Raw genomic sequence first — 72089 nt, forward strand, 5'->3', positions numbered from 1 at the left:
GAGCACTGATCAAGCCTTGCCGTGTTCAAGTTTGTGAATCACATTTCCCAGCAGACTGAAAGGAGGAAAAATATAACCATAAAGCTTTGTTTAACTTGGCAGAAAAGCATCCACAGAAGGTATCATTATTGTTAATAGGTCCATTAGCTAGGTCTTATGTGACCTGTTTAGGCTCGAATAAACAGTAAGACAAGAAAAAGTGAAAACAACAAGCTTTGAAAAATATAACAAATAGCTTATTTCCTTGGAAAAATATTGGAAAAATGAAAAAAATATGAGAACTTACGGTTTCCAGAATCAAATTAAAAAATAATAAAACAATAATCCACGAATAAAATTTTTGAAATCCTTATATTGAAATGTTCCAATGATTCCAAGTTCGAGTTTCGACAAAGAATCCAAGATGGAAGACGACGACGTATGCTGTAGCCTGTACTGTGTTGACGTCTACCGTTCCTTGTAGAAATATAATAATTAATCCTCTGGTCTTGGAAATCCAAATAAAATTTTCAATAAAAGTCCTTGTTTAAGAGTTCTGTATGAATACAATAATATTTCCATGGAAACGAATTAATCTTTTAGAGTCCAAGTAATCAGAAGAAGAATTAACATATAACTCAAAAACTAAAAATTAAATACTTCAATACTGGTCACAACAGGAAGATTACAACTTGACATCAAGTGTTTAAAGGCCCGGACTCTGATCTCTCTCTCTCTCTATCTTTCTCTCTCTCTCTCTCTCTCTCTCTCTCTCTCTCTCTCTCTCTCTCTCTAAACATCACTATTAATACTAACTATTTCGCTATTTCGGAAACGCCTAATTGCGAAATAGAGGATCACATGATCATGCTTACATGTAAAAGTCACATAGCTCCTGTATGTCCTTGATAAGAACCAATAATTTTACTCCGAGAAAATGTTGTTTACTTGACCCTGAATCAAGGTCAGGAACTAAGTCAAAAATAGAAACAAGTGTTTTTATTATTAGGTGTTTATGGAAAAATTCAGGTCAAACTGAACTTTCAGGAAAATATCAAATTCCTTTGAAACAAAATTATATTACATTGACATCTAAAGAAAATAAAAAGATTCCAAAACTCACAAGCAATCAAATCAAATCAAACACAAATTAAATCAAATATAAATTAAATCAAATATATGTAACAAAGGTTGAAATTTATTGAAGCATCACTTTAATAAGTGTATTAGATAAACTATACAGCGGTGTTCTACACACAGTATATATACACAGCATGAACAAACCTTTTTCTTGCTACTGTTATTTCTTTTTTCAATTTCGTTTTCTGTTCAGAAGGCTAATTTCTATCTTGGTTACATTTCTTATCAAGTAGGACTGGCATACTTTATCACTACAAACATTTAATGTTACTGTGTCTACGTTACAGCAGATTTACCCCCCTACAATAATAAATAGATCAGCTAGAGATAAGAAACGTCGCGAAGGCCGTTTAGCCAAATGAGATATGCAAATTATACCAGAGGATGCGTGCAAGATACTTTATAAGGAGTCGAAGATTAGACGGATTAATTAGACAGCTTAATTGGTAAACTAGAGAACTACCATTGATAAACTTTGTTACAATATGCTTATGATGGATAGTTTTAGGAGGATCTGGAATACATGGATGAACACATTAAACAAAACCAAGCAAACGAACAAGAAAAGAGTCTATTATTCGGTTAATTTCCGCAATCAGAATTTTAATGTTGAGGTCTACATTAATTTTGTTGTCTTTTTTCTGCTGCTGTTACTGTAGTTAGTGAGTTAACAGCTCTTAGGCAATATATTTGTAACTAGCTGTAATATTGTATTTTACATGCTGAGTAAGGTTCCAAAAAATCCATGCAGAGTGCTGACAATAAGAGCACTGCATAGGCGTTGTATTTAGGTAGTGGAAACAGTAATTAACTTAATGTCGGTACTTGGTTCTAACATGCTGTTATTATAACTGCTAAATATTGCAAAAGAGTTACAAAAATAATTTCATTTTTAGGTGATCACCTTTTCACTGTTATTAATTGAAGGGCAAGTTTACAAAATATCACCTCACGGTCTATAGACTCTGCTTCTGGGACGGAGGGGGTACTCAGATCAAGACAGCACCACTTACTACTCCCAAAGGAAGGTCAAAATGTATTGATCTTTATCTTCACTGCGCGATTGTCCGTTAGTCTGCGTGCTCTGCTCTCGTGAGTTCGGCTTGTTCCGTATATGATCTACACACATCGACTGTGTCATGCTGTTGTGAGTTGCACATTTAATTTTTCGTATTGTTCGCATACGATTTTATTTTACAACTGACTTCATGGTAAGTGTTTGTTCATACACCTTTGTCACACTACTGTAAGTTAGCAGTACAATTTAAATTAGTCACATGTTGGTGTTCTTCTTGTTTCCCATTATGGGATAGTTAATATCCATATATATGTTTTATGTAGTGACTTATCTATATACAGCAATGTGGTTTTTCATTTATTTTGAAAAGAAAATCTATTCAAATAAGACTTGAACTGCACACTTTAACATCCGAAATCTTAGAGTTCTTCTATTAGATTACAGACCTCGTCTGCTAGCATTCAGATTTCCTTCGTCCTGACCGACAATATTTGTCTGCTTTGCAGTGCTCTGCCCTTTCGCATTACACAAGCAATATCTCTTTAATACATTTTACTCCAGTAATAGCTCCGTACGCTTCCAACTAAAGGTCTCACTGGATAGTTTCTTATTTTGACAACCCACCCCTAACGTTTAAGGTAGAATGCATGAACCTAATTATCACAAGCCTAGCATTTATAAATTCACACATAAGCTAAATCTGTAATCTGATTTAGATTTACTTTGAGTTAGACTTGGAAATGGGTTGGCTTGTTGGTGACTGCCTGTCATAGTTAGATGAGCATCGGAGATCAAATGCGTAACTTGGGCTGCAAATGAGCAGCCGACTTGGCTTACGTATTTACGTGTGTCTGCTACAGAGGTAAATATCTAAAAATCTAGATGGTTGAGGGGTGATGAAAAGTATGCTAATTTGTTATAGTACTAGTGAACGTTATTCATGCATAAGGCACATACTGATTCTTTTAGCTGCATTGTCACAGGAAAATATTTAAAATAGTTATATCTTGTCAAAAATGAATGTAAAATTTAGGGGTTGGTGGCAGTGTTGATTCAGTACAAAAACCACCAGTTGCATCAGCAATTAACCTGATTACTGCAGTCAAAATCTCAGATGTATGCTTTCTACAAAAATCATTAGTTTGTTTTTATTTGTAACTTCAGTGTAAAAATTTTCTGTAAATGGTGGGGGTGTGATTTGGATTTTTAACGTAGCTTTTAACACTTTTTCAGTCATATCGCTACGATGTCTGCAGTGTGGTAGTTTATAGTGATGTCTAGCACTGGGGCATCATGCCGCAGACATGTAGCATGATGTCCCACCCAGTCACATTATCCTGACACCGGGCCGACCAGCCATAACACTAACCTCTTAATGCTGTGCGCCAAGCGAGGCAGCTGTTAGTACCATTTTTATAAGTCTTTGGTATGACTCGGCCGGGGATCGAACCCACGACCTCCCGCATCCGAGGTGGACGCTCGAACCACTAAGCCACCGGAGCGGTTCTGTAATTGGTCATTGTTGGATGAAAATTCAGCAGAACAACTGTCCAGTGAGAGCTTAAGAACCAGTGTCATTTTTTTTTCGGTCTTGTCAAATGTCAGTCACTGTGCCAAAAATCATTTCCTTATTACCTCCATATCTTGAATCTGACATAGTTAGGTATTTCGAACATACACTTCATATAGATTTGATAGCACTTAATCATGGTAGAAGAAAGGAGTTAACTCAACAATTTTAATATTACCAGGTATTGCTCCTGATCCATTCTCCTACTGAACAACAAAAGCCTTATAAGTTTCATGCAAGGTGGTTTAATTGTAGGATTTCGCATACGTATTCAGTTTATCAACATTTTCTGTACATACTTAGTATATTTTCCTAATTTTATGATGATTGCCTTAATTTAATGCTCTTACATCCATATCTACTCATGATCTAATGTTTCAATACATAAATTTCATCTTATTTACAGAAATTTAAGTTATAATGACCTATATATATAAGAAGTTCAGGGTTTTATTTTCTTGCAGGCCTCAAGGTGTATGGGAGCATTCCTGCCGAAGTGATATTGCTAACAGCAGGACAACATCATACATTTATTGGGAGTCAGACACACCTATTGTTGTGGAGCTTTCACAGGAACAAATATATCTGCACCAGTTTCATTGAAGTTTTTGTTGAGTTATGTTAAATGGATGTCCCTTTTTACATTGTGTTTTTTCTCCTCCTCTTTTTTCTTTGCCTGATTTTCTATTTGCTTTAGATTCGATTCTATGCAGGTGACAATCACTAGCAAAACAAACTTCTAAATAGCAGCAACGTCAACAACATTATGTGCCAGCCAGTATGAAAATGATTTAAAGGTGACCTTCTTAGTGTTCTTAAAATACATTATCCATGCATATTGTTTTATCAACAGATGGGATGATTCTGGGTATAGAATTTCATTGTTTAAGTTTCCCAACTGATGTGGTTTAGTTTACAAAGATTGGTCCATAAATTTGATGTTACCTGATGAGTTGCCTCCTTTCAGTCTACCTTGGATTTCTATATTCTATAATAGATTTGACCTTCTTCATGAAATCAGTGAGAGAGTTCTGGTCAGTTTATATATGCAGTGCATCGTTATTATTCTTTCAAGTACTTAGCATGTACATTCTGCAGTTATTTTACAAGAAATTCAGCTTGGCTTCTTTTACATCTTTTATTCACTACTATTTCAGATAGCATCAAGAGTTGTATTATTTGTGCTGTCAGATGTTTCTGATATCACCAGGCACTAACAAGACAGGGTGTATTAGATATGAAAAATGATGAAACTGACATAGTATAAGGAAATTGTATGTTTCAGAGGGGAAAGTAATACATGAAGTATGAAGCTGTCTCATAGCTGTTGCTCTGTTTGATAGCTTTTGGTCATCAATAAATTCAATAAATCATAGGAAACAAAAAATTTGAATTTTAAACTTCTTAAGGTTGCGTTTTATTTAGAATTGGCCAAAGTTATGAAAGTAAGAAGATATTCCTTTAATCAGACTGCTATTTGAATTCTTAAGGTCTCACTCGATAGTTTCATATTTTGACACCCCCTAATTTTTAAGGTAGAAGGCATGAACCTAATTATCACAAGACTAGCATTTATAAATTCACACACAAGTTAAATCTGTAATGTGGTTTAGATTGACTTTGAGTTAGGCTTGTAAATGGGTTGGCTTGTTGGTGACTGCCTGCCACAATTAGACGAGCATTGGATATCAAATGCGTAACTCGGGCTGCAAATGAGCAGCCAACATGGCTTACGTATTTACGTGTGTCTGCTACAGAGGTAAATATCTAAAAATCTAGATGGTTGAGGGGTGATGAAAAGTATGCCAATTTGTTATAGTACTAGTGAACTTTATTCATGCATAAGGCACATACTGATTCTTTTAGCTGCCTTGCCAATGGAAAATATTCAAAAAAGCTATTTCTTGTCAAAAATGAATGTACAATTTAGGGGTTGGTGGCAGTGTTGGTTAACCAGCAGTTGCATCAGGAATTTACCTGGTTACTGCAGTCAAAATCTCACATGTATTCTTTCTACAAAACTCATTTATTTGTATCTTCAGTGTAAAATTATTCTCATTTTTCTGTAATTGGTCATTATTGGATGAAAATTCACCAAACTGTCCAGTGAGACCTTAAGAACCTGTGTCATTTCTTCAGTCTTGTCAAATGTCATTCACTGTGCCATACATCATTTCCTTATTACCTCCATATCTTGAATCTGACATAGTTAGGTATTCCAAACATACACTTCATATAGATTTGATAGCACTTAATCATAGTAGAAGAAGGGAAGTAACTCAACAGTTTTAATATTACCAGGTATTGCTCCTGATCCATTCTCGTAATGAACAACAAAAGCTATCCTATCTGTACACAAGCTGAAATTTACATACGGTACAGATTTTCACTCGTTCGTATTTGAACTACCTCAGATGTTTATGCGATTTTACAGTCAATAACAAATACCGCCCATTTTTATCCATCGGCCTTGCATCTGTCGTGTCTAAGACAAAGAGAAGCAGATCAGTATTGACATTGGAACTCAACATTTTAACACAGGTAGAAAAGCATTATTTCACAGAATATAGATATATTGAATCTTATGTGTGTGCTCTTTTTGAATGAAAAGTGTAATACAAGTTGGATAATTTGTAATGTTTGCTAGTTGTGGCGGGCAAAGTTTAAAATTCATCTACCAAGCTTAACGAATTTAATTTTAAGTTAACACAAGATACGACTTTATTTATTAAACGATTTAAATTTAAACCGGCTGCTAGACCCTTCGGCTTCTTATCTCCCCTATCTGTTTAGGCCAAGTTAATATACACGTATACCTATTAACATAGAGAAATCATTGGGTTAAGAAATTAGAGAGGGTTCATTTTACGAAACTAATGCTTGATGTCCTAAGGTTTCCTGAATGCTATACATCATAACCTCTGTTCCTAGAAACGTACCAGTTACTCGGATTGAGATATCTTCCCAACACCGGCCCTCCATTATCAACAATTCTGTTATCTCTTTTCAATATTAACAGGTCATATTCCTTTAACTACTTCCTACTTCTACTGATTCCGCCGCCAGGAAATATAGTGCCTATATTCAAACTTTCCTCGAGAATTGATCACTGAAATGATGAGACTATATGGGTAAATTTGAGAAACAAGCAAAACGATGACATATTGCATTCATTGATACAGGTTTGGATAAATTGGTATTGCATTCTATTAAAATTCCTATCATAGTTTTGTTAATGTCTTAGAAGCCACATATACTTAGACAAGAAGTATCCAGCCCACGGGCTGCATGCGGCCATGTCTTTCACCTTGTGCAGCCAACGACCAGTAGACCGTCATTTTGAAAACTTGCATTTTAATTAATATGCAAAAGTAGTGATAAGGAACTGTTCTTGCTCATACTGCCCATGTTTTGGTTGAGAGCCACAAAAAGTTAGATGCTCTTGCTTAGATCATGGATATATACATGCATACATTCCTGCTTAGATCGACAGGATTGTGGACACTGATATTTATTTATTGAATCATTTCACTTCAGAAAGTCCTTCTTTCATTGTAATAACGATATAATTTCTGAATTCAATTTTACTGTGGGTTTGACCAAAAGGCGGATCTAATCCATCAGCATGTGCAGGATACCGCATTCACCTCCAACTGACAGTCGACAAGGAAAAGGTGACTAATAACTTCCTCAAATTAGCGTCCAAGGGAAATGTTACGAGAGAGAGAGAGAGAGAGAGAGAGAGAGAGAGCACACTGCGCGTTTTGATATTGTTAAATTGTTATCTAAAGTGACTACCTTGGTCAAGAATTAAATATAATGAAACGGTTAAAAATAACTTTTTGAGTTGGATGGTGTTTAGATAAGTCTGCATATATATTTTTAATATGCTCAAGACCGATAAGCAGGAAGAAGGGGTTGTTTTACTTACTGTTAATTCATATATAAACATTTGCATTTTTATGTAATTTTTCTGCCCAAACGTGCCACAGCCAGATAAACAATGGCTGTTGGGGTTTTGACAAATAGTATAACCCGACTCTCGGGCCCTTCTAACCTACAATCAGTTTCCTCCTGTTCTAGAAGTGAAGTGTCAGTTGGGCTCATTTGCCTGAGAAACTTCGATCGCACTGATCAAATGTGGCATTTTATTTTGAAGTTGTTGAAAGACTAATAAAGTATTAATATGTATCCCCATGTACCCTTACGAAGATTGTCTACTTTCCATAATTCTATTGAGAGGTGTAAACTTTATGTACAAAGCAAAGCATGTGACCTATGAATGGGGAACAGATTGTCTAATTTATCAATAATTTGTCATCACTTGAATTTATAATCGGTATACATCAATATGATATCATTTTGGTTAGTAGGTAAATTTCTACGGAATTCGCCACACGCCGTTGTTGGCGATAGTAATACTGTCTTGTATGTAGCTTGTCCCAGACTTTGTTTACGGATTTCGCGCATTTCTACAAATTGCCGAAACATAGTCAATAGGCGAATTCTTTCCAAGAAGTGCCCTGACTTTAAAGTAAATAAACGTTATTCTAACAACAAGTCATATCATCTCTTTATAGTGATCCCGTACTTATTTCTGTTCCATTTGCACGATTTATAGCTTGTTCCTTTGGCACATTGATTTCCTTTATCATCATAGCGATATTTCTTGGACTCAATACGTACACCATTGTTCGTCTTTTTGAAACGTGAGAGGTTAAAATATCTAAGTACAGCATCAAACACGTCTGCAGACCAATATCAGGTACACAAAAGGTATGAATGACTCCAGAAATCGGAATGAAAATGAATGCTTAACATTTTACCTTATATACACCGTATATTACGAACGTACTTCGCAATAGACCCAATGTGACAGCATAAAGTACTGCTTTTGATAAATTAAGTATATTCATGTGACCTCACACAGCCAACGGAAAACCACATAATTTTCTCGAAACTTCCATACCTATTCAGTTACCGAGAAACTACGTCATAGGCGCCATTTTAAGTCTTATAATTACGATTATTATTCCTAATTGTCAACACGTACGTAATAATCTATTTATAAATCCTACGCAAGTTGCGTTCTTAACAGATTCAAATTACGTCCACAATTTATAACAACAAAAAAATAGTCTATACACATTACATCCATGAATAAGAATTATAAAAATCAAATAAATCATATACAGTAGAACCTGTCTTGAAAGACCACCCCTTCTGCCAACAGTTACTTTACTGACCTTTCTAACCATAAGCTACCTATGGTTAGAAAGGTCAGGAAAGTAACTGTTGCATAAAGCAAAAGTGTTAAGGTGCTAATGTTGTTTATCAATACCTTACACATACAATTAGCCAATCAGGTATGATACAAATAATCGGAAATGCTTTTATTAGTGTATAACTCACGAATGTGCTTATACGTTTCCACAAGAGCCTTGCAAAGATGTTGGCATTCTATAAATCTAATTCTTCTTATGCAATAAGTCGCGTATTTTGGGAGAAATATTTAAATCCATTTTACCACTGAGTGAAGTGGTTTTCAAATCTCAGTTACATATTAAACTCTTAAAGTTAAAGTAGCATGGCAAGTAAAAAGAGGCAATAACAATGAAAGTAACATGATATACTAGGATCCCAATTCCAATGTGGCATAACGAAATGATTGTTTCTACAATGGTAGATATATACTTCTATGAATATTTAAACACATGTTTATTGAAGGCAAATCGTAGAAATCGCTGGCTCTTCCTACATAATCATCAATGCTCATTCTGATCGTAACTTGAGAATGACGTTCTTTTTTTGTCCTGTTCGATTAAATAAAACACGGAATTATATTGCAATATTACCGTTGATTGGTTGAAACTTTTACTTTCAGCACTTTACATTGACTGTGGAAAAAGGACGTGAAGTTAGAGTGAAACTATTTTTGTGGCTGCCAGCATTAGTTTGCATATTTTTTCTACTATGTGTGTTTTTGGTGTTAGTCAATAATTAAGACAATCTTAAAGAAATATTTATTTTTATTCAAAAAAAGGTGTGATAGAATTATAGTAAAAAAATATAAGATTATATGTATCTGTTTTTTACTGTCCTTTTTATATGCAACTTTACAAAAGATGTACAACTTAAAAAGGAAATAGTTTAACTGTGAATGAATGTATATAATGTAAAGTATAGCTTTATCAGCAGATATTCAAGCTAGAAGTAAGGCTTCTAAAATCTTCAAGCTTCCAAGTCATGTATTCTGGTAAAAAAAACTTGTGGAGGAGAGAACTGCCATGGCTTTAGATTGGTAAGAATATTATTCATTGATAATTTTATTAGTATGCATGGATCGCGCTGCTGAAATGTATCATTTGTCCGAGATTTTTCCGTATGGCGGTGGAGTCATTTTGCCAATATATCCTCTTAAAAAATGACCATCTTTGATGATTTTGGCTTTTTCTATTTTATAAGCATTTTGGGCTATCTTCATTCTGCTTACAACGGGTGCTTGTCTTCGAAGTGTATTTGTGGTCCTTCGGCGGGCACATGAATATCCTATACTATTAGTGTAGATACGCTGGATTTAGTGAATATGTATGAGTATTGAGTTGCAGACTGATATTATGAATCAAGCAGTATATGGCATGATAATTTGATCCCCGGTTTCACTTGTCAAGGATCGACATTTTAGATACATTTATGGCAATTGAAAAAGATTTGTTTACGTATCCTGATTTATTCGGCAATGTAATTGCTGATGAGCTGGATGCATATATTGACACCCAAAAACTGAGAAAAACACACAATGAAAGTCAAGTAAAATATCACAGTAGTATGTCCATCAATTAGTTCATAGTGAATGATCAAGTTCTTTGTGACATTTGATAGCTACTAAACAGCTGAGACAATTCCGATCGGTGGTATCATCAATGCTGAATGTTAGTGTAGTGATGCAAAAGCAATGAGTGGAAAAGATTTGTTGTTATTATTTAGTCTGTTTTATTTAGATCACATATCTGGATGGAGTCGAGCTTAGGGATGTCCCGAACGAATGTTGTTTAGTACGTTGTCTACATTCCAAGTATTTAATCAATGATATTTACAATACTTATTTTTCTCAGTGGAGTACATATTTACCAGCTCCTACTCGTCAAAGCCAGATTGGAAACTTTCTTCAAAGTTAGTACAGGCCTATTGTGATGTACCAATACGACAGCTAAATAAAGCTTGAATTCAACCATACTATAAATGGAATGACAATTCAGCAGCCTTTGTGATGGCTCGATGCACGTGCCAGTCGCAATCACCAGATATGGAGATATTTTGTTAACATGTGACATCACTTGGCAAACAATGATTATAGACATTTGTCGGAGGTACCTCATGTACAGTTAATATAGTGTATAATGGTTCTTGTCTTATTTAAATGTTTGCTTTTTTCAGATACGGTAACAGAGGAGAGTGGATCTTGCCATATGCCCGCATCCATTTCGGGCGTTTGCGCAAATTGAGTTGCAAACTGTTTCTAGATTTGTATTCTGGTGCACAGCTAATTGAAGAGACTGCGTATCAAATGACCAGAAAGAAATACGTGATGAGAGATCGTGATAGTGGTTTATATCTTCAAAAAGCTGTATAAACGTATCAAATTAGAAGCATGGAAACAGAATCCCTGAATTGGTTCAGATTTGCAAAATGCTTAGTTACAGTAGGAACTGACGTCCTCCACAGACTGCTGAAGTTCAATATTCAGACATGTTGTTTCAGTGAATATCATAAAGTGTGGCTGGATAAAGTCAACGTCCATGGTCGGTCTAATGATCTGAAGCTGTTGTGGGATTCATTTGACCAGCAATATAGGGGACTTGATGCTTCAAGTCAGCAGGTTCTTCAATCGCTCCTTGTCAAATGGAAAAGCAATTGTGGGCAAACAAAGATGGAAATAAGACAACAACTTTCAGTTCTGAAAGAATGGGAGGATGAATTACACGATTTTATGGCTAACAATACAAGCCAGCAGAATACAATAAATAAATGGTCTAGTGAAATACAAAGCCTTGCCGCATTGAATGCTTCCCTATGGTCGTTAATAAAACAATGGACTAAGGACTTTATCAGCCTTTGTCAAGTGAATCAACTTGAGCTTGTGCGTCTCACAGAACGGCATCATGAACACGCAAACAGGTTTTTGGCAGATTTCCTAAAAGAGCTTGAATTTTGCATCAGACAATTGCCCGGGGAATTTGATACGGTTTTAAAGATATTTCAACAAAAGGAAGTGAAATTATTTCATGTTCTGCAAACAGAAGCACATGCCTTTTTTATTTCTTGGCAGCCAAAGATCGATCAGCTTTTAGATATGTGGATTACATTCACTGTGAGTAGTCCACATCAGCAGACCTTACACAATTTGGTGACAGATGTTAAGAACATTCTACCTAGGGTACACCAAATGTGCCAAACAGAGTTACAAAACATATCTCTAACATGGCACTCAGATCTAAAAAAAATGTTGTCGGAATGGAACAGTCAGTTGCTGCAAGTCGGTGCATCCACCGATGATTTGCAGGATCTAGTAAAGACATGGTACAGTGATCTTCAGGCGTTTCCTCTTGCATCTGATCAACAGATACGAGATTTTTTTGACTCAAAGAGACATGATTTGCACAAATTGAAGTCACGCCAAATTATTACTAATCCACAATGGTCATTGTTGTATCCCACTCATGGTCACACTGATCTACAAAACTTAGATATAACGATTTTGTCCACTCTACACAGAAATGTTTTTCCAATTTGTCCACCTGAATATGGTTGGAGTGGTCAAGTATTTGAAACAGACCATTCATTGGGAGCAGATTTGATGAGACTGAGAAACTTTAGAAATGATTACTTTGGACATATTTCTGTTCCCACTCTGACAACCTGTGAGTTTGAGAAGCTGTGGACGATATTGGAGGCCAGTCTACAAAGACTTTCAACAGCTCTTGATGACGAATTCAAAGAAAATGTCAACCAGAAAATAGCTCAGTTAAAATTCTGTCCGTTTGATTCTACTGAAAACATAAAACTTCAACTTGAGCTCACGAAGCATATCCAAGGTGATATATTAGATTCAGTGGGAGAATGTCGCATTGATATCCAGACCATGCACAAGGAAGTTAAAAATTTGCCTCAAAAGGAGGCTTTCAAGGTGCAGATTGAGCCGATAAAAGGTAGTACCTCCTTTTAATTGTTCTAATATTTTCAAATGTGGTGTTTTAAATATGTTCCGAAGTTCGATGACAACTTATTTTAGTAATGCAAAAGTTTATAGACTTGTCAAGTTTATTTTTATTTAAATAAAGTCTTTCACATTAGATATTTGCAATGTTACTTGAAGTATGTGGTTGGTTTAAGTTGCTGTCACTTTCAACATTGATGGAAGTTTAACAAGGGAAGAAGTACCAATTCAAAAATACATTTATGAAATAAAATGATTTGAATCTCAATTTTGATTGAAATATCTAAAAACCACCATTTCGGAAAGTATATAGTCATGTTTATTCTCCCCTACTTGTGACGGAAGGAAGGAACAAGAGAATATATATCCAAGAATTATTGTTATGCAAAACATGGCAACACAAGACATTAAATGTACTAAGAGGACAAACAGTGTTATCCCAACACTGAACGGAGTTTTAAATTGCTATTAACTTGCAAGCAAATATGTATATCTAGAATCTATTTATGTAGTAGTACCATAAATCCCTTTCTTTTGGACTTTTATGAATTTGTCATTATCATGTTGGACTGAAAGTGAAAAGTTATATTTTGCTTTCAAATGGTAAAGTAAATGGTACTTAACCTGAATCTGTTACATATGACAATGATTTAGGTAGCTTTGTTGATTATATGATGTCCTGGTCCAACCAGTTTGAAACATTCTCTGAACAATAATATAAGAAAATAACAATTCTGAAAGGTTAGAAGTTTAGTGTTTAAAATGAAAGTTTACTATACAGATATATTTCCACATTTTCTGTACTGTGTTGGGAGAACACTGTAATTCTTCTTTCATGTAGAAACTACACAGCTAAAAGAAAAGAGCAGGCATGATTGTTTTAAATGTTAAAGATAGTTTAACATTATCCCCATCTCTTCTCAAACTCTTTTTGGATGGATGTCAGTTAACGCAACATTATGTTTAATAATTTTGTGCCAGAGTAGCTTACTGCTTTTTATTTTGTACGGAAGAATGGCACAAGCGATATATGGTCAAGTTAAATCAGTTATTTATATATACTAAAACTTTCGACAGAGTATTTTAATAACTTTTGTGTTACGCCAGTGTATTATTATAAAACAAGTTGTAGCTTATGGTAAATAAATACCTAATGTCACATATTTTAAGAATTTGTACATCTGCAAATATTTTAATTTGTTAATGTCGTATTGGTGAATATGTGTACATGGCATCTTTGAAATATATCTGTGTTAACAGTGTTACCCGTGTATAAGTTATATGAACTTCTGTTATGTTTGTATTCTTTATACAATAGATGTTAACCTTGTAGATTTGTTTACTAATTACATGTATAATGTTTTAGTGGCAGGACCATGATAGAAACCGCATAACAGACAACTGTTTTGTGTTATCCACTGATTTTCTAGATAATAACATTGATCGAAATTTAGTCATGGTCTTGCTCCTTAAAACTAACGGTCAAAATTCATTTTAAAAATTTATTCAAAATGCATAATGCATTGAAATAAGATTGATAATTGTCATTATATATGTTTTTATTCAGCCAAATTTGAGTCGAAATACGAAATTCTGTAAAAAGTGGAGTATGATTCCTTCAGCAGTTTATAAAATTTGTAGAATGATTGATTAGTTCATACGTTACCAAATAGTATAAATGCAGAAGCAAACACACTATATACAGATAACTTATTTTTATTATTTATATGTTAGCTGCTTTGACAAAGTGCTATAAATTACAATCGCAGAGGGAGTTAAGAATACTGTTGATACCAATTATTGTGAATTATAACAATAAAATTTGTTTGTTCCTGACAAACAGCAAGCTTCCATAATAACGTTTTCACTGAGTTTCCTTACATGTTTGTCTTTGATCTAGTGCTTTCTTAAATGATAGCCTTAACAATACGGCATATTGTATCAAAATGTACTAGCAATCTAATCTTAATAATACAGTCTTGGATCGTCTGACATATTTGTTCATTTTCTTACAGAAAGGATGGAACGTATGGAGAAATCGATAATTAAAGTTGAAAAATATATATCAAGTAAGCTTACAACTTTTCATAAAAAAATACTACTATATTTTCGTGCGATCTATTTTACACAAAACGTAGCCAGGAGAAAATATTGTCGAGGGGTTATACACAGAAGAGGGCAGAATAAGCTGAGATCATATTCAGCTCAGGATATTGTTATCAGTGACATATGGAATACTAATGTCAAACTCAACATATTTTCCTTCACCGCTGATTGACTGTGGTTTCACTGTGCAGTAAATAGAAGCATTAGAAATCGTCAATTTGTTTTAATAACCAGGTTCAAACTTTTTGGGATTTGCATTAGATTATTATTGCTTAATAAAAGTCTCCTTGGAATGACAAGTAAATAAAAAATACAGCTTTCATCGGTTTTTAAAACTTTACTCGTCATCAATTGAAAAGAAATACATTTGCTACAATGCACAATTTGATGATATGCACCTTGGAGGAAAATCCTTGCACACGTGCAACTTATTAAGCAAAACAATATACATGCAAAAAATTTAACAGCATATCTTAGATTTTCCCTTTAATGCGTATTATCTCTGATATATATATGTATGTATATATATATATATATATATATATATATATATATATATATATATATATATATATATATATATATATATATATATATATATATATAATTGTCTAAGGAAGATATATACCTATGTAGCGTTTTTGCAAAAATTATATATTTTACTACCATGATAATATACAGAATATAAAAGCTACCTAAAATGACTTTACCCTTTGTGTAAAAGTTAATAAACATCGGGAAAGGACATACACATTGTTAGGTCCGGACAGCGTGTGTTGCTCGCTACATTAAAACACAACGAGAGTGAATATTCTTTATGTCTACACGATTCCACTGTATGGGTCATTTATCAGCACTGACGACATGTAATATGTATAAGAGTTACATAGGATGGGACAGACTAGTATAAACTTGTATCACTTAAGCTGAATTAATGTGTCTTCGGCAAAAAATGGATAATTTTCTCAATCAGTTTAATGTCAAATACAAATATATAACAGTTGAAATTGTCGGTTGTAAAATTAGTCGCATAATCTGACTCCTTCTTACACCAGTACACTGTGAATCTCTCATGTTGAATGTAGACTGTATTGCAATGTAGTCCTGTACCGTTAGTCACCGGAGAGAAATTATGCAATGCTAGTGGGATCCATACAAAATATTATTAGTACCAAACTTAAGGTATACTATAGTGTATGCAAGAGTGAGATGAAGAGTGAGATTGTAATTAATAAGAATATGTGAGAATTTACTAAGCAACTTGGGAAACACTTCAAGAATATATTTCCGAATTAGTCGGCGGAATTTAATATTCACATATAATTACATAAATAAAACATCAAATTTAGTTCCAAGTTTCAGTGAATTAAATATTTTAATCACACAGTTGATTTATTTAACACAACATGATAACTAATTATAACGAAATCCCAAAATATTTAGAAACTTAAGGAGTAAATAGAACTGCCGTTGTTTCCTCAGAGGGTTAAATAAACAATAGAAACTCGGAGAATATTAAAGTTGAGACATTATTTATCATATGTCATTGTACAAAGAAGTGTACGTTTATGATAAAAATGCAGAAAATACAGATAATCATGCATGTATGTTACAGTAAATGTATACATTTAATATGAAGGAAGTACAGTATACAAAATTATTAGGAAGGTAGGAATATTATTTTCATTTTAATTTTTCCTGTAATTGGCACACAATTCTCAAACTGTCTCGACTGAGCAATGTCCAAGAGAATGAAATGCCTGGATGGCGAGAACAAAAGGACAGACAACTTATTGAATCATTTAAGGAATTTGATTGAAGGGTAACATACTGATCTTTATTGGTTTTGCAGAGTTGAAGAATGATATTTCCTGCTTCCATGTGATCAGCAGTTCTTTAAATAATCAGCTGTTTTCAATGTTAAATGCCCACATTTTAGCTGATATGATGTCGATGCTATGTTTTCATTTGCGGAGAAAAATTGTATTATTTGTGGGCAAATGGATTATATTAAAACCAAAGTTACACAAAGGGATATATCTTGTCATTTCACCTTTAAAAATAGGACTGATTCATCACGTATATATATATATTATGTGCCTTTCTAAAAAAATAATGGTTTGATTCTTGCATTGATTTGCTTGAATCATGTCATGGCATCTGTAGTCTTATTTGCACCATATAATTACTTCATACCACTATGATTTTTAATGCTAAACCATGCTACCGTACAACGATTTGTCTGCAACTGATTTTCTGCACTCGTGTTCACTAACTATAACACCTAAAGTATGTTTAAAAAGCGTTGCACGTGCAATTTAGAATCGAAAACCTGAACATCGATATACTAGCCAGGTCATTGTTTGTATGTGCAATTTAGAATGAAAACCTGAACTCAGATATACTAGCCAGCTCATTGTTTATATGTGGAATTTAGAAATGAAAACCTGAACACCGATATACTAGCCAGGTCATTGTTTGTATGTGCAATTTAGAATGAAAACCTGAACACCGATATACTATCCAGATCATTGTTTGTATGTGCAATTTAGAAATGAAAACCTGAACTCAGATATACTAGCCAGCTCATTGTTTATATGTGGAATTTAGAAATGAAAACCTGAACACCGATATACTAGCCAGGTCATTGTTTGTATGTGCAATTTAGAATGAAAACCTGAACACCGATATACTATCCAGATCATTGTTTGTATGTGCAAATTAGAATCGAAAACCTGAACTCAGATATACTAGCCAGCTCATTGTTTGTATGTGCTGTTTAGAAATAAAACCTGAACTCAGATATACTAGCCAGCTCATTGTTTGTATGTGTAATTTAGAATGAAGACCTTAATTCAGATATACTAGCCAGCTCATTGTTTGTATGTGCAATTTAGAATGAAAACCTGACCTTAGATATACTAGCCAGCTCATTGTTTGTATGTGCAATTTAGAATGAAAACCTGACCTCAGATATACTAGCCAGCTCACTGTCTGTATGTGCAATTTAGAATCGAATGCCTTATCTCAGATATACTAGCCAGCTCATTGTTTGTATGTGCAACTTAGAATGAAAACCTGAACACCGATATACTAGCCAGCTCATTGTTTGTATGTGCAGTTTAGAAATAAAACCTGAACTCAGATATACTAGCCAGCTCATTGTTTGTATGTGCAACTTAGAATGAAAACTTGAACACCGATATACTAGCCAGCTCATTGTTTGTATGTGCAATTTAGAACGAAAACCTGAACACCGATATACTAGTCAGCTCATTGTTTATATGTGCAATTTAGAAATAAAACCTGAACACCTTATATACTAGCCAGCTCATTGTTTGTATGTGCAGTTTAGAATGAAAACTTGAACACCGATATACTAGCCAGATCATTGTTTGTATGTGCAATTTAGAACGAAAACCTGAACACCGATATACTAGTCAGCTCATTTTTTGTATGTGCAATTTAGAATGAAAACCCGAACACCGATATACTAGCCAGCTCATTGTTTGTATGTGCAGTTTAGAATGAAGACCTGAACTCATATATACTAGCCAGCTCATTGTTTGGTTTAGACATGCATTAGGAGCAAAGGATATCTGAAGTACAGTAGGGTCATATAAACACGTACTGTTGTACAGTAGGGTCATCTAAACACGTACTGTTTGCAGAAACAGATGATGCATACAGAGAACGTATGCAATACACTTTTTTCATCATAACAGTTTTGAATCTATATACTGCGTTAATACGGTTATTTGCTCTTATTATATCTATCCATCCATCCATCCATCCATCTACCTATCTATCTATCTATCTATCTATCGTTTTCAGTAGCATATTAATTGAATGAAATGAGATGGTTATAAAGAATTAAATCTGACATAAGATCGTTTACAATACCTTTTGATATTATATATCATTTCCTTAGTTAAATCGTTAATTTTCTGACCTGCACTAGCATCTATCTATCTGTCTGTCGATCTGTCTATCTATCTATCTATCGTTCTCAGTAACATATATATATATATATATATATATATATATATATATATATATATATATATATATATATATATATATATATATATATATATATATATATATATATATATATATATATATATATATAGATTGCATTAAAAGATTGATACTTTACTATTTACAGGAACAATTATAGCTGTTATAATTATGGAAATTTTACTTGGGTTACAACCCTTATAAAATGACAACGTTTGCATTGCTTTGGTATAAATATATTAGCTCTTCTCTTGCAGAGCCTAGTGATTGTTTGTCAAGGACTGAGATGCTGGATGGCATGGAGTGTATAATAGGTATGCTGTGTACCACATTCATGATTCGTTACGGTATATGATAAAATAGGTTCATAATCTATTCATTATAGTTGTACTATGGCGTGCCTACAGGATAGCCCTAAATTAATATTTTTTATTTTAATTGTGTCACATATGTGGTCATTCTCTTTCAGAAAGTATAAAAAGACTGGAGATCAGGATGACTCGCATTGAATCAAGTAAGTTTTCAGCTGTATATAAATGGATAATGCTATATTTATCATGGTCTCTCTTCAGTACTATGTAGGAACCACTTTTTAGAAAGGTTGACGCTTACACATCTGCCCAGGTTACATAAAAGATGGCATCCACTATCAGTGACGTCTTAGTTTAACGTTGTTCAAGGAATGTTATGAGCGCCATGAACCCCATACACTCTGAATCAAAGACGAGGGGGGAGTATGAATTTTAAGACGTTTATAACGTTGCGACCACCCTGATGAATTATTACATAATGAATATATCACATAATAAACCCAACATGTTTGGTCCAAATTTAGTCATTAGTGTGCTTTGAAAATTTAATAGGGGCCATTGCAGGCCATGCAGATGATTCTTAACAGACTGATAATTGTAGCATTACATACCTTGTGTTGAAATAAACCTTGGCAAACAACAAACGAATCAGCATTGTTTATTTAAAATCTAGCCTTCTCTTGGGTAGAGGGAACAATCATCTCTGATAACGATCCAAACACAGGACCTTATTTCTCTACTTGAGACATCATTTCATATATGGTGATCATAGCAGTTTATATATGCATTCTAACTTTTGAAGAGGGGACCCGAGTTAATTTTTCAATTAACTTCTAAAAGACTGAGAAGATGAAGTAGATGATTTTATAACTATTCATGAAACCCAGCAGAATCCATTTAAGAAACTGTCTGGTGAAATACAAAACCTTGGCACATTCAATGATTCCCTAAAATTAATTTAGCCACTTAGTATTGCATCGATATTCTTTGATATCCAATAGAGGCTCTTATCACACATTCAGCAAATGATGTGCACCACGATGCCAGACGAGTGCTTGACTTTTCTACTGTATTGATATTAATTTTTAACTAATTCTTGCTCACGGGTTATACTTGTCATAGTTATGTACATCTAAACGACATTTTAGAAAATATATCGTTCAGCACACATTACTAACGCTTAATGAAAAATGATTAGTCATCTGTCTTTACTTCATTCAGCCAGATATGAGCTTACAAAATGCTGGACCAAATGAAGTATAATCCGTTAGTGTGAAATACGAGTTCGTACAATAATTGTTTAGTTCATACGTAACATCAGGAATCCAAACACTAACCCTATGTTCATCAACGAACTACGATTGTATACTGAAATTTGCCTTCTTTCAAGTTTTTCCAGCACTCTTGCATTTTTAGGTTAAGGGTCAAGTAAAATGTTTGCATAGTAGTCCTGGAGGGCTTGGCAGTACACTGTTATAGTACGTCACATCCGTGAGTGACATCTGTTAAATGTTGCATGCAGACCTGTTTATCAAGACAGGATATCAATATTATAAGGCAGTATTTCTATTTTATTCATTTCATTGTTTTTTATTATGAGAAGAGTCAACACTGCTTGTTAATTACTTAATACCTAAATAGTTTATGACAACAAATCCTCTTTCAACCAGTGGAGGGACATTTCTTTTTTCTTTGGACATTTAAGCGATGTGACTAATAATAAACATATTTGTATCGGAAAATTATTTCATTTTCGATTCTGTTCGACATTTTCAGGTCAAAAGATAAACAGATGTAAATTAGAGAAAAGAATAGGTAAGTAAGCAGTTACGATTTATATGCTGCAGTCGGTATGAAAATATAAAGCAGCAGTATATGTACTAATAAGCTTGTTTATAATAAGCTGCTTAATTGTTTTCTTGATTCGTATATAAGGTTTATATCCTTGGGTTATGGGCAAATTGAGGACTTATTTCTGTACCCATATGTAGGACTAATCATCAGAATGATTCTAATTAAAATGAGAGCAAAAGATGCTACACTTCAATTGATGACAACTACACAAGTATGACAAGTACACTTCGATTAATGACAACTACTCAAGTATGACAACTACACAAGTATGACAACTACACAAGTATGACAAGTACACTTCGATTAATGTCAACTACACATGTATGACAACTTCACTTCGATTAATGACAACCAGACATGTATGACAACTACACTTCGATTAATGCCAACTACACATGTATAACAACTACACTCCGATTAATGACAACTACACATGTATGACAACTACGCAAGCAAAACTTTTTCAGTACATTCCGACGGTTTAGTTATATATTAATAAATTGTATGGATACGCAGTGTTTTGGCTGTCAGTTTGTCGCCAGATTGCCACTTTGCGAACAATATATAAATTTGGCAAAATGTATATGAACTAGCTAAATAATTTCCTAATGAAAGCTTGTTGTCTACCAAGAGTCACTTACTGATTAGTGTACACACATGTACTAAAAAGGACAATAAAGGAAAATAAAAACAGACATCGATTTCACTACCCAAAGTGTTTTACCATTCCAAAAAGAAGGAAAGAAAGAAACAAAATAATAATTAGTTTATTTCAGACCTTTTTTTGAATCATTCATGAACTGCACAAAACCACGAGAACCAAAGGGAGTAGTGCGATGTGCACGCAATAGCAATTCTGTCGCAGCTGAATCAGTTTTATGACTTTGTCATTATATAGCAAAAAGTGATACATTCAGAGAGCAAATGATGAAAAGTTTGGTTCCATATTTCAACGTATAGATACAAGCTCTTCAGAAATGAGTTCTATACCTTAATTCTGTATTGTAAAGAAACCCTACTATGATAGTTTAAAACGCAACAGTCATTTTATTGTATGCAGACATTTGTTGGATTTTTCATCTGAATTATTTTGATGTTTAAATCAATATTTATGTTAATAATAGGAAAACAACAATATATCTCCTTAGGCATGCATATAATAGTGTAACCCTTATCTTTCAATAGAGAGTGCTTTCTATTGGTATTTTACAATTGGTGAGAGAGAGATTTCTTGTGTGTATAATATGTCATCGTGTTAAAACTTGCTAGTACAGGGTTTGGTGGCAATTATTTCTACCGCTCGACTTGAGGCAACAAAGGGTGACTGGCCATTTCAAAGTCTGCATGTACTACTTGAATAAAAACAAAGTAGCAACGTTATAAGAAAGGCTCTGCTCCACTATACCAACTTGAGTCCTATCTTGTGTCCATGTATGTCCACATTCATCTTTGCTAGCCATGGTTCCGATATGTTAGTCTATCTACACCTTGGCGGATCAATCAGAATATTCAGTACTTCGGGGCAGTGAATTTCATTGGATATGGTGGAAAACCACACATGCAATGAAAATGAAGTTGTTCAAATTTGAACACCGTTCTACCGTGATCGAAAGGGGTGCACGTAATTGGAATGGACTCATTTAGCCAACGCTGATAAAGGCCAATGGTGTCTTATTCGTCAGGAAACTTGATTTGTTTCCAAAGACTATTTTGTCTAAGAATCATTTGGCTCAGTTGCTCTTTTTTGAAGATTTTCTCGATGGTGTGGTGCATATGCTTACTTATCTAGCTTTGAAACTTACATAAAAGCACGGGCAAGTGAGTTTTTGCTATGACCTCACGTGCTTAATGAATCCTCCAATAATGTACCATTTTCAAGATCTTAATCAAAAACCAACTATCCCGTTTAAATAAAAACTAGGCATCCAACGTCCTGGTATAAAGGACTCTTCTGTTTATGTCAATGATTCCCATATGCCATCCAACATTACTAAAAGTAGGAAAATATAGTAGATGGACACATCTTTATTTAAAAAGAGCTAACTCTCAACAGAACTTTACGGAAATCACCATCACAAAGAGGCCGTTTTAGATGGTAGAAATTTAATTTACTAAACATTGACAAACTTTGAGATGACTCTTCTCAAAGACCACTTACCGAAATGTGGCTTAATTTGAATTCCAGCATCCTGGCTTTCAATTTTATACAAATTCATACTGGCTGCTGATCATACGTTCAATAAGGCTGGCTAATTTAGGAATGAGAAATTTCTGTTTTACGGAGGATTTCGTTTTACTTGTTTGCCAGGGGTCATTTTTGAGATCAATGTAAATCCAAGAAGATTTGTTTAGGTATGGGGTGGGGTGGGATGGGGTACGGTGGTCGGGTGATGCCGTGACTCTGATAACGGTTAGTAAAAAGCGAAGGCGTAAGATGATGTTGTTGATGTTTTGTTATCCATCAAAATATATCACTAATGACTGAAAGATAAAACCAGACAAATTAAAAAACAGTTAACTTTTTCCAGGTGAGATATCGGACCATATGTTTTGGCTATTTTGACTGGCCGAGTAGTGGTTACTTTCTCATTGAAGTAAGTTTCTGAAGCAATTAAATTTGAGAATAAGAAAGACGTGTAGTACTGCTTGTTTGGAGAAATATTTGTAATTTTGTGGATAATCTGTTTTATAAGTCAAACTATGCCGTTCTGCTACGTGAAAAAAGGTGACCGTGATCTTGATATTGACATAGGAAATAGGTTTTCATTTTTCTGGATAAATAAAACTTCCTATAAAAATGTCGGGAAATACTGAATTGGAAGAATTCATAGTGAAAGTTTTTTTTTGGTGTTGAGAAAGTTACGATTCCTGGAAAAGCTTTACATTATCGGTGTCAATCTTACCAGTTATGGAGCATGAGGATATAAGTGTTTGGAATCGCACTGTGAAACCGCTTGGCACATTTGACAAATTATGTATCGAAAAGCCAATTATACAATTATCCAATGGAGTCCATGTCTGTGGCTGTCACCAAGACAGACAGAATTCCATATTCAAATATAGAGCCAGAATATTTGTAAATGTGTGACAGGATTGACAATTCAGCAGCATCAAGGTATGAAAAAGAGAAAGAATGAAAGTGAAAAATTAAATTGCAGAAAAAAGAAAACAAAAGTAATTAAAGTGTCTATTGGAAACAGTGTTTCACTTTCAAAAGAAATGTCAATAGTTACAATGATAAAAAAGGATCACTGAGGCTTAGGATGAAAAGAAAGTGTTAGTGGGTTTCACTATCCCCTTAACCCCTTAACTGAGTGCTGTCCTAGACTCCTGGCCATTCAGATATATGGCCACTTCTTTCTTCCTATCCTTCCTAATTTAAAGATGACAAAATATTTCAGTGACATCACAAAACAAAATAGCTCAGCAGAATTAGACCAAAAAATTGGGAAGAGAGCTTCTATAGTTTAAATTTTTCCACACTAAAGCACATGCTACAATTGGCCATTATATATGGCTGCTTTGCCATATATATATATATATATATATATATATATATATATATATATATATATATATATATATATATATATATATATATATATATATATATATCTTAAACCGACGTCGTCACATTAACAGGTGAAAAGAATATGATCAATTTCATCAGAAATCATCCAACCCTGAATGTCTTCCAATTTCTATACATTTTGCCACTTTATATGCCTACGGTTATACAAATAATTAAGAATATAATTTAACAACTTAAATTGCATTATAAAATAATACCTACAAACATCTCAGGAGAATATGACCCATTTTGACAGAGCATTGATGCGAGACAGTATTGGGAAAATTGTGCTGTTGTGACATACCAATATGGATACAAATACTAAAATTAGGGAAACCAAGAAACATTTTGATTTCTTAGAACATATGCAAGCCACGATAGTGGAAGACATTTCAGCAGAAACCATCCTTCTGTTCCAGGCTTCTTAACAAACATCTATTACATTTGGCTGAAAGATATTAGGCACAGATGTTGATAAAGTCATTGCCCCTTTATTAACCTGATATTGGATGTAATACACACACACACACACACACACACACACACACACACACACACATATATATATATATATATATATATATATATAAACTTGGCAACTATTGTGGTGTTATCAAAAGATGGGCATGTTAATACATTGCTATACCTCCACAGGTTTTATAGAAGTTATTTTCCCTCTTTTGGCTTGCTTCCGATCCAATTATGATAAAATCTTGGAGTTTCGAATTATTGCTCTGAAACCTGGTTCATTTATGCTCGTTACGTCAGAAGATGTACCTGTTATCAACTCATTAAACTTAAAAAAGTAAGCAATAAGCGGAAGGATAAATGAAACTCATTAATACTATAGCAACTTACTTTATATCGATGATGATGAATCTCCCAGCTGATTGCATCTAAATACTGTAGCAACTTACTTTATATCGATGATAATGAATCTGACAGTTGATTGCATCTAAATACTATAGCAACTTACTTTATATCAATGATGATGAATCTGCCAGATGATTGCATCTAAAATATACTACTTGTTGATCGTTCAAAGCTGAAATAAACCTTTGACTAAGTTGATGGTTGTCCAATATATCTCTATTCATGCAAGCTTCCAGAGTCCAAATAAAACAACTTTTCGTGGAGTTCTACTGGAGTAAGTTTCATCGTAAACGTTAAATAAACTAGGTGATCTTGTCATGGGAAAAACGGTTTAACAGAGGAGATATAGTGACCATAAACAATAAGCGGAAGGATAAATGAAACTCATTAATACTATAGCAACTTACTTTATATCGATGATGATGAACCTCCCAGTTGACTGCATCTAAATACTGTAGCAACTTACTTTATATCGATGATAATGAATCTCCCAGTTGACTGCATCTAAATACTATCGCAACTTACTTTATATCGATGATGATGAATCTGTCAGTTGACTGCATCTAAATACTGTAGCAGCTTACTTTATATCGATGATAATGAATCTCCCAGTTGACGGCATCTAAATACTATCGCAACTTACTTTATATCGATGATAATGAATCTCCCAGTTGATTGCATCTAAATAATATAGCAACTTACTTTATATCGCTGATGATGAATCTGCCAGATGATTGCATCTAAAAGATACTACTTGTTGATCGTTCAAAGCTGAAATAAACCTTTAACTAAGTTGATGGTTGTCCAATATATCTCCATTCATTGTCTTGATCTTTAATAATCTTCAATCCAAATGCGATGGAGTCAATTTAGTACAACATGGAAGTATGATTATAGTGTGCTCTCTCGCTTCCTTAACAACAAACTTAACGTGGTATGATTTAGAAACTGTCATATAATTCATGAAAAAAATAATAACTTTAATAAAATATTCGAGAAATAGGAAAGAAAGCAAAATTATGGTTCGAATTTAACTCTGTCAATAATACCATTATTTGCCGGTGTTGGTGCTAACGAAATATGGTCAGTGTAGAGGAAAATAAGTAGTGTATACAATTTCTGAAATTTGTCACATTGATAGTAATAGACCAAGACCTTCCCTTATTCCTTATTTAAGTGTATTTTCTAAAAGTGTTATTCTTATCCTCTATAGAAAGATTAGTCTACGCCGATATAGATTTTAGAAGAAATTAATTATTATATAACCTGGTACTAGTGGCAAATTTTCGTAGTTTAGACCTATCCCGCAGTTATATTTTGGTTACCAGCTGCGTATGTGGTGTAAACAAGAACCTCAAGTATATGGGAGCTCTGCCGTGGTACATGTATACAAATATGAATTTTATACCTTTCATCTTCCACAATTGCGGGTTATCAAAAAAATAAAATAATTTATTCCACGACAAATTGTTTTACTGCAAATGATTTAACTGTCTTATTTTATCATATGCATTGACTAAATTCATTTTATGAAAACGGAACAAACAATTGCAGACATTATTGAAGTTCAGACCTATCTGAGCTTACAGATATATCGGAATAGAATATTTCGAAAATACTATATCTCGCGGAAATATTGTAAATTAAAGTTGCAGACGTATTTAAATGAGCAGACATATTGGAAGAAAGATAATGGCATTATAGAACGTGATAAAATATAGAAACTATCAGTTTAGTAAAATAGTTGAGAAGATATAGGACCAAACTGCTGCAGAGATAAATGAAAGTACAGATATATCTAAATAAAACCTTGAGAATATAATGGATCCCGCTGATTTATTGTATCAAAAAATGTTGCTGACATATCAAAACATGTATTGAAATATTGGAGCGCGTGGTTTATTGAAAGAAATAATTAAATACATACAGGAACATGTTAACATCCTGGAAGAAACTGATGCGGACATTATGGAATAAGTGGACATACAGGAATAAAAAGTTGTGGACTCAATCAAACGAGAGAAAATTTCGGAACAGTTGCGGACATAATGGAAGGAATAGACATCCTAGAACAAACGTTGGGCACAAAAAGGGATTAAATCCTTGTCAATGATTCCCCACCCGTAAAAAAGTTATAATCATTTGCATATAAATCATAACTATCTAGTACAACAAATTAACAACAATTTCGACATCGATGACAATGATGTCGAGTAAAAAGCTGATTATAATTACCATTATTATTATTATTATTATTATTATTATTATTATTATTATTATTATTTTTTCGACTTGCAGCATGACATAACTATACATATTATATTGCATATATTTGACGATTTTGAAAATTTTTGTCTGTCTGATTACTCAAACAGATCTGATGAGGGCAAGAATAGAATCACATAAAAGGAACAATTCTGATGTCCACGTTAGAACCAGAGCACTTGCCCATGCCAGAGATATCCTGCTTAAAGAAAAACATCTTGTGCTGATGGGAAAACCAGGAGAAGGAAAGACTTATCTAGCTCTGTCTCTTGTAGCAGATCTTATCGAAATGGACAAAGAAATAGCACCTGTAGAGATCAATAATACACAAGAGTGGGATGACATGGTTGATACAAGGCTACAGTTAGTTGTCTTTCTAGATGATGTCCTAGGAAAATATGGAGTCTCTGAAACAGATCTTGATCGATGGAAAAAGATCTCAATTAATTCACCCAAGATTCAGCGGAAGCTCTATTTTCCTAATAGTTTGCATTAGGACTCAAATTGCGTCCTTTATCAAATTATCTCTTCGTAGAAACGAAGCCGTTTTTATGTTTAATTCCAATGTTGTCGATATCAGTGCTGAGCCACACCGTCTAACTAAAGCAGAAAGGGAGCAAATGCTGAAGAAATATGTCCCAAAATGTGTAGATAGAAACGAGACCTCTGCAACTGAAGATATCGTGGAAATGGAAAACGTAATCGGTTTTGCTCAGAACTGCAAAATAGCTGGCTCCATTCAAAATCTGTCAGTAGACATGAAAGAAATCTTCTCAAACAACATGTTTCTTACTGAAGAGATCCAAGACATGTCAAAGAAAAGTCTCGAAATTTATACGTTTCTTGTACTGCTCATGTTATCTGGCGGATCTTTGTCTTTAGAAAATAAACAAAAGGAACTATATAATAAACTACAATCATTATTTGATTACTGTGGACTCAAAAAGTTGAATATTAAAGAATTGAAATATATTGGTCACTCACTTTGCGGTACACTACTTGAATACATAAAACAAAGAGAGACATTCAAGTTTCAACATGACTGCATCGAAACAGCAGTATTCGTGTCTTTTGGGAAAGACTACCCAGATGTAATACTAGAACATTGTTCTTTGAAACAATTGTCAAAAATGTGTTGCGTTGCAAATGAGCTTGACCGACTCGATGGTGAAGATTTCCTAAGATTCAAGATAATGATATGTGATGATAATTTTAGAGTTCTGTGCGAAAGATTCAATGAGGGCCTCGAATCCGGTGAAAGAGATTCGTTTAAAAGCATTGCAGAAGGACTCGTCTGGAAAAACCAGCATTTTGTAGATCATTTCTCAGATGCAATGACTCTCGGGGATAATGTTCTCAATTTTTTGTCCAAAACAGATACCGATGGGCACAGTCTACTGATCCACTTAGTCAATGCAAAGAGTACACTAGCCGTTAAAGGTATTATTAAAAAGATTTATCAGCGTTGCTTACAAGACCATGACGTTGCCGCCAGACAACTCCTGATAGCCACCACCAATGCCTGCCTTACAGAAGAAAAAACTATGTTGAATGATTTCATCAAGTTGCGAGGAAAGGTTGATGATTTTGTTATGCTAGCTGCTGCTTCAACGGGCAATGTTTCAGTCATGGAAATGCTTGTGCTTCAAAGAGGAAATATAAACGCTACAGTCAGTATAGGAAAAACAAACAAAAAGAATCTTTCAAATACTATCAAGAACTGCATCTCCCATCCCAAGATTTCACCGTATCATCATGATATTAACCTATTCCATATTGCCTGTCGCTACGGCCTGACGGATATGGTGAAGTATCTCATGAATAACTTCCCAGAACTTGTACACAGAAAAAGCAACCTGGGACGCACCGCTGTTCATTTTCTAGCATATGCAGAAAATGAAGATCTTATGAAGGCACTTAGTTCAGAACAAATAGACATTAATGATGGTATCATACAATTCCCAAAACATTCACGTTTAGACATTTCAGCGAGAGACAATGCCGGTATAAATGTACTGCACATAGCAGCCGCGAATGATAACCTGCCGATTGTTAAATATTTGATAGAAAACAATCCATCATTAACACTACAGAATGATAAGAATGGATGGACAGCAATGCACTATGCTGCCGCGGGAGGCAGTGTTCCTGTGATTGAGGCCCTAATACAGGCAGGGTTAGACATCAACGCAAGGACCAATGATGATAACCATGTACTGCACATAGCAGCATTGAATGATAACCTGCCAATAGTTAAATATTTCATCGAAAACATTCCATCATTAACACTACAGAATAATAGGGATGGATGGACAGCAATGCACTATGCTGCAAAGGGAGGCAGTGTTCCTGTGATTGAGGTCTTAATACAGGCAGGATTAGACATCAACGCAAAGACCAATGATGGTAACCACGTACTGCACATAGCAGCATGGAATGATAACCTACCAATAGTTAAATATTTCATCGAAAACAATCCATCATTAACACTACAGAATAATAGGAATGGATGTACAGCAATGCACTATGCTTCAGCGGGAGGCAATGTTCTTGTGATTGAGGCCCTAATACGGGCAGGGTTAGACATCAACGCAAGGACCAATGATGACAATCACGTACTGCACATAGCAGCATGGAATGATAACCTACCAATAGTTAAATATTTCATCGAAAACAATCCATCATTAACACTACAGAATAATAGGGATGGATGTACAGCGATGCACTTTGCTGCACATGGAGGCAGTGTTCCTGTGATTGAGGCCCTAATACAGGCAGGGTTAGACATCAACGCAAGGACCAATTTAGGTGCCCACGTATTGCACATAGCAGCATGGAATGATAACCTGCCGATTGTTAAATATTTGATAGAAAACAATCCATCATTAACACTACAGAAAGATAAGAATGGATGGACAGCAATGCACTATGCTGCAACGGGAGGCAGTGTTCCTGTGATTGAGGCCCTAATACAGGCAGGGTTAGACATCAACGCAAGGACCAATGATGATAACCACGTATTGCACATAGCAGCATTGAATGATAACCTGCGAATAGTTAAATATTTCATCGAAAACATTCCATCATTAACACTACAGAATGATAAGAATGGATGGACAGCAATGCACTATGCTGCAAAGGGAGGCAGTGTTCCTGTGATTGAGGCCCTAATACAGGCAGGGTTAGACATCAACGCAAGGACCAATGATGATAGCCAAGTACTGCACATAGCAGCAGGGAAGGATAACCTGTCAATAGTTAAATATTTCATCGAAAACATTCCATCATTAACACTACAGAATGATAAGAATGGATGGACAGCAATGCACTATGCTGCAAAGGGAGGCAGTGTTCCTGTGATTGAGGCCCTAATACAGGCAGGGTTAGACATCAACGCAAGGACCAATGATGATAGCCAAGTACTGCACATAGCAGCAGGGAAGGATAACCTGCCAATAGTTAAATATTTCATCGAAAACATTCCATCATTAACACTACAGAATGATAAGAATGGATGGACAGCAATGCACTATGCTGCAAAGGGAGGCAGTGTTCCTGTGATTGAGGCCCTAATACAGGCAGGGTTAGACATCAACGCAAGGACCAATGATGATAGCCAAGTACTGCACATAGCAGCAGGAAAGGATAACCTGCCAATAGTTAAATATTTCATCGAAAACATTCCATCATTAACACTACAGAATGATAAGAATGGATGGACAGCAATGCACTATGCTGCAAAGGGAGGCAGTGTTCCTGTGATTGAGGCCCTAATACAGGCAGGGTTAGACATCAACGCAAGGACCAGTGCAGGTGCCCACGTACTACACTTAGCAGCAGGGAATGATAACCTGCCGATAGTTAAATATTTGATCGAAATCAACATACCGGTGATACTACAGAATGACAATGATGGACGGACAGCAATGCACTACGCTGCACAAGGAGGCAGTGTTTCTGTGATTGAGACTCTAATACAGGCAGGGTTAGACATCAACGCAAGGACCAATAATGGTGCCAACGTACTGCACATTGCAGCAGGGAATGATAACCTGCCGATAGTTGAATATGCGATCATTATGAACCCACAAATGATACTAGAGAAAGATAATGATGGATGGACAGCACTGGACTATGCTAACCAAGGAGATAATTTCCTAGTGCTTGAGACCCTTATACAAGCAGAGTTAGAGCTCATGCATTAAAATACTTGAAAATGGTAAATAGGATAAATGTAATATTTCATTTTCTCATTTAGGGCAACTGGCCGATACCTATACTCGTTAAGATGTTAAGACGAATCTATTTCAATCAAAGTAGGGGTAGATATCAAAATAGACATAAGCTGACTGTAATATCTGGCACACCGTCGAAGGAAGTATTAGTCATTCGAGATATAAGCGCTAGCATATGAAATAACCAATCTCAGCATATATAAGAAATGCCAGTAAACAAACAAGAACTGCTGAGCCCGAAGCCTGTATTTTTTTTGGATTATGTCAATGTTCAATTTCACGAAGACCTGTTTGTCTAAGAGTGCATTTTTATTTCAGAATTTGTAGTCTGTTGTTTTGATTTTTGCGATTCGATACAATATTATAATTCGCGACTTCATTAATACATAAACGCACAAAAAATGGGGAAAGGAGTCATCATTTGGTTAAACGTTAATTTACTTTTAAATATCAAAATCTAATTGTTTCAGATGCAAGAAGAGAAATTATAAAAATACACAACACTATTACTTTCACGAAATATCAGAATCACGTTGTCAAATTCTGTACATTTTCAGTTTGAAGAAAGGGAGACAAATGTAGTGGAAGTCCACTCAACTCTGGTATTCAACAAACTTACTGCAATCTAAGTTTTTCATTTTAAGTATTTCTAACCGAAAACAGAAACTTAATGACATCTTGCAATCTTGTCATGGAACATTTGATTCTATTTCCACTAGTCCAAATGATTGAGAACAATAGGTTGCCAATTTTGCATAAATTATGATAGCGTCAAATTATTGTTTCTATGGCAGTATAACGAATATCAATTCTGATTAAGACTTGCTTTTCAGATATTTTTCAACCAGATGGGTAACTAAGATATATATTAATGCCAGAGACATATTCTCATCTGTTTATTTAGATGGATATTATAACTCTCAGATGATGTATTCCCTACATGGAGCCATTAACATTTGCATAAGTATGTTCAAATAAAAATTTAGCTATATTGACAGTACTTGAAACGTCTTTTGCAATATTGGAACCGGAACGTAGGAGGTACATGGTATGGTAATATACGTTAACTTTGCAAATTGTACAAACACAAGACGGCATGGTTATGGGGATCGCTTGCAACGCTACTGAAAGGCACGAAGCAGTAAGGTAGTAGACGAAACTGTGCTCTGATCTAAGCGCGTTTTGTGTGTGTGTGTGTGTGTGTGTGTGTGACATTTGGATTTTTAACGTAGCTTTCACGATTCTGCAGGCATATCGCAACGATGTCGGCAGTATGGCAGTTTATAGTGATGTCTAGCACTGGGTCATCATGCCGGCGACATGTAGCATGATGTACCACCTAAACTAACCTGACACTAGGCCGACCAGTCATAACATTAACTCTTAATGCCGAGCGCCTCACGAGGCATCTGTTAGTACCATTTTCGAACACACGTCCTACCGCATCCGTTCTAACCACTAGGCCACCACAGCAGTCTAAGTGCATTTTGGTACTCGGATCAAGCGAGACTGTTCCAGCATAGATTTCATGACCCAAGACACGCCTTTGTTCAGGAGCGGAAAATCTTTTCTCAAACCAGACCAGAAAAATATTTATAAAAAAACAGTATTTCAAATAGAAACGCTCTCTATTTTAATTCTAAATAGAAAATAATGCGTTTCGTTACCTTTATTTATATAGTTCGTGGTCACAGTTATATGCGGTATCATGCATTGTGTTAAGTGATGCTCACATAGCTACTATCTTGTCACATTTCCATAGCCAAATGCAAGTACCACATACACTTTTGTCAGAAAATCGATATCACATGGCCACAGCCAAGTAGATACAAAGGTCAACCAATTATCCAAGTGAAACATGGTCATTATCAGCGCTACAATAATTGACAGGCCAGTTAACATAGTGTTACAAGCCTATGGTCCTTACTTGACCGAGTGGTTGTCAAACCCTGGCGCGATTCTCGCTAGAAGTCATTAGTTTACCCCAACTTTCCAAAGACTTCAATACAACTTCAGTTGTAAATTAGAAACGTGTCCATTCTATACCTTATTTTACTCTAATTAATGCAAGATTACAGATAAAACAACCTGCCAAATATCTATCAATCGCACACCTGCATGGTTTATCTTCATAATGTTTCCGTACCGCCAGCCGTTCACGCCTTAGAAAATATACGAGAATTCCCTAATACTGGGAACTATTTTAACTGCGCCACCTTGTTCCAGTCAATGTATGCTTTTCAGGCACATTTCGCCAGTATAACTGCACTACATTTGCCCCCATGGCGACATAAACGGTATCTGCGAAGTCCCTTCTTATTTATTCCTTTGTGTAATTTACCAGTTTCCTACCGTAAATACTGCCACTGCAGTCACACCATCAATGTACACCACTAGATTTGAATATGGACTATCTTACAACAGGGACATCCATTCGGTTTTGGCCTGAATTCACTACTAGTGAACCATGGCATCATGGAAAATCACTAACACTTCACTCCGTGACGTTTGCTCTTAGTAATTGGCTAATTATTTCGGGCTAAGGATATTTCCTTTGCGCCGAATTCCAATAATCACACAAATAATCACACAAATCTAAAAATTCCTTAAAACGGGGCGCCATAACCAAATGCGCATACTCCATATTTATTACAATAGGAACAAAATAAATGATTGTCATTTGGAGTTCCTCAGTATAGACCGCTATATTGTCAAGATGATTATGACAAAAAGAAATGCCACACAGTTTTCAACTAGTAACCATCGGAACATACTATATGCAGAACACATATGTCTATTATATTTTCCACTTTACCTTGCAAAATATCTTTGTCTGTTATCACTTTCATGTAGCTTTATATAACAGCTTTGTCTATTATTATTTTCACTTTACATTACTATCGAGGGTAACAGGTACAACCATATACGTTCACATAAATAATTGCTAGCTCCCATAGAGATGTGTGATGGAACAAATGTGATTCTTCTCCGTGTTCTCTATTCTCAAATAAACAAAAGCCTGTTTAATATTATTATCTAAATTATATAATTACACTCCACATACAGGCCAGTCGGGTTATTTAAGTTATATAAATATACTCCATACATAGGGCCAGTCGGGTTATCTAAATTATATACGTACACTCCACATACAGGGCTAGTCGGGTTACAAAAATTGTTTAAGTGCGCTCCACATACAGGGCCAGTCTAGTTATGTTAATTATGTTACTACACTCCACATACAGGGCCAGTCAGGCACTGATAGACATGATAGGCATCAACAAAATATGGTTCACAATTGCACTTAATGGTAGATATTACATGAACCTTTTCGTCGACTTCTTTGAAATCAAATAATTTACCTTGTCATATGCACTTTTTGACAAGGCAGTCCATATGATAGAAGTCATGTAATTAAATTAATAACAATTAGGTTATATTAAATAGTTATATCACGTCAAAAATAAGATACATGTTAATGAACAAAATTTTAAAACTAAATAAATTAATGAATGTTGTTATGAACAAGAAACTTGATAACCTTTAAAAGAAATCTCCATTTGAAAATTCCCTGTATATTGCAAGAACTTTTGCGCAAGTATCATTTCTATCTCTCAAGACTGACAGCTGATATAAAAAATGCAGGTCGACAACTACAGTTGTCTTCCAAAAAATGAATAAATTAATGATTTGAAAAATTAATGAATAACAAAGTAGTAAATGGATAGATATGTTCACCATTTATCAATTAAATGCATTCCATCTTATTATGTAAACTTTTATGATTTCAATCGCAAGAGAAACAACAATACTAATAGTAAATAATAATAACTATAATAGCAAGAAGAAGAAGAAGACATTTATATGTTGTTTGTTTGGGCTTTCGTGCATGAAATGTAAGGAAGAAATTGCATGCGGACAAATTTAATCTGAGATATGTAAATCATGGAAATTCGTAAATGACAGGAAAATCGGCTTTTTGTCCTATAACTGTTTACCTTGTAGTCATTTAAAGTGATTACAGGAAGTATTTATTGACTTATCTTAAATATACAATGTGATGAGAAAACCCAATTTCAACAGCTGGGAGACGTCTTAAAACGGTACCAGACGGTACGATAACGAAGGGATGATTGGTTTCCGACACGGAAATGACCTATTGGAATAATAAAAGCGGAATGGAACTGTGCAGCAGAATGAAGAAAAAATACCTTATACGTACTGCATGAGCCACATTGTTTTGTAAGACCTTATAGTTACTGCATGAACCACAGCGTTCTATAAGACCTTATAAGTACTGCATGAACCACAGCGTTTTGTAAGACCTTATAGTTACTGCATGAACCACAGCGTTTTGTAAGACCTTATAATTACTGCATTGACCACAGCGTTTTGTAACTAATGATGTGCAGATGTGCATGTCTTAAAACATGAAAGTAATATTAGAAACATGATTGGAACATTTGTCAACTTATTTGAATGAATAGAAATGTTTGCTTAATTTCAATAGTCAAATATAAATTGTCACCTTTGAAGACATTTTTTTCTTCATAGAATTATGTGAAAAATATTTTCCATATAGAATGAATACATATGCATTCAAACATTAAGACCCATTATGCGCTCGTTTAGTCCGTTTTCTTTTTTGTGTTTTATTTGGTTTTGTTTCATAAATTGTACTAAAATATGAAATATACAGATTAAATAAAAAAATACTGATTTTCTATTCGCTGTATAAGACAAAAAGTGCTCGAAAATTTATCAGGTATTCAGCATGATCATGTACTAAAACATTCATTACATTTCAGATTCCAATGGTAGTCATGGATATATATATATATATATATATATATATATATATATATATATATATATATATATATATATATATATATATAATTCCATTTAGAAATATAACAACTAAGTTATTATATTGTATTTTTATGGGTGCTGGTATTCTTGTGAAATGTATTTGGTAAGTAAGAGCCAAACTATACATAATGAAGTCGAATTGTATACAGTAGCAGAGGTGCCAAACTATACATAATGAATTCGAACTGTGTACAGTAGCAGAGGTGCCAAACTATACATAATGAAGTCGAATTGTATACAGTAGCAGAGGTGGCAAATTATACACAATGAAGTCGAACTGTATACAGTAGCAGAGGTGCCAAACTATACATAATGAAGTCGAATTGTACACAGTAGCAAAGGTGCCAAACTATACACAGTGAAGTCGAATTGTATACAGTAGCAGAGGTGCCAAACTATACACAATAAAGTCGAATTGTATCCTGTAGCAGAGGTGCCAAACTATACACAATGAAGTCGAATTGTATACAGTAGCAGAGGTGCCAAACTATACACAATGAAGTCGAATTGTATACGGTAGCAGAGGCCGCTGTATAATATGCAATGTTGGTTATAATGAGCATTGTAATGCCGTGTTATAAATAATGCTCTTTACCAAGTGCGTTGTATTGCATTATATTAAGTAATGCTGGTTATCTGTTGAATTGTATTTCAGTGTAATAAATAAGGATGTTATTAGGTTACTGTGCTACACAATAATAATAATAATCAATAATGGTTATCAGGAATTTTGTATATCAGTTTAATTCGTATTGTTCGTTATTATGTGTATTGTACTGCAGTATAATATGCTGTGCTGGTTAGCACGTGTTTTGTATTGCAGTACAGTATGCAATGCTGGTTATCAGGTGAATTGTATTGCATTGTAATTAAAAAAAAATGATTATGAGGTTACTGTTCTGCATTATGATAAGCAATGCTGTCTATCAGGCGTATTCGAGCAAAATAAGCAGTGCTAGTTATCAGATGCATTGCATTGCAGTATAATATGCAATGTTGGCTATGAGATGAATTGGTTTGCAGTGTAATAAACTATGAAAATCAGGTGTTTTGTATTGCATTAAAATAAGTAATGTTTGTTATCAGGTGTATGGTATTGCAGTATATAATGTATATTGCTAGTTATCATGTATATTGAATTGCCTTATAATCAGTAATGCTGGTTATCAGGTGTATTGTATTGCAGTAACGTATTGCTGGTTATCAGGTGTATTGTACGGTACGGTAATGTAATACACAATGCAGGTTATCATTTCTATTGTATGGTCTTGTCAATAAGATACATTTATTTAAATGCCTGGATTATGTACTGACTGGCATGAACACAAAGAAAGAACATAAAAACAAAGTATACAAAAATATGAAATATAAGCATTTTATATTTTGAAGAACGAAATGAAGAAGTTCCATGGATTGCTATATAATGTTGTTGAGGTGGTGCGGTGGCTCATTGTAGAATACAGAGAGGTATAATATGACTAGGATTATACTGCAAAGTCAAAATAAGGCCTAAATCACGGAAATGAATCTGCTTGTGGATGTTCTGGAAAAAATCTAAAATCTCTTATTTTACAAAATATAGATAATGTATCACCGTTAGTAATGCCAATACATAATAAATTAAGGAATGACTGTTTCTTATTTAAATTCAGCAAAGTATGGATCCAAAAAACGTGCAAACTGGACGATCACCTAATCGGATCATACAAAGTTTGCACACCGTTTGTTTGGTTCATACTTCATTGAATTCAAAAAAGAAACAACCATTCCTTACAATGAAACTCAACATATTTTGAATTTCACTAATAACGCGCAGTAATACAGAACAGTGGAGAATCACACACACACACACACACACACACACATATATATATATATATATATATATATATATATATATATATATATAAAGAGAGAGAGAGAGAGAGAGAGAGAGAGAGAGAATTGCATTGTTTTTCTAAGCCACCCCCGCCACGCCCCACATCTAAGTTGAAGACGAGGTCACCACTTCAGTTGAAAAATGAAAATCTAAAGTAGCAGGATATAAATCACCTTTTACAAGACCGATTCGTTATTTTCAAGCAAAACACGATTTTGTTCTTCATTTTCATCAATATTTATGTCTCTATAGAAATCACCGTGCACAACGTTAATGGCATTTCCCACGTCATGTCTTCACATAAATATATGTAAGCAGACTATGTTTATTTATTCATTTGTAGCATTAACAAAGATATCTCATTTATTTGAAAAAAGAAGGTCAGGTACGATGACTGTACAAGCTTTTATACATTATCTAATATTATACCTACTGTCTAAAGAGTTTACATAGTGTGGTTAGATAGAGCGTTGGGTGAGTATCACGAAAGTTGTGGGTTCGATCCAACATGTGATGACAAAATATTTTTTTTCCCTCCAAATTTCCATACTAAAACAGTATGCAGATTTCATATAATAAAGTAATACATAAACACATTGATGAATTACACAAGGTACCGTCATGCATTCACATAAACATTTGTAAGTAGACGATGTTTATTTATTCATTTAAAGCTTATTTTACTTGTAGCATTTGCAAAGATATCTCAGCTATTTTGGAACAAATGTCCAGTATTTTTATCACAATTAAAATCCTAATGAGGAAGCCTGTGTTTGAGTGATCCACCATTTTAAATATAGTCCTCACTGAGTATTACGCACAGAAAAGTAGTGCAAGTAGGCGTCGCTTAAAGAAATTGGGTTCATACAAGTATGAACCCAAAAAATTCAGAAAAGACCATGACAATCAGATAGCTGTAAATCGTGATGACAAAAGAAAAACTTAATTATTCCATAAGGACTCCCCGTTAGTAATGCAAATATATAATTTACCCATCGGAAATTAATCTAACGTATAATGGACGAGTTTCAACAATACCTTTACCTTTTCTACTTTCATTTCAGTGAACGAAAACACGACTGAGATTTATATTGCAAAGGGAATATTTTCTCACATAAGCTTATTAATATGCTCACTCATACCATATACAGGAAGGAGATTGCGACACGAAATCCGTTTCTAAATGAATTTTAGAATTTTTCAATCTTGTATATAAAAGGTAGTAATTGTGTTTTTGAACAATACATTTATTCATATGTAAATATTTGTAATATGTTATGTTCCTTAAAAATAGAAGCATTAAACTGATTTATCCATGCACTCCCAAATTTTGAATAATCTAGTTCTGTATGAACGTAAGTGTGGTACTGTTTTCACAGCTGTAACTTTACACTCAATATCGATACAACAGTTTATTAATCACATAACAAAGCAATCAAACTGATTGATATTTGTATATAAAGGTATACATTGTATTTTTCTGTGCGAAATATTTTGTTTAAAGTAGTATAGTCCCTTTTATTATTCTCCGACATTTAAAAAATAACAGGTGGGGATTGTGGGACAATGCCAGGCCTGACACATGTCCATTTTCAATGCCGAACAATTCCTGATGTACCTATAATTTGTCTGGCAAATAGTTTGAATTCTCTTGCATGGCCCAAATTATACAGTTTCAAAACCAAACAATATATAACAAAGGTAAATACGGTTTCAAAATCATACATTTGATAATATAGACAAATTCAAAATTATGTATCGTTGATTTCTTTGTATAGATGGAAGTCTTCTACTTTGTTATCTAATTTGCTGTTTCTTTTTTATTATTATTTTATTTTTATACATTGTTTTATTTTTAATTTTTACCTAAACTCAATATAAACATTTTCTTTGACGATATTATTTATATAAATATCGTTATTACTGTTTGACTAAATGGAAATATACATTGTGTCCTGAGCTAGAATTTATTTTCTTTCAATTATTAGAAAACTCAAGTAATCTAACAATTGTCACCTTAGACATTTGTGAATGTCAATATTTATTTGACATTATTTGTATTGTATTTCAATCCTATGTAAATAATTTTAGTTTTATATATATATATATATATATATATATATATATATATATATATATATATATATATATATATATATATATATATATGTTTATGTATGTTCAAATCATTTTCAGGTTCAAATCTTTATATGTTATTTTTAAAGCCACGTGTATCTTTATCAACATTTGTTATATTTCAAGTTACATGTATGCAAATTAAATTTTAAAGTATATGACCGGGATACTTGCATAAATATAATTTCGAAAATGTTTTCAGGTTTAGTTGTACGGAGAGCAAGCTTCACGCTTGAACATGTGACATTGTTAAAATCTATATTGTATGTGTGTGTATTTGTGTGTGTAATCCTCTATTTGTACAGACGGATTTAACAAATGCAACAGTTGAACATTGTTATCAATCTCTAACATTTGTATATCTTGAGTAGAAGTAATTTGGACGGGTACACGCTGAAGCCAAAAATACATTGTTATATCTTGCGTAGACGGGGACACACTAAAGCCAAAAAATAGTTTTATATCTTGAGTAGAAGTACTTTGGACAGGTACACGCTGAAGGCAAAAATACATTTGTATATCTTAAGTAGAAGTGATTTGGACGGGTACACGATGAAGCCAAAAATACATTTGTATATCTTGAGAAGACGGGTACACGCTGAAGCCAAAAATACATTTGTATATCTTGAGTAGAAGTAATTTGGACGGGTACACGCTGAAGCCAAAAATACATTTGCATATCTTGATTATAAGCAATTTAGACGGGTACACGCTGAAGCCAAAAATATATTTTTTATATTTTTCAACTAATGACCTTATTTTGAATTGAGACCGAATTCTTCAATATTCTGTGCATTTATGCATTTGTTTTTGATGTATTTGAATAAACGACCCAGATCATGTAATGCATCCTACCCAGAATCATCAATTATATCTCCATTCGCTGAGTCGCTGAGATGGTTGGTATTGGTTGAATATATATATATATATATATATATATATATATATATATATATATATATATATAGAGAGAGAGAGAGAGAGAGAGAGAGAGAGAGAGAGAGAGATTGATCTATTATATCTCCATTTTCCTGAGATACATGATATTGGAGAAATATATAGTTGTACAGAACACGGGAGATATATCAGCATGGTCAATCAGTACATAAATCGATTAATTCCGCAACATGTTTATAATAAGATTTACATAAATGCATGGCAGATGTCAATGAGTCAGTCTAACCATGATACACGTAGTTTCTGGTCCAATGTGTGAAGGTCACAAGATGATGTGCAACAATACTTCACAGGTCAACTAAGATATTATGACACTGAATTTACTCTTATGGGCGTGTTAAATTATTTATCAACATGGCACTTGGGTTAGAAACAAAATGTAAACAGGAAATATCACTGTATGACTAATGGAAACAAAATGTAAACAGGGAATATCACTGTATGACTAATGGAAACAAAATGTAAACAGGGAATATCACTATGACTAATGGAAACAAAATGTAAACAGGAAATATCACTGTATGACTAATGGAAACAAAATGTAAACAGGGAATATCACTGTATGACTAATGGAAACAAAATGTAAACAGGAAATATCACTGTATGACTAATGGAAACAAAATGTAAACAGGGAATATCACTGTATGACTAATGGAAACAAAATGTAAACCGGGAACATCACTATATAATAATAATGAGGACTTTGTATAGCGCTTAATCTTTAGAAGCTCTGAGCGCTTTACAACTTTAGACAACACCTATAAGATAAGAAACATAATAATATTATTACAAAAACAAACAACAAACAACATGAAATTAGAAAAACATTAAAAAAAATAAAAAACATGCTGAGAATATTTCAGGTAGGAAACATTATTAGGTCTTTAAGTTTGCTCCTGCTGTCGAAATAGGTGAGTTTTGAGAGCCCTCTTGAATGTGATCACTGTGTCTTTGTGTCTAAGTTCAGTGGGCAATTCATTCCACGTTGCTGGGCCCTGGTATGCAAAAGAACACTGTCCATATGACTTTGTTTTCATACTTGGAATAATGAGTATACGATTGTCAAAAGAGGAGCGTAAGTATCTAGCTGGTATGTACACATGAGTGAGGTCAGATAGGTATGTTGGACTAGAGTCCGACAGTGAAATGTAGCACAGAAAACAAATTTTGTGTTTGATTCTGGATCGAATGGATAGCCAATACAGAGCAGCGGGTAGGTGTGCTCTGATCGTGGTAATCTAAGTATGATCCGAGCAGCTGTGTTTTGAATGAACACACAAGTGTTTTAGTGGCATCAACTGAAAGATATTTGCGAATTGAGCTGATGCGTCTCAGCTCAAGATATGCAGCCTTGCATATGTTCATGACATGTTGGTGCAATGTGAGAGTACTGTCCAGAGTAACACCTATGACTAACGGAATCAAAATGTAAACAAGCAATATCACTGTATGACTAATGGAAACAAAATGTAAACAGGGAACATCACTATATGACTAATGGAATCAAAATGTAAACAGGGAATATCACTGTATGACTAATGCAGATTTCTGTGGCCATATACATTTTGTCATAATGTTATTTTGGAACTTCCTGTGTTTGAATCCAGTGTGGGTTTTTATATAGGCATTGCAGAACTTTCTGTATTTGAATCTAGTGTGGATTTTTATATAGGCCTTGTAGAACTTCTGTGTTTGAATCCAGGGTTGATTTTTAATATAGGCCTTGTAGAACTTCATGTGTTTTGAATCCAGTGCTGATATTTATATGGGCTTTGTAGAACTTCCTGTGTTTGAATCCTGTGTGGATTTTTATATAGGCCTGTAGAACTTCCTGTGTTTGAATCCAGTGTGGATTTTTATATACTCCAGGCTGCTAGTGCGAATTACTCATTGATAAAGACGCTTTCTTATAGAAAACCCTTCCACTTAAATTTTAATACTCAGTTCTGCTACTAGGTACTGGACTGGAGCCATCTATTGCACATAACATATCGACAAGAGGGATCACATAGTTTGAAAGTATTCAGGGATACCTTTGCTTTAAGTCTCCGGTAAATCTACATATTTAGTGATTCACGTATCTTGCAATTAATTTCTTCAATGATTGTACATTTTCAAATATACAAATGTAAGACTTAAGTACGAGCTAACTGCCCGTCTGTCGGTGTTGTGTCTTTCTGTCTATTATATATGTCCAACTGGTCAATTTCAAGATATATAAGAGAATGCCTCCATGACTCTTACTACACAAGATTCCAATGAAGAGGCAGCATTTATGGTGTGCTTCAGATTTGTTGCGCAATAACGGGGTAATTTACCTTGACATGCTATCTTATAATATTGTAGCATTCATGTTGAAAATAATATTTAAGCAGTTTGAAAATCAATATAGCTGTTGTACAATATTATTTTGTGTATAAATGTATTTGTCAATTTTCCTTTTTATTTAAATAGACACAGTAAACATATGCAATCAATCTTTATGTAATAAAACCTAGATGAAATTATAGTATCATAATTATCACAATTCCTCAACAATTTATGTTGAATTGATATGTTCCTTATGAATATTGTTGTAACCAGTAGATGTGTACTTTGAAATTATCTTTTAACACTTTTATAGCACGAAATATTAAAGGTAGCCATGAAGCATCTCTTGTTCTTGTCTCTGTCTATTCTTGTATTTCTCAGTAAAGAATATATTAAAAATATCTCTCATTCAAGTTTATAGTCCTCATATTCACACTTTTGTAGAAAAAGAGATATCCATTTAATACCGTATGTGTCTGTGTTTGAAATATAGCAAACACTTCTACATAAGAGGGAACATTGGACATGTATATTAAAATATATAGCGCAAGATAATAAAGCTTATTCGATTTTATCTCAAATTTGGTTTTTTCTTGATGTATGTATGTATGCATACATACACACATACATACACACACGCATACATACATATATACATACATACATACACGCATACATACATACACACACACATACATACATACATACATACATACATACATACATACATACATACATACGTACGTACGTACATACATACATACATACATACATACATAACAGGTCTAAGTGCCATAAGGAATGTGTGGCCCATGGGTATAAATACATACAGGTCTGGGGGTCCGAGTGGCCGAGTGGTCTAACGCGCTTACTGTTCCTGATCACTGCCATCACACTTCTGTCTGCGTGGGTTCGAGCCTTGGGCTCGACTAATATGGGTACGTGAGAAAACTTGCCATTAGCTTCACGTGGGTAAGAGGTTCTTCCGCGGGTTTTCCCGGTGTTTTCCTCCACCAGTCATACTGGCCGTCATATATAGCTTGTCTTGGGCTGAAAAATAACGTCTACTTTGTACTAAACGACAATGGTGCCGAGCTGACGTCCAAGATGGCCACCACAGCAGCGATAGGGAATTTTCTTTTCATTGAAACACCTCCTAAACGGAAAGTTTTATTAATATGGGTTTTTACCCAAAGATTTTTTTTTTATGAATTCAACTTGGTCCTAATTATGAATGCTGCTGATCTGTGATCTAAAATCTTTGCTACAGTGACCGGCTTGAAAATTTTGTTGTCACTGCTTCTGAAAGCATGATTATACCGTAATTGGGTTTTCGCTTGGAAACTTCTTATAAATGTTATGTTGATCTTAAATTAAAGTGCTGCTGATCTGATGTCCAATAAGTGGCCACCTTGAAAGTATTGTTCGTGTTACTCCTCTTAAAGGGAAATTGATTTTGACATGGGATTTTGGTCAGGATAGTTTTTACGGCTTCTACTTGGTCCTAAATAAAAGTGCTTAACTTCCAATATTGTCATCAGGGTGGCTATCTTGAAATTACTATATCATTCTGCAATGGGTTTTTCGTCAGAAAGGTTCTTACGTTGTATCCTTGGTCCTAAATGAAATTGACTAACCCTTAATACGGCCATCTTGGAGGCTATCTTGAAAGTATTATCTCTTCTCCCAAACGGAATGCTTTATAATCTATCAACATGAGGTGTTCACCATTCGACGTCTTATGAAACCTAGTTGGTCCTAAATGAAACAGGTGTCAGTTGTACATCCAATATGACTGATATTATGGCCGTTGTGAACATTTTCTTGTTACTACTCCACCTGAATGGATAATCATTATGACATTGGCTTTTGACCAAAGTAATTCTAATGATGATTGCTTTGTCCTTGATGAAAATGGTGTTCATCTGACCTACAATATGTCCACCACAGAATATAAATCGAAAATCTTGTTATTGCTGAAACAACTGTCAGATATGGTTTCAACACTCAGCAGTTAAAAGGAAGAAATGGTTTTATATCGAATTCCTGGACATCTGGTTTCGCTCAAAAGGGCAGCAGTTCCTTCAAAGTACCCTTGTTAAATTCTAAAAACATTGATATTATATCAAGCCTTATACTCTGCTGTAGGTTAGTTGCAGATGTTTATGCTACAAAATAAAACCTATCAATAAAGGCCAAGAAAGGGACCCAGAGAAACTTGTTACATTAAAGTGACCTTTATCTGCAGTATGAATTATAACTTAGTATCAAAATACGGGTTGTATACATTCTGGAGGCTGTTGTATAGAGACGATGGCTACAGGAGATCGACATCAAATATTCCATGTACTTTCTATGTTTCCAAGTCTTGCCCACATGATGGGGCTCTACAGGGGCCTATCGTGTCCAAGGCATCATCGAAGAAGACTGAGTTGTCCGACCTTATATCTGAAGGACGACAATCACAAAGACATCGATGACGTCTTCCTACTCGACAAACACTAGCCTTGTTACGTTTGAAGGAAATGTGAAGCTAGAACAGCCAGGTATTTTACAATCACACTGTTCATTTGAAATATTTTCAGCTGGCCCCTTGTCGTGTGTATGCAATATATGGTCGGAGATATTTTCGAGTGGATCATCAGGAAGATACAACGCCATGTGTAGACGACTACTTTTATGAAGTAGATGTAGCAAAACATCGATAAATGTTCCATACATGGCTCTTTCGCAGTATATAGATTCAGTTTAAGTTAATCAAATGTTCTAGACTTCAAAGAATAGTACATATCACCATATCAGTTGACAAAATTTAAATTTCTTGTTTCATGACAGTTGTTTGAAAGTTTTTTTAAATATTTACACACCCTAAATATATTTCTACGAGTTACTGGATACACAGATATACTGCCAGTTACGCTCTCACTTTTCTGACTTTCTCCTGTTGTGAAAAACTGATTCCATTAGCTTGTTTAAAATATGGAAAAATGATAATGATACATTCATGCATGGTCTTTTTCTATCTCGAAACGACGGTCAGAGAATATGGTGGCGCATGGCTCTAATTTTTCGGGGAGACCCATTTATGCCAGAAAACAAATTGGACTGGCAGACTTACTTATCCATATGGGAATATTAAAACCAATACTGTACCTAGAACGTATTGCACGGATGCTATCTGAATGCTGTTTGGCTGTTAAAAAGCTTTTGTTAGAGACCTCTCAGTAAAGATATTTGGAAACCCAGTTAAAGCCTATGATACATTTTACTGAATGACTTTCCTGCAAGAAAACATCACCATTGATTTAATTAAGAATGTTATACAGCTCTCAAATAGGGTTGAAAACTGTCCCTCAATTACACCTAAACTAATATCTACTTAAACAGTAGACATAAACGTATGCGTGTTAATACAGCTAAAATGTCATCAGCAAGTGTCAGTGTTCTTCTAATCTGAGTAGAATGAGATGCTGAGGAAATGTTGCTTCCGTGCTTATATTTTTCATCCGTACACGGCTCAAAAACCGGAATGAAAGATATTTAGAGAGTGCAAACGGGAATGACGAAAATGAATCGAGTTTTTAACTATGAGTTGAAAACAAGTCGGTTAGGAATATATATATATATATATATATATATATATATATATATATATATATATATATATATATATAGAGAGAGAGAGAGAGAGAGAGAGAGAGAGAGAGAGGGAGGGAGAGAGAGAGAGAGCTGTCTCTTGAGATACCCATTCAACTTCTATCAGCTTTTGACTGTTCGAATAAAAGCGAAAGGGCTCAATTTACAATTTGGTATTATTTATAATTTTCTATGACAACTCCAGACTTTATGATTTTGTGTAATGATTTTACCTATTCTACGGAATGACACAAACAAAGATAAACAACTGTCATCAGATTTAACATAAACGGGACAATATTCCATTAGCTCATACCCGAAGTCAAGCGTCATTATTTTCGTGTGACTGAAGTGGTTGCTATAGATATTCCACCGATTCACCAGCATTTAGCACACGGGTATTATTATTAAATCTGGATCAACCTTGTCATTATATAAGGATAATTAGTTGTATCGTTCGTATGTCCGTCGTGTCCGATGATGACGCTCGTTGTGCTTCCCAGGGTGACTGTGCATGTGGCTTCTGAGTCATAAGATGGACGTATACAGAATTTACAGGATGGGCATGGGAAGTCTGTAGACGTGATAGTCTGGGATGCTGCTGTTGTGCAGTTCTTCTCTCATGGCTGTGATGAGTGGGCGTCGGTCATATTCCACTTGTTCGACAGCCTTTGCGCCAGATAGACCGTGATATATAAATCCCTGTTATAGCGTGTTCCTTATGGATGGACAATCATTTCTATTACATATGTATAACCCGTATTATAATATTCCTTCCGTGTAGACAATCAGTTCTATTACATATGTATAACCCGTATTATAGCATTCCTTCCGTGTAGACAATGAATTCTATTACATATGTATAACCCGTATTATAATATTCATTCCTTGGAGACAATCAGTTCTAGTACATACGTATAATCCGTATTATAATATTCCTTCCGTGTAGACAAGCAGTTCTATTACATATGTATAACCCGTATAATAGTATTCCTTCCTTGGAGACAATGAGTTTTATTACATATGTTGAAGTAGACTGTAATGAGGTTTCTTAGCTAAACCCCTATTTTGTATTAGGACGAAAGCATGATTACCCCCACCAAGGTCCCCCCGTTAGTCTAACCAAATGCGAAAACAACTTTGTTGATGCTACAAAATCTACTTCATTATTGATTACCGAGCTCTATGACCTACCACTGAAGCATCATCGTCTTTGCACAAAGTAGAGGTGGCTAAGTAATGCCATTATAGTCTACAACTGCGGTTTTTACTTGAATCGGGATAAATCTATATTTATATTTCACACAAAATCACTATACCTAACATTCACACAAAATTCCAATCCACTATTAATAACTCGCTGTGATTTGCAAGTCAAACGTCTGACTGATAAAATGAATGCGCTATTAATAACTCGTTGGGATTTTACAAAGTCAATAGTAACATTTATCACAACAGACGCTCTAAAGAGCTCTATGTCTGTGTTTCGTGTAGTTATATATCTCAGTTGTATCTGTGTATCTGTAAGAGCTCGGTGGACGAAGTAGTAAGGTGGACGAAGTGGTAAGGTGTACAGACAAACATTGGATCGACATGTGGAGACGACTTTGTGAAAAACGCAACATTATCAAACACGACATCGTTTGATGCTATATTGTGTTATCAACGTTGACCCTTCTGTTATTTTGTGTACGCATGGCTGACTCGTAGATGAAGGCATTCCAAAAACATCCAAGGTTGCAAACTGCTCTACAATTTATTTTGTACCTTTTTCATCTAGTGTTATGGACGAAGGAAGGGCACCATTGCAAATGAATGGGATTGCCTCTACGTCATCTATCAATCAAGCAGCATTTTAGTGACATGACAGACTTGTAATCTAACTGCCATTGTTTAACAGATTATATCTTTGGCATGATCATTCCTGTTTATTCCACCAGATCACTTGCATATCGTATTGACCCACTCTGTAGCTTGATCTGGATGGACCGTGACATAAGGTCTAGCTTCCAGTTATCTTCTCTCTCCATCATCATATATGTTGTCCAGAAGATGTTGTTATCCTGGTTTAACGATGATCAAACATTTCCAAGAGGCTACATACATGCTTCTGTCGTAAGAAACTATCAAATGCAATCACTTTGTCCCTTGCATTATCGCTAAATCCCCAATTATTTGCACAGACTTCTTCATCTCTCTCTTCTATAATTTGCGGTTACTTCTTAACCTTTATCACACACCATTTCGCAGACTTCTTCATCTACTGGATTTATGAATGTCACCATCTCATTCAGGGCAGTGTTGTTGTTTTCACTAAGCTAGTCTTCGAACATATGCTGTCCAATGTGCCAAAGTACCTCACAGGTAAGTATATGCCCTCTTGCAGCCCTGTAGTAGTCTTTGCCATCCATAATGGTTTCACCTGTATTAGGTCCCACAAACTCAGCTTCAGTAGTTACATCATCTAAACTAGAACTTTCAACATGTTGACCCATCGCTTTCAGAAAAGCAATGCAGACATGTAACCCCTATACGGAATATAATATTTCCATATTTCTTTGGTGTTAGCCCACACCAACTCCTTACCTTGGCTGCAAAGCGGTTGGTCTGTTGCAAAAAAAGAATACGTTTGCTCAGCATGTTTTCTTATGGACTCAAAATTGTTAGTTAATGTGGTCAATGTATCATACTCATCTGCAAGAGTTTGGAAAATTACTAACATTTTGGGCAGTTGTCATAAGCAGAGTAGCCGAGTTAATTACCTCATTATATGTACTGTTATGTATATTTGATTTAATTTATATCAGACTTAATTGTTTGCAAGTTTTAAAATCTTTTTATTTTGTTATTTCATTATATATCAAAATAATGTAGTTCTGTTTACTAGGAACTCGATACTTTTTCCAGAAAATAGTTTGACATTGACTTTCCATTTTTGAAAAAATAAAGCTGACCTTGTTCCCGAACTTAATTCAAAATTAGTAACAGTCACGTCAACAAGCTTTTTAAATTTTGATTTTATTGTGGGAATAATAAGGCTGAGATCAAGGCTGTATTGGTTACGTGACCCTCGACTTAAATAGTTTTTGGTGAAGTAAGCAACTTGTTAAAATTGTTATTCTTAGAGTAAAATTATTGGTTTTTGTCAGGGCCATGTTGAGAGTACGTGATTTAAACATGATCACGTGATTCTCATACGGATACTCATTCTAAGTCTCAAAATTACTGTATAACCATTGTTTTAGAGAAATAATCTCAGTCGGGCCTCTAAACACTGAGACATAACGGTGTTTCTTTTGTTGTGTCATTTTGGGAATTACATTTTAATGTTTATTTGAATTATTTGGATTCTAAAAGATTAATTCGTTTCTCTGGAAATATTTTGAGTGCTCATGCAGAATTCTTGAACAAAGAAGTTTCATTAATTTCTTGTGTTTCTACAAGGTACTATAGACTTCAACACAGTACAGGATATAGCATATGTCATCGCCTTCCATCTTGGATTCTTCATCGGGACTTGAACTTAAAATCATTAGAACATTTTATTATTAGGACTTCTAAATTTTTATTCGTGGAATATTCTTGGATTATTTTTGGATTTGATTCTTAAAACCATAAGTAATTATATTTTTTTCTCATTTTTACAGTATTTTTCCAGGAAAAAAAATAATTAAATACACTTTTCAAAGCTTGTTGTTTTCACTCTTTCTTGTGTTACTCTTTATTCGAGCTTGAACACGTAACAGTACCCACAAAGACTGAACAAGTTAATTGTCTCATTGTATGTACCCCACCAAGATTAACCGAGTTAATTATATCATCATATGTACCCCACGCAAATTAACTTAGCTAATTACATCATTATATGTACATCACAAAGATTAACGGAGTTAATTACCTCATTATATGTACCCCACAAAGACTAAGTGAGCTAATTACCTCATTATATTTACCCCACAAAAATGAACCTATCTTATTACATCATTACATGTACCTCACAAAAATTTACCAAGTTAATTGCCTCATTATATCTACCTCACAAAGAATAACCTAGCTAATTACCTCATTATATGTACCCCACAAAGATCAACCGAGGTAATTACCTCATTATATGTACCCCACAAAGATTAACTGAGCTAATTACCTCATTATATGTACCCCACAAAGATTAGCCGAGTTAATTACCTCATTATATGTACCTAACAAAGATTAACTGATTTAATTACCTCATTATATGTACCCCATAAAGTTCAACCGAGTTAATTACCTCATTATATGTACCCCACAAAGATTAACCTAGTTATTACCTCATTATATGTACTCCGCAAAGCTTAACCGAGTTAAGTACCTTATTATATGTACCTTACAAATATTAACCGAGTTATTTACCTCATTATATGTACCTCACAAAGATTAACCGAGTTAATTGCCTCATTATATGTATCCCACAGGACCTCGCCATACATCCACTTCGTCACGAGCAATTGTACACTTTATTGCCGAACGTTGAACTCATATTAATGGGATGTCGTCGATAGATTGTGAGGATTTTGCTTCAAGATGTTTATTCACATATAATTTCCTTAACTTTTGATGCTTCTCATAATACTTTTACATGAATTAATATGAAACTTAGACAATTCATTCATGTTACACTCACCAGACACCAATGACCTTAGGGTCAAGGTCACAATCATATAATTGTGAACTAAGGCTTGAGTAAATTTGCTTCTATTTCTAAACCTTTCATGGATTTTATTCATACCTGCAATGAATCATCATGAAACTATGGCAAGTAATTCTGGAAAATGCGTGGTGCTCCTTTGATCATGGGTTAAAAGGCCAAAGTCAATCATAGAACCTTTGCTGTAGGGTTTTGATTAAAGTATATCAGTTTCCTTTTCTACAGTCTTTGATTGATTTTATTCACACTTGAAATGAATCATTTATAAAACTTGACTATTCACTCTGCAACACACTCTCTCAACCTTTTGTTCTTGATTTCGGGGTCAGATGTTTTAAAGCAATTCATCGACCATGGGCTTGAGATGCAGGCCCTGACCCTTTTGTTATCATATGGACCACTCCCTGACTCAACAAGGTAAATGTACACTAACTTGTGATTGAATGGGATATTTTGTACACGACCTTTATATACAGGTAACCGCGAGACAGAAGTTCCGCAGAAGTTTTAAAATATCTCTTATCTATCGTACGACGCTCACTGAAACAATCGAATCCTATTGTAAATAAACTTTTCCTGTAGTAAATATTTTATTTCATTATCATAATATGTCACACAAAAACTGATTGTCATCACTAAACTGAAAATATTTGCAATTGCAAGTTTGAAGTTTTGAGTTAACTTCATATTATAGTTAGTGAGATAACTTAAAGACTTAATAACGTCTTAAATTTCTTTTTTAAAAGAGCAAGAAAACAATGAAATCCCAACGGATTTGTCCGTCACTGGTGACACACTCGGGCTTATTTGGGTTTCACTTGCAACTTGCATGTCAAGCGATTATGAAGCTGTTGATTTTATCGTTAATATCCTGGTGCTTCCGTTTCCTGTTTATTAGGAATCAATTTGAATAAATGTAATACAGTCATAAGTATATGTCTCATTCGGATACGTTGTACAAAGGACATCGACAGACCCTAGCCAGAAAATAAGGCAGATGCTTCGGTATTGAGTTCTGACTTACAGAAATGGATATAACTTTTCGATTTCCACTAATGCTAGGTAAGTCTATCCCTTAGGCTCATGGTCAAAATAAAAAATATGCACGTATTTATTTCTCTGTATTTAATCGGTTTTAGAGTGAAAAACTTTATCAGTTAATTTGATTACTTAATTAATCACTCTGCATACAGTGAAAATATTTCCTAAAACGTAGGTGATGTTGCATATCAGTGGAAAATATGTAGTACAAATTGCAATAATTTAGTTTAGCACAATAACAAATTATTGGTTGTTTATGAGAGTCCTGACACCCACTGTATGGTGGCGGTTAAATTGACAGACTCTTTCTCTCTCTCTCTCTCTCTCTCTCTCTCTCTGTGTTGGGGAGGACGGTTTACATGTTTTAAAGGATTAGGAATCAAAAACGTATCTCACGGTATCAGACTTTCAATTGGCCCTACTTTTCATCGCTTTTTCACTTCGTTTCCAAATTTAATATTCTTTTCTTCAAATCAAATCCACTACCGTTTTTAAATATCTAATTGCTTTTGACATATAAATTCGCTTGGTTTCGGAAATGGCTTTAAGTGAGGTGATAGATCGATCCGCCTACCGAATCACGTGACACGACAACCTGCTAACCTCCGACAAGCATTCAGTATTTGGCCAAGAAAAATATTTCAATTTCATTGATGTGTTTGTGAAAAATGATTTGTATTATTCTTAAAAAAATTGCCAAGTTGCATAAATTATACTGCAGTAGACAATATTTCTATTTCAATTTCGTATAGTAATAACCTACGTGTTTTATTTCAGTAAATCATGAGAATCAATTTGAAAGCGGCTAGAGAACATATTAATATTAAAGGAAATTCACTTTGGAAAATGTTAATGCATTTAGCATGCAGTCTTATCTTATTAATATTAGCTGATTTATGCTTATGCTGCATTTGAGGTAAATGAATGAAAAATATTTAACAAAAAAAGTAAACAGTTACTGTTTAGAAGTATACTGTTGTACATAATAATTTTAAAGTTCTGATCTGTTGGTGAGATAAAATTTTGATTAGTGAGGTTTGTTGACGTAAACGTGTAAATACATACTTAATATATCAAAATATTTATATCTGAAACCATTGTTTTTGTATTTCTTTATTATGAATTACACTTTTCTTCCTCCACCCAGCTCAATGGCTGAAAATAAAGAATCACTCAAGTGTCTGTAAAATCGAGACAATGAAGCATTAATTTTGAGACACAAGAGCGTTAAAGAGTTCAATTTTAAACTTTAAAATAGTGTAATCTGAGAACTACATACAACAAAGCCCAAAATTAGGGGATTTTCAACCCAAAGTTTGTACACGTTCACTTTTACATATTTTTTTTCCTTTTCTGCCTTCTTATTGTTCGCTTCAAAATATCGAGGAGACATGCTTTTCTAACTGCTTTAATGCCAAAGTCATTGTGTAATTGCCACCAATTGTGTCCTTGTTCAGCTGATCGTGCTGTAATTGCCACCAAATGTGTCCTTGTTCCGCTGAGCATGCGGGCTACCACTAGCTTTATCCATCTAAGGATTAAATCTAACTCATCCATTTAGACAATATGGAAATAAACCGTTAGAACTATAAAAGTCCCATTGGCTCTTTTGCATCATTATCGACGAAAAATCGACGAACCGTTGCAACTTTTACTTACGATAAACAATTTATTATCGCGACAGTCTACTTGTTAGAGGAAAATGGCAGACGTAAACGATGGCTGGACGCGTGTCTAATTTACAGTCGCTGATTGGGTAACCAAACAGTGGTGATTGGTCGATTATCTTAGGCCCTGTCATTTTGATTTCACAGAGTAAAACCAACAAGTTTCACAATGTCATCTCGAGTGCAGGATTTTATTTAGCATCCTGCCCAGGAAGGAATAGTGTCTTTAAAGAAGGATAAGTTGCTGGATCTTGCCAAACATGATTTTATTTCAGACGTAAAAGCAGCGTTGCAAAAACAGAAAATAAAAAATATTTTGTACAATATTTGCTGAAAAAGAATATTGTTTGAAACACGTGCTTTGGGTTTAGTTAATAAGTCTCTTTCTCTGGCATTGAAATGAAGTTAAAGAACCGCAGTTAAAAAAATAAAATAAAAAAATTGGATTAAGAAAATTTCAGTTTCAGAAAGAAGTGACCAAAATAAAACATCAGAAACAGGAACGAGAAAGATAAATCCAAATTAAGAAAGACGAAGGAGAAACAGAAGAGAGGTAAATTCAAAAGCAAAGGAGAGAGAGAGAGAGAGAGAGAGAGAGAGAGAGAGAGAGAGAGAGAGATACGAAGTCAAATAGATAGGAAAGGGAGAGGCAGAAAGAAAAAGAAGAGAAGGAAATACATATACAGAGAGAAAGAAAAGAGAAGAGACACAACTGGCATGTATAAAGCACCCCAAGTTTAGGTTTTGATGTTACCAAAATATTAGGTTAGTACCCACTGTTAATGAAACAGACTTGGGACAATATTCTCTTTATTTTGAGAAAATTGCTGAAGATACAAAATAGCCAAGACAGCATTGGACTTTATTATTCCAAAATGTACTTTTTGGCAAATCTCGTGAAATCTATACTTCACTGTCAGTACAACAAAGTGTTAATTACGACGTAGGTAAGGAACGTATCGTGAAGGGTAATGGGTTGGTGCCCTAGGCATATCGACCAAGGTTTATGAATTGTATTAAAGAAACTGGGGAAACTTCTCTGGAATTTGCTAAGGAAAAAGAACAAATAGCCTACTTAATAAATGATGTTCAGCCAAGAAAGTTGATAAAGAATATAATAGCCTTCGACAACTCATATTCGTCGCAGTTCAAGGATTACATACATGGTGATGTGATCAAGACATATCTTGATGAGACAAGGTAGAAATATTCGAAGATGCTGCTCGTACAGCTGACGACTATTTCTTGACTCACAAAGTTCCATTTCTCAATAAGTTTTCCTCTCAGCAGGGTTTGGTAAGAAACCATCTTAATCTCATGCAATATAAATAAGTTAGAGAAGTATGTTGATTGAGACAGCCAGGTTAATCATTCAGTAAATTTAGTTGTACTGGTCATGCACTTTGAGGATTTAAACGAAATTGCAGTTGGACTGTAGTGACTGGTTTAACCAGTCATCGGACATCAGAAATATTAAAGTATCTGATCCGTTAACTTGCAAAGAGAATTACATTATTTATTTTAGTTTTATATACGTTGTTGATTTCGCTTCTTTCTGTTACTTAATTTAAGACCGTAGAGTCGTAACAATATGTTCTAGCCATCATATAGTTTGTTTTGGTCTCTCGGTGTTTTCGTTTTAATCTTTTAAGCAGTAGTTAGAAAACAACTTATTCTTTACCGTTATACATTTGATAGTCTTGTTCATCTATTCCCTTCATAGTTTGTAAAGTGTGTCAACCTTCTGTTAACTGCAGTTTTAGGTAAGGGTTGGCTACCGCAATGTTGAATTTGTTTATACCTGGAAAAATAATTCTTGTTGGATTGGAGTGAGCAGAGAAGGGATTAGAACTATGATTGGTTTAGCTAGTAAATCCCATGATTTTGTTTTAATATTCTGTCTTTATTTTCCTCATTTTCCCCAACTGTTTCGCAATTGACTTCATTAGCAGTATGGATGGTCATGGGGTCACCTGGGCTACTAGTTTTTTTTTTGTAACTCTCTTTGCGCGTGGCAGACTGCAACAAGAAAGTGGGATGAACCGTAAAAACATGTTATACCGGGCATGCAATTGACCTCATTAGCAGCATGGATGATGATGGGGTCACCTGGGCTACTAATTTTTTTTGTAACTTTCTTTGCGCGTGGCAGACTGCAACAAGTAAGTGGGATGAGCCGTAAAAACATTTTTATACTGGGCATACCCCCAGGACTCACTAGAAGTCTGACTCGTGTGCGCCCAAGCGTAGCAAAACAATAAAGGCTTCGTAATCAGTCAAAGTGAAATTAATTAGAAAATTACAATCTAAATAACTATGGTTGGAATAGCATGTGTAAGCGGCTTCATATGGGTAAGACATCACAGTACGTTTAACAATGCGTCGGAAAGTAATGTTGGATAAAAGCTGACAGTGTGCGTGATGTGATTTTGATTTTTAACGTAGCTTTAAAAATTTTTCAGTCATATCGCTACGATGTCTGCAATGTGGCAGTTTATGGTGATGTCTAGCACTGGGGCATCATGCCGCAGACATGTAGCATGATGTCCCACCCAGTCACATTATCCTGACACCAGGCCGACCAGTCCTAACACTAACCTCTTAATGCTAAAAGCCAAGCGAGGCAGCTGTTAGCAACATTTTTGTAAGTCTTTGGTATGACTCGCCCGGGGATCGAACCCACGACCTCCCGAATCCGAGGCGGATGCTCTAACCACTAGGCACCGGAGCCGTTAAATGCTGACAGAATCAGAAAGTGTGGAGGTTCTATTCCATTTGAAGTGTGTCACGTTGGTGTTCGTGGAACAATGCAGTAATGTATCCTTCATGTAGGCCGATCACGATGATCGTCCTTCTGGTATGAACGTTCCAAGCTAAACGCGGCTAATAAATATTCAGAAAAGTCATGCTAGAGATATCAGACCATGTATATATAATACCACTATCATTACTCGATGAGTGAATACTCAATGAACTACAACGAAAATACATCTGCGCAGTATTCGACGATATCAGTAAGAAGAAAATGGAACTTGGAAATAATCATTCATGAAAAAAGGTACATGACAACATTACTGACAATGTGACGCAACATCGAAATGTTATGGCAGTGCTGTCCAACCCGCGGACCGCGGGCCGATTTTAAATGGCCAGCCAGAGCTCTAGCAGCTATATAGTTGTTGCTTTTCAGTTTTCTGCTGCGGCCTTTGGCTTCAAGAAAAGCATTTTTCAGTGGCCCATGGTGTCAAAAAGGTTTGACAGCACTGTGTTATGGGATTACCCTGCTGTTGATTCCAGACAACTTACCGTTGATCGTATTTATAATCAACAAGGTCATCGTCGTAGTAACCTCATCCTGACGTGTCTTGAGTGTAACCGACGTTGAGGATCGAAGCGCCTTTCGTGTTGGCACTCTGGGATAGCACATTGGGTGATTGCGACATTGTTGCTGCATACTTCCTCCGTGGACGTAAATGTGTATCTTCTTGCGTCCCTTCTGTCGCAATTCCACGAGTGGATTCTGGGGCTTCATCACAATAAATCTCCAGCGCATTGATGCAAAGCGTCACATGTGAAATTTTTTAAGGTCAAACTCCACATAGGATCAGTAGTTCTTGTTCTACCTTCTTGTTGTCCAGGTGCTTATAGATATCTCACCACAGCTCGCCTGGTGCCTCCCAATATTGGTTAATGGTGACTGGCTGTGACAGGATTGTTAACTCGCCATACTGGTGTTTGTTTTTATATTTTTAATAAAGCCACGGCGGATTTCATCGCGATCACAAGCGTAACTTCATTGTTCAACACGACTACCACTGCAGCAAGTTTTCCTGCCCATTCTCGTGAATGTGCGTTTCGTCGTATCAACATTTCCTGCGCATGTCCGAATAATCGTTTCGAAAGTGTACGGTTCAATCGTTCAGCCATTATTTGATCGTGATGAATGCCAACATTCCCCTGGCGAATTTTAACTCCGTTATGTTTCATGAGCGCGGTTGCTTCTCTGAGAAATTCTCGGTCTGGATCAACCTTTAGCAGATATGGACAACTTAATGATCCATCAGAGCATATCAGCCTGAATGCGTCTGGGACGTCTGTGACCGTTTTCGATGTCAACCGTTCAGCTTCCTTGTATCATCTGGCTATATAGACGACTGGCAACGCGCATATGTATTTGCCGTCCTGTGGCAGAAACTAAATATTAGCCTGGTGAACATCGTTGGGTGCTCAGACGTCAAACCGTGCACGTGGATTTTTTTGATGCCGGGAAATAAATCTGCCAAAATGCTTGTCGCGTCAACCAATAAGCGGCAACAATTTTTATAAATGTGAGCTGCAATCTCTAATTTGCTGATCGCTGCATTGCCTTTCCAATAACTTTCTGGAACGTATTCAATCGATTCCATTGTTAGAGTCCAAGGACTCCAAATGCTAGTATTCCAAATGCTAGCATTTCAGTGTTCACACTACAATATTTATTAACACCCTGATTCACTGCCTCCCACCGCTAACTTTGCCCGCATTGTGGTTGATAGCAAAATCTGTGCAAGATAGTGTCGCGCTGTGGGTGAATTAATGTTATTTGAAGCCTCAATTAACAAACGATCAGCTATGTGTCGCTGAGTTAAATCACAATTACGATATGCAAGATTGTGTTGGTATCATGCGCGGTCTATCTTGTCGACTGGATTCTCACCACTGAGTGAAAATTCTCTCGGATTTTGTCTGATTTCCAGTCGATTCCTAGGTTTACAGTAATCATAACCCGGTAGATGTTTCTCTCCTGAGTACTTCGCCCATGGCTGTGATAGGGTCGCTTTTCCCAACATTAGTGTAATATCGTCACCGAACTTGGTTTTGGTTGAAATATATATATATATATATATATATATATATATATATATATATATATATATATATATATATATATATATATATATATATATATATATATATATATATATATATATATATATATATATATATATATATATATATATATATATATATATATATATATATATATATATATATATATATATATATATATATATATATATATATATTTGCGCGGCATCGCGCACACCCACCTATGTTTGCGCACCGTTTATTTCAGCAGATATATTTATCTTCCCATTTGGTGACTATATCCTCATCTACTGTGTCCGTGTACCTCTTGCATCGTAAACAATATAAACGTATAGGCATTTTGTTATCACAATGACAGCAGTTAATTCATTGTCCAGCGGCAAAGAACATTTACTACCCCGCGACGAGTTTCACACAGTTCCCTTTTCAGATTCAAAAAAGACCCAGCCAATAAAACACAATGAGCCCTACCCAATAGTGTACATGCGATAATTATAGGGCCGTCTGGTTGTGTTAAGCTTAAGTTATTATTTAACTTCGTAGTGAGAATGCTATGATGGGACAAGTTACACCTGGTTGAAACAACTGCAGACGACCAGAAGAGACTAGACTACAACGCGGCCGCCAAGAGAATCAGAGGCGACGATGTTGTTGAATTCAACAACGAAATCGAAGACCCATCTACCATCGACAAAATTGGTCATGTACGATGACGTAATGCTTGAGAAACAATCTAATCCAGCAGCAATATTTTCCAGGGGTAGACATACAAACACCAGCGTGATATATTTGAAACAACGTCACACATATATTCCCAAAGTCATCTGGGACAATGCCAATATGTTTTGTTTGCGTTCAACGGAGTAGACTCACACACGCTTAGAAATATTCATGCTACGTTGTTTTCCAGAGTTATGGTTTTCATGGTACATTTCAAACATTTGTTCACGTAAAACAACCTCTTGTGGACACCCGCATGGGTTTGTTGCCATTTGGATTTCAACGCCAATTCGATATCGGATTAGCATTGATAGAATGTACGTGTAATTGCCATCGCTTTAAATATGTTCTTGCAATATAATGAATAGAACACAACGATTAGCGGGGAAGCGTCTGTCAAATTTACAATACTATTACCAGCACACCGTGATTTTCAAATAAACATTTGCCCCATTGATGAAACCAACAAAGGAAATTAGCGCGCCAACAGGAGCAACCACATGGACAATACATCGTATTCTTGGACAGCACTGAAGCTATCCGGGGCGCCATCACAGTCATGCCGGAACAAATCAGAGAACCATTTGTGGCAACGGATCGCGTACAAGTGCGGCTAAGGAAGTACGTGAAGAAGTCATTGATATAGCTAACAATTCTGCGTATGTCGAACCGCCAGGGTATGAATCAGAATTACAAACGGTGGTACACTTTTTAAAGAATGCCCGTCAGATAATGTCTTGAAAACTCAGCCAAGTTTGTCACTAGTGAGTATGACCACAAAGATAAGCATTTACTGAAGCAAAAAACTCCCATATCAAAGTAAGACTCGTTCACATGGGTTTATCGAGAATCTAACAGTCTCAGTAAGCAAATGATGATGACCCTATCTGGAAAGAATTTGCACGAGAAGTAGGGTTTGACTGAACCTCTAGCTGTAAAATCTACTACAAATCTAAAACTGAGACTAAAACATCGAGCGAGGCCGTTCCCATGGAAACAATGGGGAACGACTATGATTACACACTAAAGACACAGTGGTAACCCGATAACGTTATGAGCCTAGATGATCGATTTGAAACGATTTCCACGATGTCATCAACGAAGAATGGCAATCTGATAGCGTCTGTGCATGAACGGGATCATGGACCCACATATACACCCGGGTGATCATCGAGGTGGTCGACGAAGCATAAATCACTGAAATGGCGATTAATCGCCACAATTACACTTATGTGTTAGCGGTATAAATAATGGATTCCACAGTGACTTACAACAGAATAATTTCACAATTTGATAGAATAATTGCAGATACCACTTCGAGTACCACCATGATGGTGTCAGTGCCGACAGCGAGGTAGGAATTTGATGCTGTTTTTCCCAACGTGATTATGGCGACGTCCGAAAACACTTGAGATGGGATGGTTGAGCTGTGTACGTGTATTATAATTGGCCCAAAATTAGATTGACACCATTTAGTGGACTACCAGCCAATAACACACTTATTTTTTTCAGACGGAAAATGCGAACAGGCGGCGAAGGAATCGCTGCTCATGCTTAGCCCACCAAAACAATTCCCGACGGCTCTTACGAAATCAAGTGAGTAAATTGTGAATTTTACGGCGTATAAGCGCAATAACAGTACGATATAACAAAATCGCAATTACCGTGCACGAGCCGACTTCATAGATGGGCCATCGAGATAAAATCTCAGGGGTACGGCGTCAACGTAGGAGCGTCTTTCATCAAGACCATGCTCTGGTGGCCAGGAGGTGCAACTGGGGAACTAAAGGTGGATAATTCTCCATATAGCAAGATTTTTTATCGGGTGGTGGTGGTATAGCTCGCCAGAAATATATTTTGCATAGGTTTTCCGTGAATGTGTTTGAGGGCGATTTAATCATGGTTGTACCCACTCAGCAGGTGTTTCTGCGATGTCACAACAGCATTCCTTCCCGAGTGAGATTTACACTAAAAGATCAAGTTGTTCTTTTGCTTGATTTACTAGAGAAACACTTGCCGTTAGTTTGTATATCAGCGTTGTGTATATCTGATTCAATTTATATCTTATGTAATTGAGCAGCAGAGACGGTGGACAAGCTCTAATTGGTTCACTCGTATTTTCGCAAAATAGGCCTTCCTGGAAAATCGCAAAATAAACCCATAAAAACCCGATATCCAGCGTAAGACAACCCTGTCAAAGACGAATTGGCTTACCCGCCTATCGCTGATAGGTTTGTCTAATCGCGATACATCGAAGAAAAATGCGCGATCGTGTCGGTGCCAAGTTGAGAGTTCGCCCTCTCTGCTGATACTAATTAAATGATCATTATATGAATAATGACTAACATTGGAGAAGCATATACCACTAGATTAGCTTGAGAGCGACCAGAAGCAATCAAAAAATTTCTTCCTGTTCGTGATTCTGTAAGACAAAACCTTCAAGAACGTCCGCAAGCACAAGTTGAATTTGCTATGGGTACAGAACAGTTATTTAAACCCATTACAACAGCTACTGAAAAAGTTGCAGCGACTACTGAAAGAGCTATATGGGGAGATATTAAGGATGAGGAGGAGAGGAAGAGGGGTATTCTTCCAGTATTAAAACAAACCGCTGAGCAGACTGAAAAAATAGCAGCGAGAACTAAAAAAACAAAAAAATATTATGAGAACTTCCAACTGATATAGCTGCAGCTCAACCTCTACCCGTCGATGAAGAAATACTTGAAGGTATTGGTAAGATTCGTACTGAAATCGCCGGTTTGAAAGGGGGGGTGGGGCAGCGCCTGAACCCCAACCAGTAAAAGAAAATGTTGAACTGATTGCAAAATTTAACGATGTTATTGAGCAACTTAAAGAAATCAAGGAAGAGAAATTACCCGCTGAAACATTAGCGAGTCTAAATCGAAAAAAATCAAATTTTAAAACCAAAATATGCTACCGTAAACGATAACAATTTTATAAAATGGGTATATCGCGTGTATTACGACAAAAAACAAGCCAGAGATGATGATCCAATTTTTGTGAATTTTGTAGTGGAAATGCAAAGACTTTATAAAGAACACGCACCACCACCTCCCTGTTCACCGCCCAAGCAAGAGTCTTATCAACTTCCTCCACCTCTGCAGCAAATAGAACTACAGAAATCTCAACCCGAACCTCAACCGCAACCCCAACCGCGACCTAAGTCTTCCAAATTACCAGCACAACCTGCATTGATGTTTACCGATGGAGGTCTTAATATTATTTCTTCTGCTAGCGAGAGTAAATTAGCCGATATTGCTGTGCGTGAATATAATTCTAGAGAAAATTACTTAAAGCCTGAATTTGCTGAAAGAGTAAAATATGAAAGATGGATTCCTGCATTATATTTTGCCTCCAAAAATTTACTGGTTAATAAGGACGATCCAGAGTATAAAGATTTTATACAAGATGTAGACGACGCAAGACTACTAACGAGACGAGAAGGGATATAACAAATTACACAAAAACGATCTCTAGAAAAGGGAGCAACCGGAAGTGGTTTTATTGGCTGTCCTGATAATATATTCAATGACGTGCAACGGTTAGAAGTTTTCATAGGAGGAAAACGAGCTTGAAATAACTCACCAGAAATAATTAATGAAGCAGCTGATATCTGTCGACGATTATTTCAAGGCGGTATCATGGACATTAATGTTTATCGGGAACTCATTTATGAAATCGTTGATGACTATCATAGTGACTAGTTGTTATTGCGATTAGATAAATGAATAACAAATAACATGATTATGCATAATGCTCATCGTGGACCCGTAGCGGTTAGGGTGATAAACTCGCGATTACCAACCTATAAAGCAACTTACGGAGATGGACTCGGTGATGTTGTTCAGGGTTTATTCAGAAGGATAGCTCCTAAAGCAGTACCGATCGCAAAACAATTATCAATGAAAGCTATTGACGTTGTTCGTGATAAAGCTTCTGGTGCTATTGGTAATGTTGCCAGTAAAGCGTTCTTGGCAGAGTCAAGGACATACTAGCACGATTAATACACAGACCACTACAGCCAGTCAAATTACCAAGCACTGAAGTGATGCCCGCGAATGTCAGTAAAGTAACAAATCAAGCCGCAAATCAAAAACTAGCAGCGCTGATAAATCAAGGAGCTGAACAAATAAATACGAGTCTGATATCAGGAAGTGGTCTTCGTTTTAGAAGATAACAAATTATAACAAAATGTTTAAACGTACATCTGACCCAGCGTTTGACATGGATGCACCAGTGCTCAATGATGAGTCCGTGCGTGATTATCAGTATTATTCTTATGAAGCACGACAGCCAAATCAACGTGGACGAATTGAATTACAAGTTCAGGATACAAGTAGATATTTCTTGCCCGCTGAAGCATTTATTGAAGTCGAAGGTGAACTTGTAACAAGCGTTATCGCTAATACAGAATTCTGAGCCAATGTCAGAGTTGGCTTTGTTAATAATGGCATCATGGCGTTATTAAAAAGTGCCATATACATGATCGATGGAAAAGAAATTGTGACAATCCAAGATAATGTTGACGTTGCTACAAAGATTATAGGCCTAGCAAGATATCAGATGATTAAACTACATCAGCTGGTCCGACTATGATGTTCGCCAAGGATAATTCTGACTATCCCGATGGGAGACCTGATATTGTAAGAATTCCAAGAAACTTTGCCAACAACGCTGACGCTGATGTATGGCCGGTGGTTCATAGCAATCCAGATTACAACTTAGGATTCAGAACACGTCAATTAATGCTGAAAACTAATCGTAGAAGATTTTCATGTGCAATCCCACTGTCCCATATATTTGGATTTTGTAGAAATGTCCAAGAAGGTTATTTTTGGAGATAAACATACAGTTGTACTTGTGAGAAAAGGTGATGATAATGATGCTATGTGGCGAGAAAATGGCGCTGCTGATGGTAAAGTAATATTATTTAAACTCTCATTGTGGATTCCGGTAATGACTCCATTGCTCGCTGAAGAACATCGGCTACTTTCTTTTATGGATCAAGGCGGTAAATCAATATTATCGTGGGTAACAACAACTACCGATAGTGTTCAAAGTGCCATCGACGGTACATTTACATGGCATATGGCATCACAGCAGGGTGTTTCTGCGCCAAGACATATCTTTGTTGCTTTTCAAGATGTTGCGCGAGTAAACAATCAAGAAGGAAATCCAATGGCATTTAACAAATTGGTGTCTCTGAAGTATCTTTAAGAATAAACGGACATCAACAACCATCTGAATATATATTATTGAATTTTGATCAAAATTATGTAGCACCTGCATATCATCTTTTGATCAATTTATGGGACGTGATCAAAATATTGATACTGGTTTGCAAATTTCACAGTTAGATTTTACATCGTTGTATCCGAATTATTACTTTTCGCTGGAATATCTTGATATAGTTAAGCAATCTGTCGTTGATATACATTTTCGAGCTAGCGTAAACACAGGTGGTGGTGTTAATTACAGAGCAATTGCTGTTATACTCAGCGATAAAACAATGTTACTTGAAGGTGTTGGTGGACGAATGAGAGTCGTTGATGCACCAGTGGAAAACATGTAGACAATTAGACCAACCGCGTTTATCATAAAAATGTCATACAGTCACGTTAATGTCACTCTGACTCCTGGCAGGCGAAAAAATTACATTCGAAAAACGCGAGCGCGGGGGCAACGATAACACTAAAGCAAGATCAAATTGCTAATGGTGGCCCAAACAAGTTATCCTTGACTAAAACTCAACTAAAACATTTCAATAAAGCGAAGCAAGCAAAAAACGGAGTTCAACTTGATTTCGCTCCAAGAGCTATCAGCGACATGATTAAAACCGGTGGTATATTTCCACTTCTCGCAGCAATACCAGCGTTGATATGTGCTGATGTACCAGCCGTTGCAAAAGCAGCCGCGTTAGGAGCTGTCGGAACCGGTGCTGGAATGGCATTGAGGAAAGCAACTGGGAAGGGAATTTTACACAAGGAAAGCTAAAAAAATGATCATCACGGACACAAAAACCAACAAGGCGTCCAAAAAATTCCAATATACCTCAACCGGGTCATCTAAAATTACCCGTGGAACACTACGGGGCGGGTCTAAGACTTCCAGGAACTCCGCCCTCATGGTACCCAAAACGGTTTTGAAAACCAGCGGTTTTACACCGATGTCAAATTTTGATTTATTCGATCTTGCTAAACAATAAAATATAAAAAATGTCAGAGTTTTTTATGCGAGATGAGTTACCGAGCCAACCAAATAATCCAGAAACTGGAATTATTAATCTCGATAACAGCGATGGTCCAGGAACTCATTGGGTTGCTTACGTGATACATCCACGTGGAATTGTTTATTTCGATTCGTACGGGTTAGCACCGCCAGTTGAATTTCTAAAATACGTACAAAACACTTCCGCTCCCATTCCAGTCTGGTATTTAACACTACTAATACAAACATTAACCGATCGACCAATATACGGCCGTGAAGTAATTAATGTTCTTGACGCGTTATCAAAATCAACCAAACCACCTCACAAAATCGTGCACGAGTATACCGCGGAACAATTTAACATTTTAAATAATCCCTAAAGAATAATGGTAGATATTTACGGAAGATCTCGTGATCATATCAGGCGTAAAAAATGCGACGACGTAGATTTATCAAAATATGCGACCAAAGATGAGATTGATAATCTTTTAAACCTGTCCGAGATACACCCAGGTGAGGTTGTTATTTTTCAGGACCGGCATGGCAAGCTAAAAACCAGCAATATCGGATGGAATGATATAGTTCGCAGGGTTCTTGGGGCTACCTCGGATAACAGCCCTGTGTTTACTGACGGCGGTAGAATCAGAGACTAGAGTATATCAGTTGCAACTCTCAGAGACGATATGCAAAAATTTGTAGCGGATCGCTTATAAAAGACCGGTGACGCAATGACAGGTGAACTCAGCATGAATGGAAATAAAATAGTGGTTTTAAGAGATCCAACATCCGACGAAGATGCCGCGACAAAAAAGTATGTTGACGTTAACTACAGCACCGTTGACGGTAAATTAACCACGTTGCGGGGCGAGTATGACGTTCACGTAAACGCGTTTACAAATCTCCGTAGAAACTTTAGAAAAAGTAACGAAACCGCAGAGGAAATCTTTGGTACCCCATTGAGCGTTAACGCAAAACTCTCTGATACAAAAAAAACATTGGACACGATCAAGAAAACACTCGAAGATGTCGTCAGTGGAATTCCTGAGATCGTTAACAAAATTAGTCTGATTAAAATCTCACCTGGAGTTACTCCCGGGCATATTAACAACATAGTATACACGGTATCATCTGGATTCGCATAATACCATCAAATATACCGCAACAGTCACTGGTGTGTATAGACTGTCTGTGTTCAGTGCTGCAAAATTCGAGATATTTACAACGTATCCATGGCGGCATTCCACCGACAAGTTTTTCGGGGTTGTGTCTATCATATTAAATAGCGGAAACGAAGAAACATTTATACTGGAAGCAGCCGATAAGAAATTAACCGCAACATCTTACTGGTGGCGTCTAGAATTTGTAGCTGAAACACCTCAATTAGTTACCGCGTAAAATGATAATGGCATTGGCAAAAACGGAGTCAACGACAACATTAAATGTCCAACAATATAGATACGATCAAGTATGCGAATGGCAATCAGAGTTAAAAACCATCATCGACAAATACACAACAAAAGTAGAAAATTATAAGCAACGAACAGTTATTCTTGACGTTGCAGTATACTCGGTATCCGCGTTAGTTGCATCCATCGGAGTAGTATTATCAGCGCTGACCCCGGTAACAACTGCAGTATCAGTAACAATATACGTTTCATCATCAGCGGCACTTGCAGGTGTTTTTAATATAATCGCGAAAAAGATATCCACGTGCACGAGCATAAAATTGCACGATTATGTCACGCGGCTAAACACAGCAACAGCAGCTAATTAAAAATTATCGTCGCTATCATCAAGCCTCAACGATGAAAAAATATCAGATTCCGAATTCGCGTTAATGGTTAAGACATACGCAGACTGCAAGCAGTCCGAGTCCCACCATTTGAAAACAACGAAAATGAATAATGACAGAATTACTTCAGCAGATAGCCGCAAATATAACTCCAGTAAGGACCACAATGATAACAGTGAGCTCAACCAAGCCTGAATTCAGTATTAATTTTCAAACTGCGATTCCGGCAAGCGAGATCGCGCTGGCACAGTTGCGAGTATATCACAGTTGGCCCAATATCAGATCAAAATCATTTGGTGGATTACCAGCGAATAATTCGTTTGTGTTTGCAAATAAATATAAACCAGATGGTACACCCGACTGGAACGTTGTTGGAATACCAACCGGGAGCTATCAAATCGAAGAAATCAATGAGGAATTACAACGTCGAATAAAAAATATCACCGGGAAAGAATCCAAAATAGCAATAACAGCTCATGAACCAATGCTGTCTTCTGCAATTGAGATAAACTCTCCTGACTACGCCGTGGATATATATCAGAGTTCGATCAGAACAGTGTTAGGATGGCCTGAAATCTCACCGCCGGAAATACCGATACCACCTGAACCGAAAAAGTCTGATTATACCACGTTTGATAAAAATTATAATACAAATATTGAACATTCTATCATTCGACTCATATTCTCTGGCCCAAGATTTGATTTAATATTCACGGATGGGTTTGAGTTTAAAATTCATGATAACTTGATAGTAGGCAATTACCTAGTGGGTTTTACGAAACCTACGAAGCGGCTAGAATACCAGCATGGATCTATGACGGAGAGCTTTATACGGTACCTATTATGGAAGAAATACTAACCGATGTGGAACTCAAGTACAAGATAGCTCGAAATGGACTACATAAGTATTTCACGATGATTCCACAAGATCGTGAAGAAATCATTTCCACGTTAAGTTTTTTAAATCAGCTCATGCTACGTTACGAACTCATCATTCAGACAAGGGGTAATGTGCACTAAGGATGATAAAGCTAAGCAATTTTTTCTCGATCATTACAATATTAAAAGAGGATCTGCTAAATTTTAAATTTCTTGCTGATCGTTCAGACGCATTTAAAAAGTCCATAGATAATATAATCGATAATTACTTTTTTGAAATACTTACACGGTACAAAGAAACACTGCCGGCGGCAACTATTCTCTGACACAATAGTCTAACTTTCGTTTTCGATCGCTTCACGACCTGACACGAGTATTAATTATCTTCTTTGCTTCATATTCAAGAGATAATTCCGATCTAACTTTTTCAATTGCACGAGACAACGAAACAAATTCCTTTATTCGCGTTTCTTCTACTGTGGCTAGTGACTGACACATAGTCGTCTGAATCTTCTTTATAAATCTATATTGTGATGGCAGAATATATCTTCCTTCATGTTTAGCTTGCTGCAGTTTTTCAAAATCAGAAAGAATGTTTTCAGGATTTAGTTCATCGGTCATATGTATTTATACAATAGACGGTTCGCCACATTTTTTAATAGCAACATCATTGATATTTTCGTAATTCATTATTATATATACCGAATATTATATGTTTAAAAGAAAAATATTTTAGACCAAAACTAAATAGTAACTATGATGAGCGGTCACCATTTCATGGGTCCGTGCTGTTTATTTTGGGAGCGAAATGCATTCGTGTACACCCCCCCAAGATCAAATCGCGGGGTAGTGCAAATGACGCACTCACCACGTATTTGACGTGATGAGGGAGATGTACACGGGCTGATGGCGCCCCCACTATATATAAAAATCCTATAAAATGGTACAGTCGATAATTTGCCTGTTACGAGATTCGAAACTCTGACTTCTGAACAAGAATCAGCTGCTTTACCACTGTGCCATGGCTCTAATCTACTGGTATATGATTTAAAAATTATTATGTAGTTAACCGTTTACAGACAGTTAACAATTTTCAGCTGAATTTTATTTCTGAATACACAAATTCAAGTTTGTACCCAATAAGTCAGATTTGATAATATATATACCCGAAAAAAACCAAATATATTGTCTGTGATAAAACTATTATTTATCGTAAATAAACGATTATGCCTACCTGTACTGACAATCCTTGATAAAATCTACAGGAAGTAATTGCATACTTCCGTGTTAATCTTACAGGTAAAACAGAGAATTATTTACCCGTACAAGCGTGTATACAATAGACGGTTCGCCACAAACCCTGTTTCGATTGCAAAAAGATAATAGAACTTGAAATTTATTTATTTTCTGTATAATATATTACCTGTAAAATTGTAATGACGTGTATTGCGCAATCTTCTGAAATCAAGGTAGGTAACTCCATCATTGACTTTTACACAATGGCGGCAAAGTTATTCCGTTATCTGTATCTAGCACCAATGGAATATAAGAGAACGAAATCCAATTTCCAAACCGGTATGAAAACGACGATTTAATTATATTTTCTGCAACACGTTGGACCGAACATGGATGAATACCAAAATGTCTGCCAGCTGCATACATTGATTGAGATATTATTTCCTCGCCGCTTTCTACATTGACAGATTTAATCGCTCTCTTTCCGACCAGTATTTCCCCGTGCAGAATTCTCACTCTGTGTGATAGCTTGAAGATTCTGTCCAGAATTATTAAGTTTATTTCTGTCAATATGATCGATTACAAGACCGTATTTGATCTCCGCGTAAAAAGCCTCGAATACAAACCTGTGATTTTATTAAGGTTTATTTCCATTAGCAGTAAACACGAGATAACCAGAATTATTAACTACACCAACTTGTTTCTTTAGCCGACAATGTCTAATTACCCCATCACGATTTGCTTCATAATCCTTGACGGTCTGAAAAATTCTTTTTGCTCCATTATATATAATGTATTTGTCTAAATCATAATTTGTCTGAGAACTTATTTAAATAATCATCTTCACGTTTTATAACGCTGTCACTGTCATTATCTTTCTTGTCATACTATCTTTTAAGTTCCCTGTATCGCTTACACCACAACGAGCACATAACTGTGTCTTTCCCCAGACTCCGACACCACATCGGAGACATGGTATTGGTCCTAAACTACCATTACGAACACACTGTGAATGTTGCCCGCA

The 72089-nt window shown here is 35.5% G+C and overlaps 3 protein-coding genes and 1 long non-coding RNA gene across 5 annotated transcripts in view; all 4 read left to right on the forward strand.

The window, feature by feature from the left end:
- The first annotated feature begins 11839 nt into the window (after positions 1–11839).
- On the forward strand, positions 11840–13210 carry LOC149781882 (E3 ubiquitin-protein ligase DZIP3-like). Its single transcript, XM_089934795.1, has one exon. It carries the CDS (start codon positions 12061–12063, stop codon positions 12931–12933), a length of 873 nt encoding a protein of 290 aa, XP_089790921.1. The 5' UTR covers positions 11840–12060; the 3' UTR covers positions 12934–13210.
- Positions 13211–14962: 1752 nt separating this feature from the next.
- LOC149781883 (uncharacterized) lies at positions 14963–33157 on the forward strand. The gene is made up of 6 exons (XM_089935023.1): positions 14963–14993; positions 19308–19364; positions 19520–19564; positions 21138–21176; positions 28035–28409; positions 28885–33157. Exons 2-6 carry the CDS (start codon positions 19337–19339, stop codon positions 32127–32129), a joined length of 3732 nt encoding a protein of 1243 aa, XP_089791149.1. The 5' UTR covers positions 14963–14993; positions 19308–19336; the 3' UTR covers positions 32130–33157.
- Positions 33158–37020: 3863 nt separating this feature from the next.
- LOC149781884 (uncharacterized) lies at positions 37021–41046 on the forward strand. Its single transcript, XR_016414817.1, has 2 exons — positions 37021–38630; positions 39524–41046. It is a non-coding gene; the product is annotated as an uncharacterized LOC149781884 (long non-coding RNA).
- A 12542-nt stretch (positions 41047–53588) lies between these two features.
- LOC149781885 (uncharacterized) overlaps positions 53589–72089 on the forward strand; it is a 52649-nt gene continuing 34148 nt past the window's right edge. For both annotated transcript variants that reach the window (XM_089936077.1, XM_089936078.1), the window contains exon 1: positions 53589–53695. In XM_089936077.1, coding sequence (XP_089792203.1) covers positions 53662–53695 — 34 coding nt within the window. In that variant the 5' untranslated portion in view covers positions 53589–53661. The remainder of the gene's footprint in view (positions 53696–72089) is intronic.

The sequence above is a fragment of the Sinohyriopsis cumingii genome, chromosome 15, assembly GCF_028554795.1.
Source record: "Sinohyriopsis cumingii isolate HCF-2022 chromosome 15, ASM2855479v2, whole genome shotgun sequence".
Lineage (NCBI taxonomy): Eukaryota > Metazoa > Mollusca > Bivalvia > Unionida > Unionidae > Sinohyriopsis > Sinohyriopsis cumingii.

What these genes read in the sequence shown, in the direction of transcription:
- LOC149781883 (XM_089935023.1), top strand. Translation starts at nt 19,337, where the DNA reads ATGCTGGATGGCATGGAGTGTATAATAG. An exon ending in GATGACTCGCATTGAATCAA is followed by an intron (nt 19,565 to 21,137) that starts GTAAGTTTTCAG and finishes CGACATTTTCAG; the next exon opens with GTCAAAAGATAAACAGATGT. An exon ending in GAAGCTCTATTTTCCTAATA is followed by an intron (nt 28,410 to 28,884) that starts GTTTGCATTAGG and finishes TGAATATTAAAG; the next exon opens with AATTGAAATATATTGGTCAC.
- LOC149781882 (XM_089934795.1), top strand. Translation starts at nt 12,061, where the DNA reads ATGTGGATTACATTCACTGTGAGTAGTCCACATCAGCAGACCTTACAC.